General features: G+C 44.0%; 3 protein-coding genes across 7 annotated transcripts in view; all 3 read left to right on the top strand.

Moving 5' to 3' along the window:
- LOC114202503 (uncharacterized) overlaps positions 1-15,094 on the top strand; it is a 16,245-nt gene extending 1,151 nt beyond the window's left edge. For 2 of the 4 annotated variants that reach the window (XM_028095749.2, XM_088026968.1), the window contains exons 2-4: positions 765-891; positions 8,052-8,147; positions 12,027-15,094. In XM_028095749.2, coding sequence (XP_027951550.2) covers positions 765-891; positions 8,052-8,147; positions 12,027-13,654 — 1,851 coding nt within the window. In that variant the 3' untranslated portion in view covers positions 13,655-15,094. Of the gene's footprint in view, positions 423-764; positions 892-1,334; positions 7,590-8,051; positions 8,148-12,026 lie in introns of those variants that run through there. The other 2 variants (XM_088026967.1, XM_088026969.1) reach the window with 2 other exon arrangements.
- Positions 15,095-25,881: 10,787 nt separating this feature from the next.
- Positions 25,882-30,766, top strand: AURKC (aurora kinase C). The gene is made up of 8 exons (XM_028097089.2): positions 25,882-25,894; positions 26,684-26,874; positions 27,359-27,606; positions 27,834-28,025; positions 28,359-28,497; positions 29,443-29,591; positions 30,161-30,335; positions 30,512-30,766. Exons 1-8 carry the CDS (start codon positions 25,882-25,884, stop codon positions 30,680-30,682), a joined length of 1,278 nt encoding a protein of 425 aa, XP_027952890.2. The 3' UTR covers positions 30,683-30,766.
- A 3,118-nt stretch (positions 30,767-33,884) lies between these two features.
- Positions 33,885-47,437, top strand: LOC114203630 (uncharacterized). Of its 2 annotated transcripts, XM_088026966.1 has the most exons (4): positions 33,885-34,156; positions 35,643-35,769; positions 39,796-39,891; positions 45,111-47,437. In XM_088026966.1, the coding sequence occupies exons 1-4, from the start codon at positions 34,124-34,126 to the stop codon at positions 46,721-46,723; spliced, it is 1,869 nt and encodes a 622-aa protein (XP_087883092.1). In that variant the 5' UTR covers positions 33,885-34,123; the 3' UTR covers positions 46,724-47,437. The 2 variants fall into 2 exon arrangements, with proteins under 2 accessions (XP_087883092.1, XP_087883091.1); XM_088026965.1 differs by lacking the exon at positions 33,885-34,156 and having other exon boundaries at positions 35,371-35,769.
- Positions 47,438-71,095: the final 23,658 nt, after the last annotated feature.

The raw sequence follows: 71,095 nt of genomic DNA on the forward strand, positions 1-71,095 counted from the left end.
TTCAACACTGTGTTAGAGTAATCTGTCTTAAAAATCTCGCTTCTGGTTTGTAAAATGCAAGACTTTGCATCAATTGGTGGAGCTCCCTTAGCCTTTCCCTGTGCCATGAAGGTGATGAGATGTCATGGGCTGTGGGAGAAACAATGAAAATCCCAAAGCACACTGAGCAGTGAGTAATTTCTGTTTAAATCGCACAACTGTTATTGGTGAAGTGGGCACTATTATTGTATTGATCCAGAAACCGAGGCTCAGAGAAATGAAGTGATGTCTTCAAGGTAACACAGCTGGCAAGTGTCGGGTTTCAAGAGTTTGGATGCAAGCCACAGGAGACTGACTTAAGAACTGGGGACTTATAGTCCCTTTAACCAGGATGTGAAGCCCTCAGCATGGGGCAGGCAGCTAGCAGGACCAGTGAGGCTCAGGTACTGCTGTTGTTACTGATAACTGTTATTATCATATTCACTCATTCCTCTGACGTCCTAGAGCCCTTGCTGTCTGCATCTCCCAGTCCTCGCGTCATCTCCATTGTCTTGTGTGACCTTCCAGTGGCTCCCACGGAGAAAGCTTCTCCCTTAGACTCTACCGTAGTACATCCAAAGCATTGCCCACCTGCCCCTTGAGCCCAGCGCAGAGCTTAGCCCTCAGGAGGTACTTGGTGGTTTGAACCTTGATCACTCTGCGTCTTTACCAGGGATGTAGGGATGAGCTCTGATCACATCCAACAGCCCCAAGGCCAACGCTACTACCTCTGTTTGACTTTCCAGATATCTGTGACCTTCGATGATGTGGCCGTGACTTTTACCCAGGAGGAGTGGGGGCAGCTGGACCCGGCCCAGAGGACCCTGTACCAGGAGGTGATGCTGGAAAACTGTGGCCTTCTGGTGTCTCTGGGTGAGTCCTCCCCACTCCACCATGGGGGGACCTGCCACCTTCTTGTCAGAGCACCCTGTGGCTCCAGGCCTGGCTGGTCAAGAAGGCCTCTGGGTCCCCACCCCCACCCACCCGCAGCTTCAGTCATTTTCTAGACTCATCTCTTTGGGCCTGCTCTCCTGTGTCTGTCTGGGCAAGAAACAGTTCCTCTTTGGCTCCTAGAAAGTAATGGAAGGAAAGGGGGGTGTTGTGCAGACCCAGAGGGAGGGTTTCCAGCTGGATCCTGTGAGGGACTGACAGAGGAACAGGGAACCACCACGATTATACCCTGGCTTCTGGTCTCTTGTCCTGGCTTCTCTCTCTGGCTCTCTCTGCTCATGTCACTGTATGCAGAAAGGTTTTTCCTCTGCCTCATCAGGTTGCGACAGGACTGGCTGCCACCTGGTCCCTGCTCTTTCTGGCCCCCAGATTCCTGGTCTCCGCGTCTTTTTTCGTGTTTATGTTGTTCCTCTTTCTGTGTCTGCTGCTGGGCTGTGTGCGGTGTCCTTGGGGCAGGAATGGCCACCCGAGCCAGTGCTTCTCTGGACCTCTCACCCAGTGCCCAGCACAGACCGGCCTCCATCCGAGGTTCTGATTTCACATTCCAGAGAGGGAGCTGACTGCGTGAGCCTGATTGGCTCAAGTGTCCTTAGCAGGGCTGTGAGCGATGGGATGTTCTCCAAGAAGAGAGTGAGTCAGGCAGGGCCCCGGGAGGCCTTGGCCTTCAGTGCCAACAGGTGTTGTCCCAAACAACATGATCCCGGTTGTGGGGCTCCTTTGTGTCTGTGTGCCTTCGCGATTATCGCTTGTTTCGAGGGCCAACATCCTCTGCCAGTCCGAGAGAGAGGTTAGAGTAATACTTCTCAGCAGTTGGGATTTGTGCCCCCAGGAGACATTTGGCGATGTTTGCAGCCACTTTGGGTTGTCTGGCCTTGAGTGTAGGTGGTACTGGCGTCTAGTGGTTAGAGTCCAGAGATGCCGTAAACGTCCTTCGATGGACAAACCGCCCTCCTCAATGAAGGATTATCCCGCCTGCAGCATCCAGAGTGCCATGGTTGAGAAACACCAGCTTAGATGTTTCTCTGCTTGAGGAGAATGACCACAGCCCCATTCAACTTGAGGGAAAGGGCTATAAATCGAGAGCTTAGGATGAGACATGCCTGTTCTTAGAGGACTGGAATTATGTCTGTCAGAAGAGAAAAAGCAAAATTAGAAAAGTTGGCTAGATTAAATATTTCATAACAAAATGTTTCAAAATAAAAAGTCTGCTCTCTTTTCCTGCTGACCTCATCCGCCACCGTCAGTGCTTTCCCTGAGCTCACTGTGCTCTGGCTGTGCTGGGCATCTAGAGATTTCCCCACGCCCGGCCTTGCCTCAGGCCTCTGCTTGCTGTTGTGTCCGCCTGGGGAGTGTCCGTGGGCATTTCAGCCTCTCTCGCGGTCACCCCTTCTGTGCAGAATCCCTGTCTCGCCAGCTGTGTCCTGCCCAGCGGAGCTCATGGCGGCCCCTCCCCCACCCCTCACTTGGTCTCGTCATCCTGGTGACCACTCTCTGTGCCAGTGGTTCTCATCCGGGGACGGTGTCGCCCCCCGCAGACGCTGGCCAGTGTCTGGAGATATTTTTGGTTGTCACAGGTGGGATGGAGGTGGGACCGGCACCTAGTGGGGGGAGACCTGGAATGCTGCCAGCACGTCCTTACGACGCGCAGGACCGTTTCCTCCCTGTCTTCCCAACAAAGAATTACCTTGACCTAAATAGTCACGCCCATGAGCCCAAGTAATTATGCGAGATTGGGAAACCTTGTTTCAGAGAGTGCAGGAATACTTCGTCAGCTGGCTTTGAGAGACAACCTGGCATAATCGTTTCCTGCCTTCTGATTGTTTTTGTTTTTTTTTTTTTAAAGATTTTATTTATTTATTTGACAGAGACACAGCGAGAGAGGGAACACAAGCAGGGGGAGTGGGAGAGGGAGAAGCAGGCTTCCCGCTGAGCAGGGAGCCCGATGCGGGGCTCGATCCCAGGACCCCGGGATCACGACCTGAGCCGAAGGCAGCTGTTTAACCAACTGAGCCACCCAGGTGCCCCGCTTCTGATTGTTTTTGATGGCAAGTCTGGATTTAGTGCTGAATCTTAATACACTTTCTTCATTCCCCCCACCCTCCTGATTGTTGGTACTTTTCCCTTTAAAACGGAGTAGCCTTGAGTTTATAGCCCTGAGTAGGGAGCATGAGGTCACTGGGACTTAACATCATTTTGATTTCATTGTTGAGTTTTCGTGGTGACCTGCCACCAAATGAAGTGACTCTAGGTTTCCCATTTACCAGAGTGATGCAAGATTCTTTCTTTGACGAAAATAAGAAAAATTAGACATGAGTCATGTTAAAAAAGAAGTTCATAGTCATCAGCACAGATGCCCTGAGCACTGACCAAGCAGGACTCTTCGGGCCTATTCATGCTCTACTCATTTAAATTCCCACAGCATTCCCCCTCTATTAATTTATACTTGAAAGATTTTAATTTACAGAGGTGACTTAGTGACAGACGACACAGGGAGGTAATGCTATTGTATATTTTACGTATCTATGTGTGTTTTGTGTATATATACACGTGCACACACCTGTACACATGTGCCTGTGTGTGTTGTAGTTGTGTGTAAAAGAAAAACTTTTTCCTCTACTCAGCAACTTCTGATACCAAATTTTGTTTTCACACCATGCAGTTCTGACACTGACTACGTGGAGTTAGCACAGATCCCACAGGTTAAGGGCTCAGTCTCCTGGGCAGCCTCTCGCCCTCCCACCCATCCACTTCAGACGCCAGTCCCAAGTCCAAGTTGTCACCTGTGCTGATCAGCTGGTTGTAAATCAGAGATAGGACCCCTTCCTCAGAGTTGACCATTTGCTAGGGTGGCTCACAGAACTTAGGGAAGCACCTTACTTAATATTAACTGTTTTGAATTCAGAAACCACTAAATGGGAGAGATGCAAACAAGGTTCATAGGACAGGGCACTGAGCTTCCGTGCCCTCTGGGCTTGCACCCTTCTAGCACCTCGTTGGGTTAACCAACCTGGAAACTCACTGAATGACTTTAGTTAGGGTTTTTTGTGAAAGCTTCATTACCTAGGCATAATTGATGAAACCACTGGCCGTTGGTGATTGAACTCAATCTCCAGCCCTTTTTGCCTCCACAGAGGTGAAGGGATGGAACAGAATGTTCCAGTGTTATAATCAAATGATTCGTTATCCTTACCCTTCCTCCTTAGAAGTTTTTTAAAAAAGTCACCTCAGGAACATAATAGAATTCTTAATAGAAAGCAAAAAAGGTCCTGTGTCTAATTTCTGTCTTAAGAGAGGTAGTCTGTGGACATTTGCTGGGGTGAAGGTTTTAGCATCAGGGGGTGGAGTCGTCTTCATCGTTGAGGGGTCTGGGACGATGTTGTCTGGGTGTGTGACTGGGGTGTCCTTTGCAAGTGAGTGCCCACTCACGTCGATGGGGTTTTTGCCATGTTTGGTTGAAACAGTGGTGTTAGTGTGCGGTGTAAGTAGACCAAGAGGCCTTTTATTAAGGCAAGATAGAGACCCATTTAGGGGTTTATGTGTCACACTGGAATTTAAAAGGAGTTGTTTCAAGTGACCATTTATGTCTTTTACTTAAACCAGTTCTTTGGGGCATGTTTGGGCCATGAAAGCTCTGTTGAATGTCTCTTCCCAGAGCGTAGCATTGTGTAATTTGAGAAGTGAAATGTGTGTCTATTACCAGTATTGTCTGCAATTCTGAAGGGAATAAGGAATGTCCTGGCAGTGCCTTGTGTTGTGGCTGTATGTGCAGAGATGTATGATTTTGACTTCTATTTGGAGTGTCTGTGAGACAAGAGATTCTTAGGAGTTCTTTACCCCAAAGCAGACCATTTTTAGGCAATGGCCCTGCACTTTATAATGAATGTGGAGATGGGGCCATTTGTTGATCAGGGCATTTGGCACTAAGATACCCCCCCCGCGAAGTTTGGTCAAGTAATATTTTTTAGGTCTCATTTTTTATTTAGAACATTCTGGCTAAGGGATAGAAAGCAGCAACATTCCACTGAACTCCATCACGTATGATGGATAGCAGTGTCTTTCTAATAGTCCACAAACTCCTGTAACTGTTCACTCTGTTAATCTCAAGGGACTTTCCAGGTGGCCAGAGGGTCTGGGGGAGGGCTGACCTCCTCCAGCATTGTAGCGTCTGGCAAGGGACTGAGGACAGGAGAAGCTAGCACCTCCTACAGGTGGAGCTGTGCCAGAGGGCCCAGATGGGGTTCCATTCTGTCTTACAGAGTCCTGAGGGGCTGTGCTGGGCTTGTGCTGTTAACGGTATTTTGAATAGATCTTAGAGTCTTTGTTGGAGGAAATCCTTTGGGATTGGTAATTGGGGTAATTGGTAATCAGTTGGGCTGATTGGTAACTAACAGCAGTAGTGAGATTAAATAAAATTTATAAATGAGGAATGTAGTCACCAGCCCCCAAATAATACTAAGTAGTAGTATTAGCTGAAACTGTCCCCACAGTGGGACGAAAAGACACTGGATTGATGTATCCATATGAATGTGTCGAGTGAATTTCCTTGGACGAGGCTGTCATCAGTGTACCGTCACACCTGTGCTACTAGAGAAAGGTGGGTGCACTTAAGCTCTTGTGTGCAGAGATTGCAGCGGCAGAGCTGTGGAGCCAGCCTCACAGGCAGCCTGGGAAAGAAAAGTTTACCTTCAGAGTAAAGGCAGGCTGGCAGAGAAGCCGTTGAAACAGGCCCTGAACAGAACACGGTCAGCCAGATCTGTAAGCCCAAGGTCGTCGCCAGGTTGTTGATTGGATAACGTTATTAATTTATTTATGTTGGGTATTGGGTGTGTGGATCGTGTGGATCAGCTCTGCCTGCCAGACTGTGTGGCTTAAACAGTAGCTCTATTTTCATGGCATTCTGGAGGCTGGAAGTCCCAGACCTGAGGTGCCAGCAGACGGGTTTCTGATGATGAGCTCTTCCTGGCTGCTGCCTTTGTGCTGTGTCCTCACGTGGCCCTGCCTCTGGCTTGGAAAGGCCCCTTTCTCCTCCTCTTTGAGGACACCAGTCCTCCCAGATTGGGGCCACATCCCCGCGACCTCATTTAACCTTAATTACCTCCTTACAGGCCCTATCTTCAGATGTGATCACATTGGGAATTTGGGCTAAGTAATGACATTTAGAGGCAGACACACTCGGTCCTTAGCAGGAACCCTAATGGATGGACCACCACATTAAGATTGTAGTAACCCACCAGGAGGAGCCCTTTATTTTTCCCAGGGTTAAGAACAGACACAACTGGGCTGTCAAATGGAGAAGCAATAGGACAGTCATTCCTTTATTGATTAGCTGTTACGTGAAGTTTTACTCCCTGGAGGCCCTTTTCCAGCTTCCACTGGGCCATATTCACTATCTCAACTGGTGTTTGTGGGTCCCATTTTACCAAGTCAATTTGTGAGCATCCATGCCCAAAATGGGATATTTTAGGACAATGGATACTATGAGTAGGGGAAATATGGGCAAGTCTACAGTTAAAGTGAGACATACGTATTTTTCCTCTGTATTTCGCTACTTTTTAAGTTTGGGCAGAGTAATATTTAAATTTAGTGGGATCTCCAGGTATCACTATGATTTGAGCCCTAGTATTAATTAAATGTATGAAGTTTTGTCATTTGGTACATTTTAGCAAATTCTAAAGTTAACTCAGAACCTATATTGTAGAGTCAGAAAAACCGATCAGTGCCGTGTTATGTTTTGGTGATAAATTTTTTTTGGAGTATAAATTTTGTTATGCTGTACATAATTATTATATATAACATATAAGTTTTTAGTATATAAATTTTGCATTTCCAATTGGGTCAAATTATTATGTGTTGGAAATTGTATGGAAAGTGTATGGAAATTGCATTTCCAATTGGGTCAAATTATATGTTATCACATTATAATGTGATTTAGTTATATACTTTGTCTTATTTAGTTATCTTTTATTTTCTCCCTCTGTATCTAGGGGTTGTTACTATTTTAAATCAATAAATAGTTTAGAATGAGTTATGTTTTCTAGACCTGGTATTTGCTTGGTACATAAGTTTTAAAGCGCACCCCCCTCCTTTTTCTCTTGGGCTTTCAGCTTCCTAAAGCCCCATATAGCTGAAGGGAGTCTTCCTCCCCTTTCCACTGCCCCATTACTGGGCCCTGTGCTGAGCGTGTAGCAGATATGAGCGATTTGCTTAGTGACAACTGATAATCTTGGGGTGTTGTTCAGGATCTGCCAGAGCAGCCTTCTGTGGGTCCTGGTGCCTTTGCCTTTGATTTCTCTATAGAGTCCTGTGTCTTTTTACCCTGCATCTGTGTTTGGCTACATATGACAGAGCAGCTCAGTCTTCACCCTGAAGGAAATTTATTATCTCACGTAATAAGAGGCTCAGAGGTGGGACTGGCTCCCAGGTGGGTGGGTGATAACCCAGCTGTGTGTTTCTTTACTTCCTCTCTATGGTGTAGGTCTTTTAGGCAGGTTCCCTCACAAAAGTCCCGGGACGCCGCCAGACAACAGGAGCAGCAGATCCCCTCATTCAGCCATCCTGGAATAGAGCTTTCTAAAGTTGCGTACCTCTAACTATTGGTGATTGAGGAATGCCACTTGCAGGTTGGTAGAGACTGGTTTTTCAACCTTCCTTTGATGCCGGAATCATCTGGGGAGGTTTTAAAATCTACCGATATCCAGGCCTCACCTGCAGAGATTTCCTTTCCATTGGATGTGAACCCAACATGCCAGGAGGGGTTGATGCACGCATGGTTGAGACTCACTTACTTGGATTGATTAGGAAACACTTTCTGGAAGGAGGGGGTCATATTCCCTGGGATTCTGTGTGCTGGAAGCCAAAGAGAATAGGTGCTGTCTACACAGCCAGCACTACTGTCTAAAGTCTTTGGATCCCAGCAGTGGTGTTTGTGCCTATTTCCAGGTGACAGGTTGGTATTTTGTTAGTGTGGATGGGAGCAACTTCGTTCCGAGGTCATTTCCGCATCCTGAAGTCCCAGACTAGATTGAGACGTTTTCTTTCTTTTCACAGAAACCCTAGTGTCTTCTTTCCTTCTCTGTGAACAGGGTGTCCTGTTCCTAGACCTGAGCTGATCTACCAGCTGGAGCACGGGCAGGAGCTGTGGACGTGGGAGAGACACCTGTCTCAAAGCGCCTATCCAGGTAGGAGCCAAGATGTGGGCAGGTGGGAGACCCTGCAGGCTCGAGACCAGGAGGAGACCACTGGCCCTGGTTCCCTGGGGAAGCTTCTTGTTCTGGCCTCTCTGGGGGTTTGGAAGGCACGGAGCCCTTTGACCCGAAGTCAGCATGCCTGGCAAGGTACCCAGAATGTTGCTCACTCCTTCCACCTCCCAAGTTTCAGTGAATGGTCCTGCCACCCAAGCAGGTTAGAGACTGGGTACGGCCTCAGAGAATTCCTCACACCGCCACCTCCCTCAGCCCCCACATCCGGCCATGCCCCAGTCCTGTGCGTTTCACATCTCGTACATCTCCTGAATCCCAGCACTTGCACCACCTTCCTCAGACCCGTCCCCAAGCTCAGTGCACGCTCCCATCCTCTTTTCTCTGGGGGATGCTACTAGTCTCACCGGCCTCTGTATCTGCTGGTGCCTCTAGTCAGCTCTGTGTCCTGCATGAGCTACTCCAGGAGCTCAGACTTTGTTCCAGGTGGTTACCACTTCCCCAGCCGTGGATGTCTCAGCATATGACCCCTGAGGTGTCAGCGGGTCTTTGCGTTGAAAGTAAAGTCCGCCTCCTCCATTGCTTGATCCTCGACCCTACCGCACTTGCTCAGGCTCCGGTGTCTGCAGCTTCCCCTTCCATCTTGAGGGAGAGGTCTTGCCTCTGGCCTTGGCCAGTTCCTGAACCAGAGTCTAGAGCACACCTTTTCAGGAAGATGTTTTCTTCATTCATATTGTTTGTTTTGTAATGTAATGTCATCCTTTCTCTACTCAACATAAAAATAGACTCAAATTCCTTTAGCTGAAGAAAATCAATAAATTCCTGTCTCACATCATAATCATCTACTCTGTGTACATTCAGTTATTCACATGTTTTGACTCTCATACGTGGTGCTGCCAGGAGCAGTCCTGTATCAGTCATCTTGCACATGATTACGGTGTCTTTGGTGTTTCTTGGAGTGAAATTATTGGTTTATAGGCTATGCAAGCTTCCAAGTTTACTGGATAATTGCCATTGTGTTAAAGGACATGTACCAATTTACACTTTCCCCAGGAAAGCGTGGAGGTTCCTTCAACCTATACTTTGCCCAATACTTGATACTCTAAGGCTTCTCAATCGTTGACAATCAAATGAACACAAAACTGTATCTTATGTGGTCTTTATTTGCTTTTCCTTCATTGCTGAGGAGCTTTAGCACCTGATCATACGATTATTGGTCAGTCTGTATTTTCTCTTTTGAAATGTCTTTTCATGATAAATACCTATTTTTCTATTAATTTGTTTGCTTTTGATTTGTAGGGATTCTTTGTACATTCCCTACACTTACCTTTCATCGATTATAGGTGCTGCAGATACAATTTTCTACTTTTCAGTATCGTTTTTCACTTATTTAAAGTATATTTTATTGAGTAGAGGTTCTTATTTTAATGTAATTTTCTTATATAATTAATGATTTTGTCTTGTATAAAAATCTTTATCCCCAACATCAAAAAGATATTTTTGTTTATTTTATCCTAAAAATGTATAAACTTGGTATTTGACATTTAACTCTCCTTGATCTGAGGTAGGATTTGAAGATAGTGTGAGATAGGAATACAGTTTCTTTGTTTGTGTGTGTGTGTTTTTGTCTTTAAATTTTTTATTGTTAGGTTAATCACCATACATTACATTAGTTTTTCATGCGGTGTTCCATGATTCATTGTTTGTGCATAACACCCAGTGCTCCACGCAGAACGTGCCCTCTTTAATACCCATCACCAGGCTAACCCATCCCCCCACCCCCCTCCCCTCTAGAACCCTCAGTTGGTTTTTCAGAGTCCATCGTCTCTCATGGTTCGTCTCCCTATTCGATTTTCCCCCCTTCAAGGAATAGTTTTTACATTCCCGGGGTGACACCAATTTTCTAGCTCCATGTACTGTTTTCTCTCCTTTCACCACTGAGCTCTTCTGCCTCCTCTGCCAGCCACCAGAGCTCCATGTGTTTGTGGGTGTGTGTTTCCTGAGCTCTCTGTCCTTTTTCTCTTGCCCGTTTGTCTTCTCTCTATGCCAGTACCAGTGTCTGAGAGTCTGTAATTCCATCACAGTACTGTTATCTGAGACGGTAGGTTATCTTCCTTATTCTTGCCTGTTTGGTCTTCCCTACAAGTCCTACCATCAGACTATGAAGTTCCTTGATGACCCAGTTGCCATTTTATAGGGAATTGTACTGAATTTTTTTTTATTCACTTGGGTAGAATTGTCAGTTTTATATTATTAAGTCCCCCCTCCCCCGGGTTTTGTTGAGTAATGATGGACATACAGGCTTCCCCACTATGCAAAATTAGAGCGTTCCTGGGAAACTTTTCATTAGCCAAAATGGCATAAAGTGTAGAAGAAATTACTACTGATTTATATGGAAAATTTTTTGACCATTAATGTCTTCAAGTACAGTATTAACCATTTTCTCATCTAGATCATGTGTACCTTGCGAGTCTTTTTACCAGACTGCTCCTCGGGCAAACCAGACTCAGTATGTCCAGCCCAGTCCTGCTCACCTCCTGCCTTATGAGCCTTGTCCTGGGAGGCCTCCCTGTCACCCCTGTCAGAACCTTGGGAATCCTGTTTCCTTCTCCTACCTTTCCCTGGATCCTCATCAGTACCATCGTCATGCTCTTGGTCCCTTTGTACATTCTGTCTCCTAAGGCTACTGTGCCCTTTGTACTTTATCTGTGGTAATTCCTGTGATGCCAGTAGGACTCATATCATGGGCACCTCTTACTAGAAAACTCCGTTGGATCTCTTTCTGCACACAGTTAGCCATGCAAACTCAAGGCTAAGAACACAGAACTCCTAAGACTGCCAAGCCTGCCCAAGTCATCTGAAACTACTGGAAGTTCAGAGATTTCCCAGAACTACCTTCAGGTTCAATGAGTTGATAGAAGGACTCAAAAGCTTCCTAAAAGCTATTATACTGTACTTTCAATCATGTTTGTTCAAAGGCGCAACTTAGAAGAGGGGCCAGAGGTGTTCCAAATACAAAATTCCCGTGTCTTCAGTGACTTGTTACCTCCTGGCATCCTGTGTGACAATAGGTGCATGGATATTGCCAACCCAGGAAATTGGCCAGAGCCTCAGTATTTTTATTGAGCCTTCATTACATAAGCATGATTGATTTGAGTCATTACCAGTGGGACTCAGTCTCTAGCCCTTTTTTCCTTTCCAGAGGTCCAGCTGATACCTCGTGGCTCAAAGCCTCAGCTTCCTAATTATATGGTTGGTTTTTCTGATATGGCCAGATCTTACCCTGAGTCATCTCTTCAGTATAAACTAGGGGCCCACGATGAGTTATGTGTTGTCATAAAGTATCAGGTGCATTCCTAGGCACCCACTATGAATGACAAAGACAGGTCTGTTGCTCTGGAACTAAACAGCATTGAGAGGTTACTTCCTTGGAGCTGGGACAAAGACCAAACTTCTTTTAGGGGAAAGTTAATTTTGCATTACACGCTTTCTGTCTTCTGTCAGTAGGGCTCCATTAGGTGCCCTTTCCTAGTGTTGTTACAGCAATGTCCTCACTTAGTGGAAACCAAACATACAGCATTCTTACTAGTCTGTCTGGCCGCATCCAGTATGGATTTGTAGTGGTGTCTCCATTCCAGACCTCTGTCCCCTCACCTAGCTTCTCCTGGGTCTCCCTTTCAAGGTGTCAACAGTCCAAGGCCCAGGGAAAAAAAAGAAATTGCAGTCCTGAGATTCAGAGGTAGTAAAACATCACAGACACAGACTCTGTTTTCGTCTTCATTTTTTTCACTGAAATGCTGATTTTGTTTTTTCTGTGTTGTCATTACTAACAGGTCTTTTTGTGTATTGGGTTTCTTTCAGGTGACAAGGGAAAACCCAAGACTACAGAACTTTCCCCTTGTGCACCAGCCCTGTCTGAGGGGGCCTTGTTCCAGGAACTAAGACAGGGAGACCCAGGGAATTTCCAGCTGGGCCAAACCAAGGATCAGAGTGGGCCATTAGAAATGCAGGAAGGACACTTGAGATCAGGGTTGGAACCCCAGAGGGAGAAGCTCCCTGAGAAAACAAGCCCTGAACCTGATGGTTTAGGGACAGCTGATGGTGTATGTTCGCAAATTGCAAAGGAGCTGATCCACTCAGGAGGTGCTGTCCGTGACCATGACTCGTGTGGATCAGGTAAAGATCCCATGATTCAGGAGGAGGAAAATACCTTTAAGTGCAACGAATGCGGGAAAACTTTTAACAAGAAGCACCTTCTTGCTGGACATGAAAAGATTCACTCTGGAGTGAAGCCCTATGAATGCACTGAGTGTGGGAAAACCTTTATTAAGAGCACACACCTCCTCCAGCACCACATGATCCACACGGGGGAGAGGCCCTACGAGTGCATGGAGTGTGGGAAGGCCTTCAACCGCAAGTCATACCTTACACAGCACCAGCGGATTCACAGTGGAGAGAAGCCTTATAAGTGCAACGAATGTGGGAAGGCCTTCACCCACCGCTCCAATTTCGTCTTGCATAAGAGGAGGCACACTGGAGAGAAATCCTTTGTGTGCAAAGAATGTGGGCAAGTCTTTCGACATAGGCCAGGATTCCTTCGACATCACATCATCCACAGTGGTGAGAATCCTTATGAATGCTTCGAGTGTGGCAAGGTCTTCAAACACAAGTCATACCTGGTGTGGCACCAGCAGACTCACACTGGGGAGAAGCCCTATGAGTGCAGTGAGTGTGGGAAAGCCTTCTGTGAGAGTGCAGCCCTCATTCACCACTACGTCATCCACACTGGGGAGAAGCCCTTTGAGTGCCTAGAGTGTGGGAAGGCCTTCAACCACAGGTCATACCTCAAGAGGCATCAGAGGATTCACACTGGGGAGAAGCCTTTTGTGTGCACTGAATGTGGAAGGGCCTTCACCCACTGCTCTACTTTCATCTTGCATAAAAGGGCCCACACTGGAGAAAAACCTTTTGAGTGCAAAGAATGTGGGAAAGCCTTTAGCACTAGGAAAGACCTCATTCGACACTTCAGCATCCACACTGGAGAGAAGCCCTTCGAGTGCTCAGAGTGTGGGAAGGCCTTCAACCGCCGGTCTGGGCTCACGAGGCACCAGCGGATTCACAGTGGAGAGAAGCCCTATGAATGCATGGAGTGTGGGAAATCCTTTTGCTGGAGCACAAACCTCATTCGACATGCTATTATCCACACTGGAGAGAAGCCCTATAAGTGTAGTGAGTGTGGAAAAGCCTTCAGTCGCAGCTCATCCCTCACTCAGCATCAGAGGATTCATAATGGGAGAAACCCTGTCAGTGTAACAGAAGTGGGAAGACCCTTCACGAGTGGGCAGTCCTCAGTCACCCTCCGAGAACTCCTTTTGGGGAAAGACTTCTTGAATGTAACCACTGAGGAAAACCTTTTGCCAGATAAAACATCTACCATGGCATCTGATCGGACACACCAAAGAGAAACCCCCCAAGTATCTACACTGTGAGAAAATCTTCCATCCCAGACCATCAGTAATCACGTAGAGACGCATTTTAGAGATTGACTGAGCCCAGAGCCTTATTCTGCATCTGAGAATTCATCCGTGAGGGAGAGAGCAGTGTTTATTGTGCATGAAGTAAAACCTTCACCTACATGTTTCTCCTTAGTTTACACTGCAGTGTTATCTCAGGAATTTTTATAAAAAGAAGATGGAGATGTAGAAGAGCAAATGAAATGAAAAACTTTTGAGACTTCTCTGTCCAGCTTAACAGCACTTTGTCATGGATTCCTTAGTTTACTTGGGGCCAGGGAGATGTTTCAGAGGCAGTGGACCTTGACCCTGTATGTGTCATGTATATACATTCATTGCTGTCCAATGTCAGGAGGGTTAGACAGTTGAGGACAAGTTATTAAAGTGATAAATATACACATAAGAACACATTTTATTGTACCAGTTAAGACTCTAAAGCTTACATTTTTAGAAAACTGTTATTTGGTGTTAAACACCAAACAGACTTTTTCAGCCTTGTTCTTGATCCAGTATATTTACTTAATTTCTGTAGCTATATGGTAAACCTCAAAATTGGGTAAAGTGATTCCTCTTTATTCTTACTTAAATTGATTTAGTTTTGCTAATTCCTTTGACATTTCATATGAATCTTAGGATGCAAAGAAATCTTGCATTTTTATAGGAATTGATTGAAATCTGTAGATATGTTTGTTGAAAAGCAACATCATGAACACCGTACATGGTATGCTAAGTAATTCTTGATATTTCACTACTGTTTTATAATTTTCAACTTAACAGGTTCTGTACATTTTTGTTAAGAGTTGTTTCTAGGGTTTTGTTTTTTTTTTTTTTGAATGATCATAAATGGCATTGATATCTACAGTTTCATTTTTCCATATGATCTTTAGTAGTATGCAGAAAGATAATTGTTTTTGGAGTGATAACTTTGGTGTCCTGCAACCATGGTGACATTTGTAGACATTTCTTTGGGTAGAATCCTCAGGCTTTTCTGTAAAGACATGTCTGCTGCATAGAGTCTTTTTCCTCCTTCCCATCTGTATATCTGTTACTTTACCTCACTGCACTAGTTGGACTTCCAACGTGATGTTGAATAGTAAGAAAGGATGCCCTTGACTGATTCCTCATATTAAGAGGAAAATGTTCAGGTTTTCATCAAGTGTGATGTTAGTTGAAGGTTTTTTGTTTTGTTTTTTAAGTTTTCTTATCAAGTTTAGAAAATTTCCATCTAAATTTGCTGAGTTTTTTTTGTTATGAATGAGTGTTAGAGTTTTTCAAATGCTTTGCCTCCATCAGTTGATGTGATCATCTGATTTTTCTTCTATAGCCTGTTGATATAATGTATTACATTGACTAGTTTTGAATATTGAACCAGCCTTGCATCCTTGGAATAAATCCCACTTGGTTGCAGAGTATAAATTTTTTTTATATATATATAATATATATTAAAACATTCCATTTGACTGTATTTTGTTGAGGTTTTCCTCTAATTTCTTTTTTTTTTTTTTTTTACCATTTTAACCATTTTAATTGTACAATTCAGTGGCGATTTCCTCTAATTTCTTGAATTCAGAATAATTTTGATGTTGGAGATATTGGATAGTTTGAAGTTTGTCCTTTTCAAGGAATTGTTCCATTTCATCTAAATTTTCTAATTAGTTTATAGACTTATTTCCTTATTACTCTTTTAATGGGAGCAGGATCTATACTTCTATCCCATTTGATTCCTGATTTTGGAAATATGTCCACTCTCTTCCTATCTTTGTCCATCTTCTTAGGCATTTATCAATTCTGATCATATTGGAGAATCAGCACTTTATTTCATTGATTTTTCTCTTGCTATTCATAATTTCACTAATTTCCGTTCTCATCTTTATATCTTCTACTTTGGTTGTATTTTGCTCTTTCTTTTTTCTAATGTAAGCATTTAGTACTATAAAGTTTTCTCACAGCATTGTGACAGCTTCATCCCATAAGTTTTCATTACAGTTTCTTCAGCTCTAATGTTTCTCAATTTCTTTATAGAGACTTTAATGGGTTCATGGATTATTATTTAGGTTTCTAGTGTTTGGAGTATTTTTGCTATCTTTTGTTACTGATTTCTAGTTTGGTCTGTTTAAATTTATTGAAGTGTTTATGACCCAAGATACAGTCTATTTTATTGAATGTTCTAAAAGGCCTCCTGAAAAGAATGTTGTTCTGCTGTCATTGGGTGGAGTTTCTATAAATGTCCGCACAATCCTCTTGGTTGGTAGTAGTATTCAAATTTTCTATATCCTTACTGACTTTCTGTTTAGTATTTCTGTCAATTCCAGAGAGAGAGATGATGAAGTCCTGATGTAGAACTGTCCTGAAGTATGACTGTCTGTTCATCTGTTAAATTCTGTCGTTTTTCTGGGGTGCCTTGGTGGCTCAGTTGTTTAAGCATCTGCCTTCAGCTCAGGTCGTGATCCCAGGGTCATGGAATGGAGCCCCACATCGGGCCCCCTGCTCAACAGGGAGCCTGCTTGTCCCTCTCCCTCTTCCCTGTGCCTGCCACTCTCTTTGTGTGCTCTCTTGCTCTCTCAAATAAATAAATAAAATCTTAAAAAAAAATTAGTCTATCATTTTCTGCTTCAGGTATTTTATTTTTTTTTTTTAAAGATTTTATTTATTAGAGAGAGAATGAGAGAGAGAGAGAGCACGAGGCGGAAGAGGGTCAGAGGGAGAAGCAGACTCCCTGCTCAGCAGGGAGTCTGATGCGGGACTCGATCCTGGGACTCCAGGATCATGACCTGAGCCGAAAGCAGTCGCTTAACCAACTGAGCCACCCAGGCGCCCCTGCTTCAGGTATTTTAAAGCTCTGTTGTTTGGTGCATTCCCATTTAGTATTGGTATATTATCTTGGTGTGTGGACCCTTTCATTATGTGATGTCCCTTTTTGTCCCTGTTCATTTTCTCGCCTTTGAAGCATACTTTGAGTGATATTAACATAGTCCCTACTGCATTTTTTTTTTTTAAAGATTTTATTTATTTATTTGAGAGAGAACACAAGCTGGGTAAAGGACAGAGGGAGAAGCAGACTCCCTGCTGAACAGGGAGCCTGACGTGGGACTCGATCTTGGACTCTGGGATCATGACCTGAGCTGAAGGCAGACGCTTAATAACCGACTGAGCCACCCAGGCGCCCCCCCCCCACTGCATGTTTTGATTAATGTTTGCATGGTTTATATTTTTCCATAATTTTATTTTCAACTTTATCTGTATCATTACATTTGAAGCAAGTTTCTTGAAACAGCATATAGTTGGGTCTTAACTTTTTTATCCATTCTTCTACTTTTTATGTTTTAATTGGTAGATTTATATCACTTAGATTGAAAATAATGATTGGTATGTTAGGGCTTAACTGTACTGTTTTTTAATTTGTTTTTTGTGTTCCCTTTATAGCATTCATCTTGTTTTCTGGTTTTTGTTATGTTGCTTTTCTGTTTTGTGTTTTTTGTTTGTTTGTTTGTTTTTCCCTCCTGTGGGTTACTTCAGCATTTTTTAGAATTCCTAGTATATCTATAACATTTTTGAGTGTTGTCTTAATTTCTGTGTCTAGGTATTATACATACATAAGTTATCACAGTCTAGTATTATCAGCATTTTAGCACTTTGATGTATAGAAACCTTAATTCCATGAGGTTCCTTTACATTTTCTGGGTTAAATATAATTCTAAGTATTTTCTCTTTATACACTGAGCACCAATTCGGATGTTAAAATTTGTGCCTGGGCTGTGAAAACATTTTTTACAAAACTCACGAAAAGTATGCTGTTTACCTGTTACCCATTGCATTGTTCTTTCTCCCTGCTCCTTCCTCCCTTCTTTCTCCCCTCTTGAAGTCCTAGGCCTTCTGTTAACATTTCCCTTCAGTTTGGCAAATTTACTGTAGCCTTTTTTCTGGGGTGGGTCTGCTGTTGACAAAGGACTTTGTTTTCCTTCATCTAAAAGATTTTCTATGTCCCTTTCATTCCTGACAGATGTTTTTGTGGGAGAGAAGACTTTGGGTTTACAGTTCTTTTAGTACAAGAAGAACATGTTACTTCCCTGTGTTCTCCGTGGTTTCAGATGAAAAACTTACTGTGCTGCATCCTGTCAAGTGCTTTTAAAGTGTTTTTGTCTATAGAATTCATCAGTTTGATTACGATGTGTCCTGGCATTGAATTTTTGGTTTTCCTGTTTAAATTTGTTTACCTTTTTAAATCTGAAGATACAGGTCCTTTGCCAAATTTGGGGGATTTTCAACAATTATGTCTTCAAATAGCTTTTCAGCCCTACTCTTTGCTTTCTCTCAGGGACTCGAATTAAATGAGTTCTCAGATTTTTTGTTTATCCAGTCTGTTTTCTCTCTTTTACTCAGATTGATCAATTTCCATTGATTTTTTTTTTTAAGATTTTATTTATTTATTAGCACAAGCAGGGGGAGCAGGAGAGGGAGAAGCAGGCTCCCCATTGAGCAGGGAGCCCAAAGTGGGCCTTGATCCCAGAACCCCAGAATCATGACCTGGGCCACCCAGGCACCCCTCCCTTGATCTTTCTTTGAGCTCACTGATTCTCTTTTCTCTCATTTCCTCTCCTGCTGAGCTTATTCACCGAGTTTTCATTTTGGCTGCTGCTTTTTTTTTGTTTTTTGTTTAATTTCTCATTTGTTTTTTTACATTTTCTATTTCCTTGCCTAGGTTATAACACCAAAGAAGGACTCTTAGAAAACAGGCAAAACTATGTAGTCCAAAGTCAGGATTCTCTGGTGGTTTATCTTGATGCTGGAATAGAAATCCTAAAGTATCTGGAGAAATGGAAGTTCTTTTGTCCACAGATATTTCTAAAAATGGGTCTTAAAACTGAAGGTGATCTGCAGGTTACTCAGGGTTCTAGTCTTCAGGGGAGATTTGTGTGTAAAATTCCCCAGCTCTCTAAGCCTTGTTAGAGCCCCAGAGGAGGAGGGGTCACTTCAGGGATCACTCTTCTGTGGCTGGACACATACCCAACCCCCAGTTTGTCTAGGACCTCTTTCCTGTATACCCTCCCTGCTTGGTCTTTAACTTCTCCCTCTTAATCCCCTTCTGTCCTCTTAATCTATACCGTGTTCAAGTCTCTAGGCTTGCCCCCAGGCGCTTTCTGCCCCACATGCCCAGTGAGCTGTGCCCTTCTCTTTTCTCTCTCAGACACACCCTGTGTCACTGTCCACTGTCTGTCCCCACCCCCTCATGACCCTTCACCCCACTGACAACTAAACAGTGGTCTCCACCGCTGTCACCCGACTTAGGCAAGTCTCACAAAGTCCCCTCTTGTCCTCCCAGCTTCTGCACTGCCCCTTCTCGACACACACAGTCTGTTATGGGACCTATTTCCTGCTGCCCACCTCTGACTTGAAGGTCCTTTCCCGGTTTCTGTGAGTTCCTGCCCTACTCCTTCAGAGGATCTGTGTCTTCCATCTGTCAAACAGTGGTGCTTCTCAGAATCTGTCACCCTTGCTTTCTCACTTGAGAGGTGTTCCATGAGTGAGTTAATTCCCCCTCAAGGTATTTTACGCTCAGTGATCTGTAGAGTTCCCCAAATTCTTGTCTCCAGGTTGAATGTTTCTTTCTGGTCATCCTTCCACACCTTGTCAGTATTCATACATACTGAGCCTGTCTGCATGTGTCATGTGGTCATGGCCATCACCATGAGGATGCACCCACAGTAGTAATGAGAGCAAGCAGACATGGTATGTTACCATGTTTCAGTCATTGTTTTGAATGTTTTATTTATTTTTTAAAGATTTTATTTATTTATTTGACAGAGACAGACACAGCGAGAGAGGGAACACAAGCAGGGGGAGTGAGAGAGGGAGAAGCAGGCTTCCTGCCGAGCAGGGAGCCCAATGTGGGGCTCGATCCCAGGACCCTGGGATCATGACCTGAGCCGAAGGCAGATGCTCAACGACCAAGCCACCCAGGCGCCCGTTTTGAATGTTTTACACACATCAACTCTTTTCATCTTTTTGATAACTCTGTGTGGTAGGTAATGTTATCCCTGTTTTACAGATTAGAAAAATAAGGCACAAAGCATCTGTCCAAGGTTTCATAATTGATTAGGAAGTATGGGATTTGGGATTGGAGGTCAGGTAGTCAGGCTGCAGAATCCACGCCCTTACCACTTTACTGCCTTGCGTAAGGCAGGTCTGTGCACCCCTTCAGAATAGAACAAATCACCATCATTTGTCTGCAAGTTACTTTTCTCATTTGACAGTGCATCTTGACCATCCCTTCAGGTTGGGATAAACCAAGCTCACTCTAACGGCTGCATAATCTGTTGCAACTGCAGAAAGTACAGACAAGGGGTGAGGTGGCTGGGAGGTAGAGAAGGGCTAAGGCATGCATTTGGTTTCTGGCATTGGGTTTGAGGTGCCAAAATCTCAGCGAATGTCACTGTCTTTTGCGTTGTTGCCCAAGTCAGACACTTTGCAGCCATTTTCATCATCCCCACTTCCAGCCATTGTCCCATTATGTTCATTTTAACTTTTTCTCCCCTTACAGACTCAGTATATGTGTGTCTTAGTGAATGGCCACTCACAGCAGGGTGTTTTTTATTGTAATGTTTGGGTCCCTCACAGAGTGTTCACACAAAGCTGTTTATGTAGTTGGCACAGTATATGACATGTTGACCTTGAAGAGAATCCACACAGGCTTGTATGGCCAGATCGGTAAAACTTTAGAAGTCACAATGATTGTGTCAGGAATCATCAAGATCATCCCCAGTTTCAGTGATGTGCTAGGAAGACTCACAAGACTCCACGTTTTGTCATACTCACTGGCTATGATTTATTATTAGCAAAAGGATAGAAAGCGAACTCAGCCAAGGGAAGAGGTACAAGGACCGAAGAAGGCCAGAGGACATCAGAGACAAGCTTGAAGAGTCCCGTGTCAGGGAAGTCAAGCAGGACATGCTTAATTTGAGCTCCATCAAGGAGTTACGACAATGATTTGAAAAGTCTACTAGAGAAGCTCCCTAGAAACTCTCGGTACCCAGGGTTTTTTGGAGGGGGTGGGGCTCTCCTAGCACGCACCAAGTTCTAGGTTTCCAGAAGGATAGTAGGCCTTAAATCTAAGCCCCATTGTTTATACCAGAAACTTGGGCACACTGAGACACATGTCCAGGTGTGGTGCAAAACCTGCTGACATCTAAGGTCTCAAACCCCAGGCAAGGGCAAACCTTGCAAGTTCAAAAGATAGGAGTTCTCCAGCCTGCTGTGTTATTTCCTTATACAGACTGAAATGGTACTAAAAGGCTGATTAAATTTCTGTAACATAAAGCAAATACAGTTCCTACAGCAACAATTAAGAGTCATAACTTTGGAGGCTTCTGTGAGCATAAGCACTGTAACCAAAAAACCCCTAAGCCACAGTAGAACTTAGAAACTAGCCAGGATTTAATTTAGTAATGACAAGGTACAGGGAAATCTGGTGAGAAAGGACTTCTTCCAAATACTGATTTGTGTGTGTGTGTGTGTGTACATGTTACTTAGGACTCTGTATATACACACATATGTATATATACACCGGATAGATGTATGTGTATTACACGTGTGTGTGTGTATGTGGCTTCAAGTGGTCTGACTTGCAAATATCCCTGTTAATACCTTTGTCTGTAAAGCGTAAAGGCCAGATTGAGGTGGTGTTTTCTACACTACATGTCAGCAATCTCTCATCTCTTTGTTCCTGCTGTTCATACTCTTAGCCTCTGGCTTTAACAAACAGAAAACCAAATATGTGCATCATTCAGGGCACCTAACTTGGGATTAGTGTGTTGTAGGCTTCGTCAGCTTGAGGGATCTGTCGGAGTGACTGGGAGTGGGAGCATTGGGCTCCAGCTGGGAGGGCTCTATACAGAGACCTATACAGGCCTCTATACAGGCCTGTGGGAATCTGGCCTCTGGGAATATGCGCAGCTCCCTCTCTTCTCACACTTGGCCCACAGATGGCCTTTCCTGTCTCAGTTGTGCAATGCGCGGAGGCCTCTGAAATGCTCAGTGATGTCATCCTTGAGTTTGGAGGGTTAACAACCTGTCATCTGCTTGCTCACAGATAGGTTACGTGTCTCACAAGTGAATGGTCTGAGCTAAATTGTAAATGGGCAACTGGGTTTTGCCTTCCTTAGAGCAGTGGAGTGTCAAGAGCATGGGCCTTCTAGTCAGACTGCCCGGTTATGCTTCTTTGCTTCCTGGACTTGTTCTTAGTTGTGGGATGACTTTTTTTTTTTTTAAGATTTTATTTATTTGACAGAGAGAGACACAGTGAGAGGGAACACAAGCAGGGGGAGTGGGAGAGGGAGAAGCAGGCCTCCCGCGGAGCAGGGAGCCCGATGTGGGGCTCGATCCCAGGACCTGGGATCATGACCTGAGCCAAAGGCAGACGCTTAACAACTGAGCCACCCAGGTGCCCCATGACTTTTTTTTTTTAAGTTCCTGTTTATTCTTCTATTTCTGTGTCAAGCAGATGTTGTCATTGTGAAGTTTTCCCATATGGGACCTTGCTGCTGTGCAATCCACTGCCCCCTCCCTGGTCCATCCAAACATCATCTGACACCTCAGCTTCTGCTTTACCTTCCGCTTTTATCCTCCAGTCGATTCTCCACACTGAAGCCAGAGATGCGGCTCCGATTTGGTCATGGAGGGCTCACCCCTGCCCCCTTTCCCCGAAATGTTTCATGACTTCCCTTCACTCTTGGGATAAAAACCAAATCCTTAACATGGCCCATCCATGGGGCCTTACCTGGTGTGGGATGTGCCTAATTTACTTCCTTTTCTTTTGCACAACTCTGGTCTCTTTTTTTCGCTTCCTGTTCCCCTTTCCTTCACTTTCCCACCTGCTATGGCGTCTTCCCTCCCCACACTGCCCAGTTAGTGCATGCTTAGCCCTCCCATCTCATCTCAAATGGCACGTCCTCAGGGAACCTTTACCAGCACACCATCTAGATCATAACCGTGTATACATATGGTTCTTTGCTCCCCAAAACCACCTTCCTGCTTGATGGGTTGCTGGGAGGATTCGCTCGACTCAGAAAACTGCTCTTATGCTCACTGTCTGTGACAGCACAAGAACACAGGTCAAGGTCACCAAAGGGAAAAGGCACACAGGGTAAAAAGTCTAGGGGAAACTCGGCCCAAGCTTCCAGGTGTTCCCTCCCAATGCAGTCACACAGGGCCTCACTTAACTCTTTTGGCAAAGATGTGGGACAATATGTTCAAGTATCGCCAATGAGGGAACGTCACCCAAGCTTCGGTGTCCAGGGTTTCTTCCTGAGGCATGCAGTACCTTCGTGACTGACCATGGCCACTCGGTGGGATCGCAGAAGGCAAACATACGGTGTGGCTCAGAGCCTCAGGCATACAAAACCCACCATTCCCTGTGAGTTACGCTGTTAGCATAAATTACCTGGTCAGACTGATGCAGCGGGGCCTGCAGATACAGGCCTTAAGTCACTCTTACCAGGCCAGATGTTCAAGGACTCAGGTTGTCTTCTTGGAGCTGGTCAGAGGCCAGAGCTCTGGGACGCGTAGCAGTTGAGCAGCCAAAGCCTATTCAATGAACACTTTCCTGCACAGTCCACCGTGCTGGCCCTTGGCTTAGGCTCTGTGACAGCAGAACAGTGAAATCTGCCTGAGCATCTCTATGTAGTAAAGCATTTCTGTGAAGGTGCACTTCAGTATCATCAGAAATCTGCTTACCATATGAAGGAGGCAGTGTGGGGTATGGGTAGGTTAAAATAACAACAATCCATACTGTGAAACCATTACATTCATATCCATATTTCTCTACTAATTTGATAACTTACTAATTTGATAACTGTAACTTGATCGTTACAGTAAATTTATCAAATTTACAAAATTCCCTTCTGGTCAACTGTTTGTACTTTGTGATAAACCACCTCCCCTGTCACTACCTTAATTTAAGTCAGCGTCCTCACCCATCTGGAAAATAGCCTAACAGATCTTACCTTTTCTTGCCCCTCCTATAGTTTAATTTCCACACAATACCCAGACTGATCTTTTAATTCACGAATCAGATTACATTACCATTCAGCTCAAAACCCCTCGGATGGTTGTCTATTTCACAGTGTAGTAACTATATATTTTTAGTTTTCTGTGGTTGGCATCTAGGGCCTTGCTGACTGGGGAGACACTGCCCCTCCCTGGACCAGGTAACAACTCTTTCAGGACCTCACTTTTCATATGCAAACTAACCGCCTCTCTCTGGCTCCTAAACTCCAGGAGGCAGCATTCCTCTACCCTAAAACTCCAGGGCCAGGTACCAGACAGGGAGTGATCCGTTTGCTCCAAAGTCCCTACATTGTATTCAAACAAGTCAGTCCTAAACTGTTTACATGTCTTGCCTCATCTTTCCTGCAAAATACACACTAAATGTGCTGGGCCATGCTTTCTCCATCACAGCTGCTGCCTCCCCATACTGCCTTGTATGGTATGCCTGATAGAATAGGACAGACATGAGGTGGAGATAAGGGTGGTGATAAGTAGGTTACACATTAGAAGCCTGGGGTCACACGTACTGACTGGCTTCCAACACCCCAGGGCTGACAGACCAAGAGCCACAGGTGCTGAACCTGTGCTCTCCTCTTCCACCTCTGCACCGGGGTGACCCGTAGATCGTTCCAGTAAATTTTCATTGCAGTTTTGTCCCCTGCCCCATGGGGGGAAGGTTGCCAAGAGGGTTCTGGTACAAACCTTGTAAGGTCAAAAACCCCTCCCAACCAGTGGGAGGAGTCCCCCAAATGACTGGAAGTAGCCTCCACTAGAGACCACCCCCTCCGTGGATCTCTGCAACCTCAGGGCAGTTGCCACCTCTGCGCCTGCCTGCTCTCCCACCTTGACAGTGTACTGCCCTTAATAAACTGCTTTGTGCGTGCTACCTTCCTTCTGGCTGGCTGAGAGTGGGTCCCCATGTAAATCTTTCATGGGGAAGCCAAGAACCAAGATTTCCATTCATACAATGCAGAATCTCCCATCGGTAGCATTCCCTGACTCTTCTTTGTGGGGATCTGTGAGCATAAACTTTCTTCATGACAATCACTTCCAGGTCTGCTGCCTTATGATACCTGATTAAACAAACAGCCGGTACATTTTAGAACACGTTCTGGAGCATGTTACAACCTCCTTACAAAGGCTGACGAGGTTCTACACAATTTGTCTCCATTTATCTAACTCCTCTCGTCCCACTTGAACCCCTGAAGTTGCAGCTCTAGACACACTAGCCTTCTTGCTTTTCCTCAGGCACCCCCTGCTCTCCCACCCCAGGAATGTCTTTCTCAAAAGACCTAGGAGCTATCTCTTTGAAATGCACACATCAAGGGAGATAGCATCCCTATCTCCCAATTTCTGTGGGAAAGTAGAGGCCTAATTTTGGGGCACCTTGCTCCAAGTTGCAAAACTGAAAATTAAGGGAAACCTCATTTAAAACAGAGCTGGATGGGGCGCCTGGGTGGCTCAGTCGTTAAGCATCTGCCTTCGGCTCAGGTCATGATCCCAGGGTCCCGGGATCGAGCCCCGCATCGGGCTCCCTGCTCGGCGGGAAGCCCGCTTCTCCCTCTCCCACTCCCCCTGCTGGTGTTCCCTCTCTCGCTGTGTCTCTCTCTGTCACATAAATAAAGTCTTTAAAAATTAAACAAATAAAACTAAAACAGCTGGGAGGCCAGAAGGGCGACCTCTCACACAGCACCACTCCGTCAATCTCAGGAAGAATTGTCAATTATAGGCCCCATCAGGGAAAGACGGACACCGCATTTCCCACCAGATCAACCATCCCTGCAACTCTGCCACTGAGACTCTCATGACCTTGAACTGTTGCTCTTCCCTAAAGGATTTTGTTCAAAGCAACCGTCCCAACTTACTCCTCCTCCACAAAATAACTTTCCTCTTTGTTGGATTTGCCTATGGTTTTACCATAGCCTGCATGTCTCTAATTGCAATTCTATCCTATTTCCAAATAAACCCATTTTTGCTGGGAAAATAACTTTTATGTTTAAGGTTAACACTACCTTCTACCCTCAGGTAATGAGAAGTTTGCTTTCCCGTACAGAAAGCCAATGTAGCAGCAGGTAGGCAGCCCAATTACTAGGTAAATTTAGGATGAATTGCATAACAAGTGGTGCCGTCATGGTTTCTTACTTGAGGGCTAATTATCGTCCATGTTGAAAATACGTAATGGGAGACACTGAGAAAGCCAGTATCTGCTTGGCTAATATGAAAGGGTATCTTTCTGACTTTGCCATCTCTCAGCGATTATCTGTGATATGGCATCAAATTCTGGTTTAAGCCTTATTTGGTAATAAACTTTTTTCTCTACTATCTTTGTGGAGAGGTTTTCTGGGTTGGGAGAAGATTTTTTCTTTTTAAATTCTATTTCTCCAACAATTTATATTGTTACCTGTCTAAAAGAATTCCATTTAAAACTTTTTGAAACATCTGTGTTTGCCAAATAGACATGTGGATTGATTTTACTATTTGAGACCCCAAATGCAAACTGATTACAGGGTCTGTGAAAATAAAAGGGAATTTCACTAAAATGGAGTCAGGAGGCCGGCGGGGGGGCGGGGGGCGGGGCTCTCACATGCCGCCTAGGGATGTCAATCACAGACCTCAACAGAAGAATCCTCAACAGGAAAGAACCATCAATTATAGGCCCCAAGGAGAAAAGATGTACAAGCAATAGACTACCCCTGAAACTCAACCAATGGGAAACTGTCTTTTACTAATCTGTTGCTTTTCTCCAATGGCCTTGGCTTCACAACTGCTCCCAAATTTCCTTCTCCATAAAATAGTGTTCCTCTCCTATGTTTAAGGGACTAGCCTATGGTTTTTGCTGTAGCTTCCCTGTCCCTCACTGTAAGTCTCTGTTATGTCCAAATAAACCCATTTTTTTGCTGGTCCAACACATACACGGAGGCAAGGGGTGACTAGGCTGTGCCATCGCGCCGGATGCGCCTGCAGTCCTAGGCTGGGCGAGGCTCCGGGGCTGGGGGCTGCAGAGCGGAGTGCAAGAGCTGCGGGACGTCCGGCGCGGAGGCCGAACTCCCGGGGGGAGCGGAGAGGGGCCCAAACCGCACGTGACCTTCAAGCGGGGCGGCGCGCACGCGGTTTCCGACTTCACGGGGGCACCCCGGCAGCTTCCTGCGATTGGTGTCTGTTCACTCCCACGTGCACCACGTCAGCTCATTAACGGATTCGCGCACTCACGGGTTTCTGTAGGTATTCATTCTCGGAGACCCGTTCGCACCGTCCCCTCTGGGCGGCCCTCCGTTCGTCCCCCCCTTCCCGAGGCCCCAGCTCCTGGTGTCCGCCCCGCCCCGCCCCAGCGACCCGCAGGTCCCCGCGCCCTGCAATCTCATTGGCTAAGCGTGTGCGGAAGCTCCCATTTCTGTCTCTTCTATTGGGCACGCTGCCTGCTCGCTCAGAAGTTTCAACCAATGGGAGCCAATCAGGAAGTGCTGGCTCAGCCAATGAGGGGGGCGATAGGATAAAGGCCACGGCCCCGGCTCGCCGGGCTTGCCTTGGTCTCCGCGCGTCCGAGGCGGCGAGCAGCGGGGGAACCTCCTGGCGGCGTCGGGGCCGGTCGGCACCCGAGGGGCGTCAGCCTGAATATCACCTACCTTCACGCCTTTTCAGGACATTTCCAAAGGGCTCAGGGAGGCTGTCCCGTCGCCGTCGTCTCTTGCCGGGAGCCCCCCGCACGCTGTGATGACGTCGGGCGGTGTCGGGCCCGCAGGTGAAGGGGCGAGGACCCAGGGCCAGAGAAAAGGTTGCGAAGGGCTGGTGCCCGTGGTTGGGGCGGGAGGGTGCGCAGGAGGAAGCGCTGACCTCCGTCTGTCTCAAGCAGCTGCAGCAGGCCGCGTGGAGCTCAGCATCCCGCCCGTGTGAGTGTCTCGGCGCTGTCTCTGGAACGGGGCAGGGGGCGGGGAGAGAAAGGAAGAGCGAGCGGCACGTGTTCCGTGTTGGCTCGCGGACCAGACAGCCTGGCTGTGCCCGAGAAGGGCGAGGGGCAGAGGTGGGGTGAAGTGGAAGAGGAAGGTGAGCATTCACAGCCCCTGATGGCCCTCCACCTACCTCCCAACCTGAGGCTCTTTCCTTCCTTTGCTCTCAGGCGGCGACTCACAATTGATGACTTTGAAATCGGGCGTCCTCTGGGCAAGGGAAAATTTGGGAATGTGTACCTGGCTCGGCTCAAGGAAAGCCATTTTATCGTGGCCCTGAAAGTCCTCTTCAAGTCCCAGATAGAAAAGGAAGGACTGGAGCACCAACTGCGCAGGGAAATTGAAATCCAGGCGCATCTACAGTAAGGACAGCCTGTAGGCGAATCCGGCACTGGCTTCTTGCTCTTCTGCTTTCTCTTCCATCTCCGGCATCTGAGCCCAGCATTTCCCCCAAACTACCCTCAAACAGGCCACCTTGAAGATTTTTTTCTGCAGTTCACTCCACTTACACCATGTAATCGTCCCTGTTTCAGACACCAAAACCCTGATGCCTGCTCCTGTTCTCTCACACATTCCAGTATCAGGCTGCTGTTATTCTGGTCCCAGCACAGTTTGCCCTTTGTGTGACCAGTCACTTGTGATAGCATCAGGAGTTGGGTCTTAGGAGTCTGACCCTTCCTCTGTCTCTTCTCCAGACACCCCAATATCCTACGTCTGTACAACTATTTCCATGACGCACGCCGTGTGTACCTGATTCTGGAATATGCTCCAAGGGGTGAGCTCTACAAGGAGCTGCAAAAGAGCCACACGTTAGATGAACAGCACACAGCCACGGTGAGGCAGGGGCCTGGGGGCTCTGAGGTCGGAGTTTATTGTGGACTGGTTGGCGGGGGGATGGGGGGGTGTCACTGCTTGTGGCTGTCATTATTGTCCAGGTTCTTTTTGTTTGTTTCTGAATTCTATACCTTTTTTTTTTAAGATTTTTTATTTATTTATTCGAGAGAGAGAATGAGAGATAGAGAGCACGAGAGGGAAGAGGGTCAGAGGGAGAAGCAGACTCCCTGCCGAGCAGGGAGCCCGATGCGGGACTCGATCCCAGGACTCCGGGATCATGACCTGAGCCGAAGGCAGTCGCTTAACCAACCGAGCCACCCAGGCGCCCACGAATTCTATACCTTTTATATAATGACACATACAGCCCATAACTTCACAGTTTGATACCCTAATTACCCCAGAATATTAATAATTAGTGTAAGCAAGACCATCTAACTCCACTACCTTATGCAGAAAAGCATGTTGAAGGCCTATGAAGGAGTTCACTGAATAAGTGAGTGGAATTGGCTTATAGGAAGCAAGAGATTTCTAGAGGGCTCCAGATGGGGAATCAGAGCAACAATTATCCCAGCAGAAGGGTTGGGTCAGCTTGCTGTCAGAATGAGTGATCTTGCAATTTTCCTCCTGCTTTTGTATCATTTCTTCAGGTGTCAAATCCTGTGGGAGATCATCTGTTATAGCTCAGCGTAGGTCCTGTGTCCAGCTACTCGCTGTTCTAAGGCAAAATGGAGGTTCTGGCCACTTTATCATCCATCCTATAAGACCACATAAAATGGGGAGAGGAATCCCTCCCCCACCAAAAACTGTGGTGCCATTAAGGAAGCAACAGGGTCGGTAAACAGGAAATAAAAGATTCCACTACAACTATAAAATGCATGAATATTTTATCTCATATGAAATTGTGGTGGGCTTCATTTCCTGATGGCTTTTTCTTTGCTCACTCAGATAATGGAGGAATTGGCAGATGCTCTGACCTACTGCCACGAGAAAAAGGTGATTCACAGGGATATTAAACCAGAGAACCTACTGCTGGGGTTCAGGGGTGAGGTGAAGATTGCAGACTTTGGCTGGTCAGTGCACACCCCATCTCTGAGGTAGGTAAGGTGGTGCTGGCGGCATGGGCCCTGGGTGCCACTTAGGAATGAGCCAATTTCATGCATTCCGTGTGTAAGACCCAGATACAAATTTGGTTTTGTATTTGAGTACTGCCTTTTTCATATGCATATATTTAATGTGCATTTGTAGACTGAAAGAATGTGGCTCAACCTTATCTTTTATCTTTTGATCTCTGTTAACATGTAACTTTCTCAGTAAGTTTCCATGTAAGTAAGAATCATTGCTCCATAACTCCAGGAATTTTACTTGGTCCCTCTTGATGCACCATCAGTTTGTTCAAAATCTCTACTGATGCCCAAAATATTCTGAAAACATCCTCGATCGGGAGCCACATAACTTTATGAATAATTCCAAAATATGGAATTGGTGGGTTCCAGTATTTGCCTTCCCTAAGGATCCTTATTAGAACTTAGTGTTTCCAAACTCCCATGCTCAGGAGGGGACTGCTCGGACTTTCTAGGGTCTCCCATCTCACTGGAATATAGAAAAGGAGGGTTACCCTTGTTCTTGGCTTCTACACAGTGCTCTCTTCCCTGCTGTCCTCTAGAAGAAAGACAATGTGTGGGACTCTGGACTACTTGCCCCCAGAAATGATTGAAAGGAGAACATACAATGAGAAGGTTGATCTGTGGTGCATTGGAGTGCTGTGCTATGAGCTGCTAGTGGGAAATCCACCCTTTGAGAGCCCTTCCCATAATGAGACCTACAGACGCATCCTCAAGGTACGATGGCTACAGCCTGGGCACTCACTAGGGAGCCAGGCCTGCAGAGCCTGGGATGCACACAAAGGTTGTCCAAAAAGATCCAGAACAGTGCTTTGAAGGGTCTTAAGGAATGGAGAAAGCATGCGGCACAGAAATTAACCACGTTCTCTTTTTTTCTTCTGTGGCCTCATCAGGTAGATGTAAGGTTTCCCCCATCATTACCTTTGGGGGCCCAGGACTTGATCTCCAAGCTTCTCAGATACCAGCCTTCGGAGCGGCTGCCCTTGGCCCAGATCCTGGAGCACCCCTGGGTCCGGGCCCACTCTCAGAGGGTGTTGCCTCCGTGTGTTCAGATGGCTTCTTGAGCCCTGTCTGCACCTGTTTTATTGTCTTTGTCCAGGGAGCTCTCCTGGCTCCACTATCTTACCTGTCCTTTGTTTCTTCTAAGATGCAAGATGCTAATTAATAAAAGCTGAATCATTTTGTACCGGTTCTTTAGAGTTATTTGACTATGCAGTTATGTGACTGGGTAGAATCTATTTCTTGTAGAAACTCTTTCCCATGAGAGCGTCCCAAGATGATGTCCCTCCTGGTCCCCAAGGATGGTGACTCTACTCACCTTGAAAACTTAGTTACTGCTTTGTGCAGACAACCACCCTGGTGGTGTACAACCTACCACCTATCACATTTCTTCTAGACTCAGTTTACTATTCCCCGTGTTTTCAGGAGTATGCCATTTGTAAACCAGGACTCTGATCAACCCGGAGGTCCACCCTCTTTGTACTGACATCCAGCATGTCTCTGAGACAAAATGTTTCACTGCACATCGATGCCACTCAATCCTCAAATGAATTCACTAGCACCTCCGTGGTGTGTCATATTCTGATTGCATCAAATAAGTCATCCCTAATAATAAATGTAACACCACATCTTCTGAAATCACATCCTCCACTTTCAGCAATTTAGGGAACTCTCTTCTGACTTTTCCCTGTATCCTGTTATAGCTGCATGTGTCAGCTACTCCATCCATGATAAGCTGACAGCACCAGAATAAACATCTAGACACAGTTGGGAGCTTAAATATGTTTTCTGCTCATCGCAGGCATTGCCTTCACCACTATTTCCGAACTCCATATTTTATATGGAGTTAATGTTACTCCACCATATTCTACATGGCTTCCACAATGTGAAATTTCCAGCACATGCAAGACCACATCTCTGCATGTGACCAGACCCACTAATTAAGTAACTCAGCTACTCCACTCTCTGATGGACAGCCCCATTATTGCAGATTTGTCATTTAAATGCTCCAGGACATTGGCTCATGGTTTTTCATCTGCACCTCCAGGACCCATATTTCTGTGCTTTTTAGCTTTGTCCTATCAGTGCTCTCGAATCAGTATTTCAATTTTTTTTTTTTTGACAGAGCGCACAAGCAGAGGAAGCAGCAGGCAGAGGCAGAGGGAGAAGCAGGCTCCCCGCTGAGCAGGGAGCCCGATGTGGGGCTCGATCCCAGGACCCTGGGATCATGACCTGAGCCGAAGGCAGACGCTTAACCGTCTGAGCCACCCAGGCGCCCCTTGAATCAGTATTTCAATTAAACACCTGGAAATTCCTAATAAACTAACTGGTTTGTACATAGGAACCCTGCAATATTACTCAGTTTGGGTGCTGGATAAACTGACATCACCCGGCACATTTTTGGGGAGGTAGATAAGCAGACAAAGGACAACTAGGGCTTCCACATTGACTACTAGATGATATATGTCTAAATTACGAAAACTCTCAGATACGCTTTACAGTAAAGTAGGGATTTCAAAGTCTCCAATAGCTACGCAGTTTTCCTCACCACTGATTCCGGACATTGTGCCGCCCATGACACAGAATATAAAAATCTTAACTTTGATATCTGACATACATCCTACCTTCAAACCATTTAATTTAACCGTGTCAACCCCATGTGAAAAGAAGAATGTCTTTTCCAATTTGGTCAAATTACTATGCTCAGTGGTGGATCACACTGTTCCGTGTGCTAATTAAGCCACACTTCTCCACAACCTCCTTTTATAAACAGCATCTTCTTCTAGGAAATTAACTGCATCTTAATCCTTGATTCAATCACTATGCTTTTCTCCACTTTTTAAAATTTTTTTTTTAGTTTTTATTCAAATTTCAGCTAACATACAGTGTAATATTAGTTTCAGGCATACAATATAGCGATTCAACACTTGCATACATAACCCAATGCTCATCAAAAGTGCACTCCTTAATCCCCATCACCTACTGAACCCATGCCCCCATCCACCTCTCCTCTGGCAACCATCAGTTTGTTCTCTATAGTGAATAGTGTTTCTTAGTTTTCCTCTTTATCCCCCCATGATCGTTTGTTTTGGTTCTTAAATTCCACATCTGAGTGAAATCATATGGTATTTGTCTTTCTCTGACTTACTTTGCTTAGGATAATACACTCCAGCTCCATCCATGTCGTTACAAATGGCAAAATTTCATTCTTTCTCGTGGCTGAGTAATATTCCACAAAATAAATCTCTTGGCATTTTCTGCATACTGTTTCCATTTTCATAACCGTATGGATTCTCAATTCATTAGAAGTGAGATTTTATTCTCTCACTTTCATAGTCATGAGAAGAAAACTAAGTAAGTCACTGATGGTGACTTTTAAGATTTTGCCTAATATAAATCTGAAAGGAATGTTAGCATTCCTAACATTATTTTGTTGGTTTCTTGTCTGCAGCTACTTAATGCCGGCTTGGTTCAGGGTTCGCCCCTGTCCATGCCTTTCTCCATCTAGTCTCACTCTCGTGTTGCCTTGAGATGGCAGCATCTGCTAACAATGCCCGAAATTTCCGTATCCACGCACGACCCCTCTGCCGGCGCTCAGACACAGCTGGAAGTGCCCATGCTCCAGACTGGAGTCCCGACCTGCCCCCAGCCTCGCTCAGGTGCGGCCTCCCCAGCTCAGAGGCTCGCACAGCGCTCCTCGGGCTCCCGGGGCCGCCTCCACGCGTCAAGGCCCCGCAGCACGTGGCGCTGGACCAGAGGCGGCCCAAGAGGGGCCGTGCGGTGCGCGTGCGCCGCGTCGCAGCGGGCTTCCTGCGTCCCGGTCTCGGCGGTTACGTCACCGCTCGAGCGTCCGTCTTCGCTCCAGGACGATCGCCAGGAGGAGAGGCGCACGGGGGAGCTCGCCAGCCGAGCCGAGAAGCCGGTTACGGGACCTGGCACGTGCCCTGACCCCGGTCGGAGGCCCCCGCTCCCTGAGCCTCGACTTACCCGGGCATGAGAGGGACGGCCTCGCCCTTTCTCCTCGGTCCACCCCGCGTTGTGTTCGCTGTGAAGAGGCGGGTCTGACAGCGAGCTCTGGGCCTGATAAGTCTTTTAGGACGAGGAAGACCGGTTCCGGAACACGTTCTTCTGCGGCTCGCTTGTAAAGCAAAAACTACATTGCCCAGAAGGCTGTGCACCGGGCGTCCGCTCGGGTGGGGGCGGGGCTTCCGGTCTCCTGGTGGGGGACGTCATTCGTGTGCGACGGTTCCGTCCACGCCAGCTGTGGGGAGGGGATCGCTGTTCTGTGACCCGCCTCCAGGGAAGCTCTGGGGAAAAAGAGCTGAAAGAAGGCTACCACTTGCCTCCGCGCCTTTGAAGGAGCCGTGAGCTACCCGGTGACCGGGGAGTGCGAAAGTCAGCCGAGGTCACCCCTCCCGGAGTAGGGGAGGGGTGGCGGTTGGCCGAGCCCGCGGGACTCGCCTGTGTCGCTGCCTCTCCGCGCCCCGCTCTGTGCACGGGGTCCCATGATGGCGGCGGCGTGGACGGACCCTGCGCAGGTGAGTGGACGATGTTTTGGGTATTGCTGCCTCTCTGCTGCGGAGGGGGCTCCTGGGCGGGCTGGAAGTCCAGAGAGGTGCTCGATTTCTCTTTGAGTTGTGTTTGTGTAAGACGAGCGGAGAAGGCTTGTCACTTTCTTGATCGCCAGCCTTAGAACAGAATATACAGAGAGAGCCTGAATATACACGTGATCTGACAATTGGCAGACCGTATTTAAAAGTAGAGCTCTGACCCAAAACTTGGAGCTGCCGGCCCAGGAAACTAATCCCTTATCTACCGTTAGCGACCCGGGAAACCAGTCCGCTCTGTCCTATTTGGCCGGAAGCCAGATTACGAGCTCTAGTGACAGTCCAGGAAGCTAAACAGTGACTTCTCTAAGAGTCGGCCCCAAATAGCCACGATTTCATTAATAACTGATCCTCCCTAGTTTTCCCCCTATTTTCAACATAAGACCGATCAGAAAAAAACCTGTATCTGCACCCCTAACCAATCATATACGATGCTAGGGGAGTGCATGTCAGAGAGTTTTCATAATTTGGACATATATCACCTAGTAGCCAATGTGGAGGCCCCAGTTGACTTTTCTGTGTTTATCTATCTGTCCAAAATGTGCCCAGTGATGTGAGTTTATCTAGCACCAGAACTGAGTAATATTGCAGAGTTCCTATGTATGAACCAGTTAGTTTATTAGGAATTTCCAGCTGTTTAATTTAAATATTAACTTGAGAGCCCTGATAGAGGGGACAAAGCTAGAAAGCACAGAGATGTGGGCACTGCAGGTGCACATGAAAAACCGTGAGCCAGTGACTTGGAGCATTTAAATGACAGCTCTGCAGTAGTGGGGCTGTGTCCATCAGAGAGTGGAGTGGAGTAGCTGAGTTACTTATATTTAATTAGTGGGTTTGGTCACATGCAGGGATGTGGTCCTGCATGTGTTGGACATTTCACATTGCGGAAACTGTAGAATATGGTGAAGGGAAACATTAACAAGGCAAACTCCATAATGAAGTGTTTTTTTTAAGTCAAAAGACAACATTAGTGGAAACTTAAGATGACTTAAGAACTGGGGACTTATAATCCCTTTAACCAGGATGTGAAGCCCTCAGCATGGGGCAGGCAGCTAGCAGGACCAGTGAGGCTCAGGTACTGCTGTTGTTACTGATAACTGTTATTATCATATTCACTCATTCCTCTGACGTCCTAGAGCCCTTGCTGTCTGCATCTCCCAGTCCTCGCGTCATCTCCATTGTCTTGTGTGACCTTCCAGTGGCTCCCACGGAGAAAGCTTCTCCCTTAGACTCTACCGTAGTACATCCAAAGCATTGCCCACCTGCCCCTTGAGCCCAGCGCAGAGCTTAGCCCTCAGGAGGTACTTGGTGGTTTGAACCTTGATCACTCTGCGTCTTTACCAGGGATGTAGGGATGAGCTCTGATCACATCCAACAGCCCCAAGGCCAACGCTACTACCTCTGTTTGACTTTCCAGATATCTGTGACCTTCGATGATGTGGCCGTGACTTTTACCCAGGAGGAGTGGGGGCAGCTGGACCCGGCCCAGAGGACCCTGTACCAGGAGGTGATGCTGGAAAACTGTGGCCTTCTGGTGTCTCTGGGTGAGTCCTCCCCACTCCACCATGGGGGGACCTGCCACCTTCTTGTCAGAGCACCCTGTGGCTCCAGGCCTGGCTGGTCAAGAAGGCCTCTGGGTCCCCACCCCCACCCACCCGCAGCTTCAGTCATTTTCTAGACTCATCTCTTTGGGCCTGCTCTCCTGTGTCTGTCTGGGCAAGAAACAGTTCCTCTTTGGCTCCTAGAAAGTAATGGAAGGAAAGGGGGGTGTTGTGCAGACCCAGAGGGAGGGTTTCCAGCTGGATCCTGTGAGGGACTGACAGAGGAACAGGGAACCACCACGATTATACCCTGGCTTCTGGTCTCTTGTCCTGGCTTCTCTCTCTGGCTCTCTCTGCTCATGTCACTGTATGCAGAAAGGTTTTTCCTCTGCCTCATCAGGTTGCGACAGGACTGGCCACCTGGTCCCTGCTCTTTCTGGCCCCCAGATTCCTGGTCTCCGCGTCTTTTTTCGTGTTTATGTTGTTCCTCTTTCTGTGTCTGCTGCTGGGCTGTGTGCGGTGTCCTTGGGGCAGGAATGGCCACCCGAGCCAGTGCTTCTCTGGACCTCTCACCCAGTGCCCAGCACAGACCGGCCTCCATCCGAGGTTCTGATTTCACATTCCAGAGAGGGAGCTGACTGCGTGAGCCTGATTGGCTCAAGTGTCCTTAGCAGGGCTGTGAGTGATGGGATGTTCTCCAAGAAGAGAGTGAGTCAGGCAGGGCCCCGGGAGGCCTTGGCCTTCAGTGCCAACAGGTGTTGTCCCAAACAACATGATCCCGGTTGTGGGGCTCCTTTGTGTCTGTGTGCCTTCGCGATTATCGCTTGTTTCGAGGGCCAACATCCTCTGCCAGTCCGAGAGAGAGGTTAGAGTAATACTTCTCAGCAGTTGGGATTTGTGCCCCCAGGAGACATTTGGCGATGTTTGCAGCCACTTTGGGTTGTCTGGCCTTGAGTGTAGGTGGTACTGGCGTCTAGTGGTTAGAGTCCAGAGATGCCGTAAACGTCCTTCGATGGACAAACCGCCCTCCTCAATGAAAGATTATCCCGCCTGCAGCATCCAGAGTGCCATGGTTGAGAAACACCAGCTTAGATGTTTCTCTGCTTGAGGAGAATGACCACAGCCCCATTCAACTTGAGGGAAAGGGCTATAAATCGAGAGCTTAGGATGAGACATGCCTGTTCTTAGAGGACTGGAATTATGTCTGTCAGTGAGAAGAGAAAAAGCAAAATTAGAAAAGTTGGCTAGATTAAATATTTCATAACAAAATGTTTCAAAATAAAAAGTCTGCTCTCTTTTCCTGCTGACCTCATCCGCCACCGTCAGTGCTTTCCCTGAGCTCACTGTGCTCTGGCTGTGCTGGGCATCTAGAGATTTCCCCACGCCCGGCCTTGCCTCAGGCCTCTGCTTGCTGTTGTGTCCGCCTGGGGAGTGTCCGTGGGCATTTCAGCCTCTCTCGCGGTCACCCCTTCTGTGCAGAATCCCTGTCTCGCCAGCTGTGTCCTGCCCAGCGGAGCTCATGGCGGCCCCTCCCCCACCCCTCACTTGGTCTCGTCATCCTGGTGACCACTCTCTGTGCCAGTGGTTCTCATCCGGGGACGGTGTCGCCCCCCGCAGACGCTGGCCAGTGTCTGGAGATATTTTTGGTTGTCACAGGTGGGGTGGAGGTGGGACCGGCACCTAGTGGGGGGAGACCTGGAATGCTGCCAGCACGTCCTTACGACGCGCAGGACCGTTTCCTCCCTGTCTTCCCAACAAAGAATTACCTTGACCTAGGGGCGCCTGGGTGGCTCAGTCGTTAAGCGTCTGCCTTCGGCTCAGGTCATGATCCCTGGGTCCTGGGATCGAGCCCCGCGTCGGGCTCCCTGCTCCACGGGAAGCCCGCTTCTCCCTCTCTCACTGCCCCTGCTTGTGTTCCCTCTCTCGCTGTGTCTCTCTCTGTCAAATAAATAAACAAAATCTTAAAAAATATGTATATATTAAAAAGAATTATCTTGACCTAAATGTCAGTTGTATGGCGGTTGAGAAACCCTGTTTCAGAGGGCGCGTGGACACTTCATCAGCTGGCATGGAGGGACACCTGACATCATCACGGCATTATTTCTGCTCGCTCTTGTCTCCTGATTGTTGCTGCGGAAAAATCTGGGTTTAATGCTGAATCTTAACATCTCACCCCCTAATTGTTGCTAATTTCCCTTTTCAACAGAGTGAGCATGCAGCCCTGAGTAGGCAGCAGGAGCTCACTGAGAATTAAGATCGTTCTGATTTCATTGCTGTGTCTTCAGGGTGACCTGCCATCAAGGCCAGTGATTCCGGTTTCCACTTACTAGAGTGATAATAGATTCCCTTGTTGAAGGAATCTAGGAAAAATAAAAGTGGGTCACTTTTAGGAAAAGTGATTAATAATAGTCACAGCCTGCTCAGGTCCTTGGAGCACTGTCGCAAGCACTCTTCCTGCTCCGCCCATATAATCTCATGGCCTCCCAGTGCTCAGGAAATCAGGAAGTCTCGGCCACTGTAGTGAGTCCCCCATACAGCTTAATTTACTCAGTATGGAACATACTTCATTTTTTTTAAGATTTTACTTATTTATTTGACAGAGCAAGAGAGGGAACACAAGCAGGGGGAGAGGGAGAGGGAGAAGCAGGCTTCTCGCTGAGCAGGGAGCCCGACGTAGGGCTCGATCCCAGGACCCTGGGATCATGACCTGAGCCGAAGGCAGCTGCTTAACGACTGAGCCACCCAGGTGCCCCAGAACATACTTCATTTTATGAAGCTGTTCTCTGGTTTTTTTTTTCCCTTGTAGTAAAAATCCTTTTTATGTTTAATGTTGTTGACAGTGTACAGTATTTGATGTTTCTGTAAATGTCTGTCTGGGACCATATCACTATGTAGGATTCTCAGTTATTTCTTAGTAGTTATGAAATGCTGAAGTCTGGAATCCCTAAGTCTGTCCCTCCCCAGGCCCCTGTTCTCTGAGGATGAATCTTCATGCTCATGTCCCTACCTCACCACCACGCTCCGCTTGGTCTGAGGCTGCTGGCCACATACAAGGGTGTTTGCTGTTTCCTCCTTAGTGTCGTGTTTAGGAGACAAAGGTCCAGAGCCAGATCCTTGATGTTCAGTCCTAGCTCTGCTCCTTAAAAACTGTGGCTACAGGCAAGTTACTGAACCTGTCTGCCTGGGTGTGCTCACTGGTAAATTGCGTTAATATATACTTTAGTATATACTTCCTGGGACTGTAGCAAGGATAAATGGGTAACTTAAGAACAGGATTCAGAACAATGCGTGGTGTGACCAGCTTGTGTGTAGGCTAGCAGTTGAGAATTTCGCTGCCACCACTGTGTTTCTCTCATCATGATCTTCATCATCCTTAGGGATGGTGGACTCAGCACCTCTGGAACAATGAAGTGTAGCTTTGTGGTAAAACAGCATAGAGAGCTAGACCTGGGTTTCCATTTTGGCTCAGCAATTCACCAGTTCTTTGCTCTTTGGCAGATCACATTATCTGCCCGAGCCTTGGTTTTTTCATCTACAAAGTGGTGCTGATTACAGTATGTACTTGCTGAAGGTGCTGTGAGGAAATCCTAAGATAGAATCCTCATTTTGTCTATGGCCTATAAGAACGATACAAAATTGTGCTTAGGATCTAGAAAAAGAGCTAGATCAATGAAGGCAAATACCTTGTTTTGAATGAATAAGTATTTTAAATGTGTAAGTTGTAATTTATTTCAATTTTGAAATGATATGCATTTAAGTTGCTTGACACAGTACCTTATGATTATGGTTATTTATGATTACAGTTTGTATTTATATTATGATATTTATGACTGTATATATTGTTTTTTTACTTATTGTGAGGAAAATAACTCCCTGGCAGTATGGCATGCCTTTCGTTTCTGGGTTTGCATGTTAGCATTTTGTGTGGATGGGAGAAGTTTTATTCCAAGATCTTGTTTACAGACTAGATTGAAGGATTTTATTTTTTTCACAAAAATCCTAGCGTCTTCTTTCTTTTTCTGTGAACAGGATGTCCTGTTCCTAGACCTGAGCTGATCTACCAGCTGCAGCACGGGCAGGAGCTGTGGACGGTGAAGAGAGACCTGTCTCAAAGCGCCTATCCAGGTAGGAGCCAAGATGTGGGCAGGTGGGAGACCCTGCAGGCTCGAGACCAGGAGGAGACCACTGGCCCTGGTTCCCTGGGGAAGCTTCTTGTTCTGGCCTCTCTGGGGGTTTGGAAGGCACGGAGCCCTTTGACCCGAAGTCAGCATGCCTGGCAAGGTACCCAGAATGTTGCTCACTCCTTCCACCTCCCAAGTTTCAGTGAACGGTCCTGCCACCCAAGCAGGTTAGAGACTGGGTACGGCCTCAGAGAATTCCTCACACCGCCACCTCCCTCAGCCCCCACATCCGGCCATGCCCCAGTCCTGTGCGTTTCACATCTCGTACATCTCCTGAATCCCAGCACTTGCACCACCTTCCTCAGACCCGTCCCCAAGCTCAGTGCACGCTCCCATCCTCTTTTCTCTGGGGGATGCTACTAGTCTCACCGGCCTCTGTATCTGCTGGTGCCTCTAGTCAGCTCTGTGTCCTGCATGAGCTACTCCAGGAGCTCAGACTTTGTTCCAGGTGGTTACCACTTCCCCAGCCGTGGATGTCTCAGCATATGACCCCTGAGGTGTCAGCGGGTCTTTGCGTTGAAAGTAAAGTCCGCCTCCTCCATTGCTTGATCCTCGACCCTACCGCACTTGCTCAGGCTCCGGTGTCTGCAGCTTCCCCTTCCATCTTGAGGGAGAGGTCTTGCCTCTGGCCTTGGCCAGTTCCTGAACCAGAGTCTAGAGCACACCTTTTCAGGAAGATGTTTTCTTCATTCATATTGTTTGTTTTGTAATGTAATATCATCCTTTCTCTACTCAACATAAAAATAGACTCAAATTCCTTTAGCTGAAGAAAATCAATAAATTCCTGTCTCACATCATATTCATCTACTCTGTGTACATTCAGTTATTCACATGTTTTGACTCTCATACGTGGTGCTGCCAGGAGCAGTCCTGTATCAGTCATCCCCTTGCACGTGATTACGGTGTCTTTGGTGTTTCTTGGAGTGAAATTATTGGTTTATAGGCTATGCAAGCTTCCAAGTTTACTGGATAATTGCCATTGTGTTAAAGGACATGTACCAATTTACACTTTCCCCAGGAAAGCGTGGAGGTTCCTTCAACCTATACTTTGCCCAATACTTGATACTCTAAGGCTCCTCAATCGTTGACAAAACTCTGTCCAATATTTGGTACTCTCAAGTATTAAGCTGACAAAACTGTATCTTATGGTCTTGGTTTGCTTTTCCTTCATTGCTGAAGAGCTTTAGCACCTGATCATATAATTATTGGTCAGCCTATATTTTCTCCTTTGAAATGTCATTTCATGATAATTACCTATTTTTCTCTTAACTGGTTTGCATTTTCTTTTTGATTTGTAGGGATTCTTTGTATATTCCTTCTGTTATTTTTTGTGTGTCTTAAAATATTCATAGCATAAAACAACATTTTATTCATTTTTAAGTGTACAGTTGAGTGATATTAAATACATTCGTAATACCGTGCAATTATCACCACCATCCATCTCCAAAGCTCTTCATTGTGTAAGATTGAAACTCTACCCATTACACAGTAACCCCCCCATCTCTCTGCCCCAGGCCCTGGCAACCACAATTTTACTTTCTGTGTCTATGATTTTGACTAAGTACTTCATATTAGTGGAATGATGCAGTATTTGGGTGTGTGTCTTTATGACTGGCTTGTTTCACTTAGCATAATGTCCTCAAGGTTTATCCATGTGGTAGCATGTGTCAAAATTTCCTTCCTTTTTAAGGCTCGACAATATTCCACATATCACACTTTGCTATCCATTCATCCCTCAGTGGACACTTGGGTTGCTTCCATGTTTTACCTATTGTGAATAATATTGCTGTGAACATGGGTGTACAAACATCTTTGAGAACCTGATTTCAATTCTTTTGGGAATATAACAAGAAATGAATGAAATTACTCGATCATCTCTTAATTCCATTTTTAATTTTTTGAGGAGCTGCCATACTGTCTCAGCAGAGACTATATCATTTTGCAATCCCACCAACGGTGCACAAGAGTTCCCGCTGTTCTGTATCCTCCAGTATTTGTTATTTTCTGATCTGATAGCCATCCTAATGGATGTGAGAGGATACCTCATTGTAGTTTTGATTTGCATTTCGCTAATGGTTAGTGATGTCGAACACCTTGTGCTTATTGACGGTTTGTATGTCATCTTTGGTGAAATGTCTATTCAAGTCTTTTGCCCATTTCTGTATTGTGATTTTTTGTTGTTGAGTTTTAGTTCTCTATATATTCTGGATATTAATCCCTTACCAGATATATGATTTGCAAATATGTTCTCCCATTCTTGGGGTTATTGCCTTGCTCTGTTGATAGTATCTTGATGCACAGTTTTTTAATTTTTATGACTCCAATTTGTTTATTTTTTCTTTTGTTGCTGATGGCTTTGGTGTCATATCTAAGAAGTCATTGCCAAATCCAGTGCCATAGAGGTTTTGCTCCGTGTTTTCTAAGAATCTTGTATTTTAGGTCTTACATTTGGGTCTTTGATCCTATTTGAGTTCATTTTTGCATATGATGTTAGATAGATAAGGGTTCAATTTTATTCTTTGTCATGTAAATACCTAGTTTTCCCAGCACCATTTGTTGTAAACACTGTCTTTTTGTCTGTTGAATGGTCTTGGCAACCCTTGTCAAAAATGATTTGATGATAGGGCGCTTGGGTGGCTCAGATGGTTAAGCATCTGCCTTCAGCTCAGGTCATGATCCCAGGGTCCTGGGATCGAGTGCCGCATCGGGCTCCCTGCTCATTGGGAGCCTGCTTCTCCCTCTGCCTCTCTCTCTCTCTGTCTCTCATGAATAAATAAATAAAATCTTTTAAAAAAATGATTTGATGATATATGTTAGAGGTCATTGCTGGGTTGTCAATTATATTACCTTGGTCTGTATGTCTTATCTTTATGCCAGTGCCACACTATTTTGATTTCTGTAGTTTTGTTTTGTTTTTTGATTACTGTAGTTTTGTAGTAAGTAAGAGTTTTGGTTATTCAGGGTCCATTCTGATACCATATGGATGTTACCATGGTTTTTAATATTTCTACAAAAAATGTCTTTGGGATTTTGATAGGGAGTGCACTGAATCTGTAGAACACTTTAGGGAGTAGCAATATCTTAACAATATTAAGAGTTCTAATCCATGACCATGGTATGTGTTTCCATTTATTTACATCTTTAATTTCTTCTAGCAACGTTTTATAGTTTTCATTGTCTTCATCTTTTACCTTGTTGTTTAGGTCTAACTCCTAAGTACTTCATTCTTTTTGATGCTGTTATGAGTGTACCTATTTTTGTAATTTCATTTTCAGATTGTTTATAATTAGTGTATAAAAATTCAACTGATTTTTCTGTGTTGACTTTGTATCCTGCTATTTTTTTTTTAAGATTTTTTATTTTTTTATTTGACAGAGAGAGAGAGACAGCAAGAGAGGAAACACAAGTAGGGGAGTGGGAGAGGGAGAAATAGGCTCCCTGCTCATGCAGGGCTCGATCCCAGCATCCTGGGATCATGACCTGAGCCAAAGGCAGTTGCTTAACCAACTGAGCCACCCAGGCGCCCAAAACTAATGACTCTTTTAAATGCATTAGTCTTTCGAATTATGTAGAAACTACATGTGGAGTTATAACCTGAAGTTACAGTAACATTAGCTTTTAGATTATAGTTTTTTTTTAATTAGTCCCCTAAATCATGTAAAAACTTTTGTAAAAAAACAAAAAGTAGAGTTATAAGCCATTGTTAAAATAATACCTTTATAATTGTTCATATATTTACTTTTATTGAGATTTTTTATTTTTTTATATGGCTTTGAATTACTGTCTAGTGTCGTTTCATTTCACCCTGCAAGATTTCCTTGAGAATTTCTTGCAAGGCAGGTCTAGTGGTAACAGACTTCCTCGGGTTTTACATATGGAACTGTCTTAATTTATTCCTCTTAAAGGACACTTTTGCCTCTTGGTTGACAGTTTTTTTTCTTTTACCCTCGAATATATTGACCCACTGTTTTCTGGCCTCCCAAGTTTCTGATGAGAACTCTGCTTGTAATCTTATTGAGAATTTCTTTTTGTGACAAGTTGCCTCAAGCTTGCTATCAAGATACTCTGTTTATCTTTGGGTTTCAAAGGTTTGATTTTAAGTTTTATTGGTGTGAATCTATTTTAGTTCATCTTTCTTGGAGTACACTGATCTTTTTGGATATTTATTATTGATGTCTCCATCAAATTTGGGATATTTTCAGCCACTTGTTAAAATATTTTCTTTTACCCTTTCTCTTTCTGATAAATCCCACAATGAGTATATTGGTTCTCTTACTGGTGTATCACAGGTCCATTGGGGTATGTTCACTTTTCTTAAATCTCCCCCCTCCCCTGTGGACATAATTTTCATTTTCTGTATTTAAGTATGCTGAGTCTTTCTTCATCCTACTGAAATCTTCCTTTGAATCCTTGCAGTGAATTTTTCATTTCAGTTATTATACTTTTCTTTTTGGTTTCTTTTTAGGTTTCTAGCTCTTTGTTGATATTTCCATTTTGTTTATACATAGTTTTCTTTTTTTTTTTAAATATACATAGTTTTCTTGACTTTCTCCATATCTTACTTTAGCTCCTTGAGCTTCTTCAACGTGGTGTTGTAAAGTCATGTCCAATATGTCTGCATCAGGTGTTTTTTGGAACAGTTTTTGGAGGGGTTCCTTACGTGCCAATACAAAGTATTGGCAACCTAGGAATTTCACCTAGCTTGAGGGTCCAGAGTTTTATTTACTGTCATTACATAAGCACAGTTGATTGAGTCATTTCCTACATGACTGTGTCCAGAGGCCTAGTTGCTACCTTATAGCTCGAAGCACCAACCCTCTAATTACATGTCATGCATTGCCCTCAGTCATCTTTTAAGCATGAACTCTCAGGGTCCCAAATGAGTTACCTATTTGCATAAATATCCAGTCTGGAATTGACTGTGTCTCCTCTCCTGCACTTCATCTTCTAACCCAACCACTCCCCCAGGTCTCCCTTTCATGGTGTCAGTAGTCCTAGGACTCTTGGGAAAAAAAAAGACATTGTTATCCTGGGATTCAGAGGTAGCAAGACACAGAGACACTATTTTCATCTTCATTTTTTTCTCTTCATTTCACTGAAATGCTCATTTTTTTCTATGTTGGCATTACCAACAGACCTTTTTGTGTATTGGATTTCTTTCAGGTGACAAAGGAAAACCCAAGACCACAGAATCTACTGCTAGTGAGCCAGCCCTGTCTGAGGGAGTCTCCTTCCAGGAACAACTAACACAAGGAGTTCCAGGGATCACCCAGGTGGGCCGAACTAAGGATCAGGATGGGTCATTGGAAATGCAAGAGGGACACTTGATACCAGAGATAGACCCCCAGAAGGAGAAACTCCCTGGGAAATCAAGCTCTGAACATGGCAACATAGGGACAGCTGATAATGTGTGTTCAGGGATTGTAAAGGAGCCAGTCCCTTTGGGAAGTGCTGTCCATGACCATGACTCATGTGGGTCAGGTAAAGATTCTGTGATTCAGGAAGAAGAAAATATCTTTAAATGCAATGAATGTGGGAAAGTTTTTAACAAGAAACGCCTCCTTGCTCGACATGAGAGGATTCACTCTGGAGTGAAGCCCTATGAATGTACCGAGTGTGGGAAAACTTTTAGTAAAAGCACTTATCTCCTTCAACACCACATGGTCCACACAGGGGAGAAGCCCTATAAGTGTATGGAGTGTGGGAAAGCCTTCAACCGTAAGTCACACCTTACACAGCACCAGAGGATTCATAGTGGCGAGAAGCCTTATAAGTGCAATGAATGTGGAAAGGCCTTTACCCATCGCTCCACTTTTGTCTTGCATAACAGGAGCCACACTGGAGAAAAACCCTTTGTATGCAAAGAATGTGGAAAAGCCTTCCGAGATAGGCCAGGTTTCATTCGTCACTACATCATCCACAGTGGCGAGAATCCCTATGAATGCTTTGAGTGTGGCAAGGTATTTAAACACAGGTCATACCTCATGTGGCACCAGCAGACTCACACTGGGGAGAAGCCCTATGAGTGCAGTGAGTGTGGGAAAGCCTTCTGTGAGAGTGCAGCCCTCATTCACCACTACGTCATCCACACTGGGGAGAAGCCCTTTGAGTGCCTAGAGTGTGGGAAGGCCTTCAACCACAGGTCATACCTCAAGAGGCACCAGAGGATTCACACTGGGGAGAAACCCTATGTGTGCAGCGAGTGTGGAAAGGCCTTCACCCACTGCTCTACTTTCATCTTGCATAAAAGGGCCCACACTGGAGAAAAACCTTTTGAGTGCAAAGAATGTGGGAAAGCCTTTAGCAATCGTGCAGACCTCATTCGACACTTCAGCATCCACACTGGAGAGAAGCCCTATGAGTGCATGGAGTGTGGGAAGGCCTTCAACCGCCGTTCAGGGCTCACAAGGCACCAGCGGATTCACAGTGGAGAGAAGCCCTATGAATGCGTCGAGTGTGGGAAAACCTTCTGTTGGAGCACAAACCTCATTCGACACTCTATCATCCACACTGGAGAGAAGCCTTATGAGTGCAGTGAGTGTGGAAAAGCCTTCAGTCGCAGCTCATCCCTCACTCAGCATCAGAGGATTCATACTGGGAGAAACTCTGTCAGTGTAACAGAAGTGGGAAGACCCTTCACAAGTGGGCAGTCCTCAGTCAACCTCCAAGAGCTCCTACTGGGGAAGGACTTCTTGAATGTAACCACTGAGGAAACATCTTACTCAGAATCTGATCATTCATACCAAAGAGAAACCCCTCAGTTTCCTTCCCTATGAGAAACCCTTTTGTTGCAGGATATCATTTGTCATCTAAGGAGTCAGACTGGAAATTTACCCAGTCTAGAGCCTTATTCTACATCTGAGAATTCATCCAGGGGAGACCCAGTGGTTATATGCACATAGGAAAATCTCCAGCTACATCTCTTTCCTTAATTTACACTGCAGTATTACCTCAGGAATTTTTTTTTTTTTTTTTTTTTTTTAAAGAAAGGAGAGACTTAGAAGAGAAAATGAACTGCAAACACAAACACATTTTCTTTCAGGCTTCCTTGCCAAGCCTTTGGCACTTTGTGTTGAATTCCCTAGTTTACTTGGCAGGAGAAGGGTTTTGTTTTAGAGGTGAAGGACCTAGACTTTTATGTGTCTTGTATATATATTCATTGCTGTCCAGTATCAAGAGAGTTAATTGAGGGCAGGTTTGGAAACTTCATGAACATCTTCTTTGTTCTAAAACATTGTCTCTGTTCTTAAGGAGCTTAATTTTTGTGAGAAATATAAAGGCTGGAGCCATCAAACACCTTTATGTTTGAGGAGATAAGAATACACATATGAATTGGTACATTTTATTGCACCAGTTAAAACTGTTTAAGGCTTTGATTTTTTTGAAAAAAATGAACCTTCATGTGGTTTTAAGGAGCTGATACTTAGACTTTTTCTTGGTCCTGTACTATTGGTTTACTTGATTGCTGTAATTAGATGGTAAATCTTCTAGTTGTGTAAAATAATTTCTCTCTCTTTATTCTTTTTATTTAAAACTGATTTAGCACTCATTACTTTGAATTTCCACATAAAGTTTTGGAGAAGCTTGTCTATTTTAATGAAAAACTCTTGAATTTCAGTAGAAATTGAGTTAAATTGTCAGATCAATTTGAGAATTGGGATCTTTACTGTGTTGAGTCTTCAGTTTATGAACACAGTATGTCTCTATGTTTATTTAAGTATTGCTTGATTTACTTCATCACTGTTTTGTAAATTTCAATAATAGGTCTTGCATGATTTTTATAAGGTTTATATCTAGGTGTTTTTTTTTTCTTTTATTATAAATGGCATTGATTTTAAACTTCAATTTCCACACAAGTTTTGGTAGTGTGCAGAAATGTAATTAAAATTTGGATGTCATTTTTGTATCCTACAACTTTGCTGAACTCTAGGTATTTATTTGTTTGATTGAATGCTTGGGGTTAGAAAACAGAAATATCATCTACAGAAGAGACAGTTTTATTTCTTCTTTACCATCTGTATACCTAGTATTTTCTTGTCTGCTGTACTAGCTAGGATTTCCAATATGATGTTGAACAGTATTAGTAACTACTTGTCTGGTTTCTGATATTATGGGGAAAACATTCAGTTTTTCATCAAGTATGATGTTAGTATGAGGTTTTCTTTGTAGAAGTTTCTTATCAAGTTTAGAAAGTTTCCCATATTCCTGGTTTGCTGTGGGGTTTTTTGGTTGTTGTTATTATGAATGGGTGTTGAATTTTATCACATACTTTTTCTCTACCAATTGATATAATCTTGTTTTTTTTCTTAGCTTGTTGATATGATGTATTACATTGATTTGAGTTTTGAATGTGGAATCATCTTTGTGTTCTTGAAATAAGCCCTACTTGGTTTAGAGTATAATTATTTTTATATATTAAATTACAGTATTCAATATGCTAGTATGTTGTTGAGGAAGTTTTCCTCTAATTGGTAATGATACATAGTTTTCTTTCTTTCATTTGTTTTTGTTTGTTTTTTGTCTTTTGTTTGTTTCATACTGTCATTGGTTTTGGTGTCTAGGTGATAGTGGCCTCCCAATATATATTGGGAATATGCTTTTATTATGTGGAAAATAGTATATAGAATTGGTTTTATTTTTAATGTTTGGTAGCCAGTGAACCATTTATGCCTGGAGTTTTTTCTCCAGATGCTTTTTAATTATGTATTTATTTTATTTAATATGTATAAAACTGTTCAGAATATCTATTTCATATTGGATGAATTTTCATGGTTGTCCTTTTTAAGGAATTGTTCCATTTCATCTAAAGTTTCTTACTTGTTTCAAGTATTCCTTTATTATATTGTTTATGATGGAAGAATCTGTACTTATATCTCCTCTTAGATTCCTGATATTGGAAATGTGTCAATTCTCTTTTTATCTTTGTTAATCTTCTTAGATATTGATCATTTTTTTGTATCTTTTTAAAGAAGCAGCACTTTATGCCACTGTTTTTTCTCTGTTACCTTTTTGTTCCTAATTTCACTGATATCTGTATTGACCTGTTCTTCCATCTGCTTTGGTGGTATTTTCCTCTGTAATTTCTTACGATGGATGCTTAGATTACTGATTTGAGATCTTTTGCTTTTCTAATGTAAGCATTACATTCTATAAATTTTCCTCACAGCACTTTCCTCACAAGTTGTAATACATTTTAATTACATTTCATTTGGTTCTAAAAATTTCTTTATTCAAGACTTCCTCTCTAATCCATAAATTATTTAGAAGTATATTGTTTAATTTCCTAGTGTTGAGAGTATTTCATGCTTTTTGTTAATGACTTCTAACTTGTTTTATGTTTGATCTGGTTGTTTAAATTTGTTGAGGTTTGCTTTATGACCCAAAATATGGTCTATCTTGATGAATGTTGATAAGGTTGCTTGAAAAGAATGTATATTCTACTGTCATTGGATGGAGTTTGTATAAATGTCCCCATGATCATGTTGGTAGATGATGTTATTCAGATTTTCTTTATCCTTGCTGATTTTCTGTTTAGTATCGCTCTCAATAGCTGAGAGAGGGATTTTGAAGTCCTGCAGTATAATTTGGAATTGTCTGTTTCTCCTTTTAAGTTCTATCAGTTTTTGTTTTGAGTATTTTAAAGCTCTGTTGTAGGTTCATACATACTTAGGATTGCTCTATCACCTTGGTGTGTTGACTTTTCTTATCATTATGAAATGTCCCTTTTTGCCCCTGTAAATTTTCTTTGGGGTATACTTTAACTGATATTAATATAGTCACTATTGTATTTTGGGGGTAATATTTTGCAGTTTTTGGTTTATATTGTTCCATAATTTTATTTTCAACCTTAGGTATATCATTACATTTGAAAGGAGTCCCCAGGAATAGCACATATTCAGGTCATGCTTTGTTTTTATCCATTTTGCTGATTTCTTTTTTAAATTGCTATTTTTAGACCATTTAAGTTTAAAATAATTACTGATACATTAGGGTTTAAGTTTGCCAGTTTATGATTTGGTTTTTCTTTGTTTCCTGTTTTATTTTTCCTCTGTTGTTTTGGGGTTTTATTTTTATTTTGTGTTTTGCCTTCCTGTGGGTTAATTTTTAGAATTCCATTTGATCTATAATGTTTTTTAGTTTATCTCTTTGTATTTTAGTAGTTATTTTAGGTATTGTTTTATACACATATAATTTATCACGACCTATGGTATCAACACGTTAGCACTTTGATATGTAGAAATCTTACTTTCATTGGGTTCTTTTACATTCCCCACTCTTTAATATAATTGTGTTAGGTATTTCCTCTTTATACACTGAGCATCATATTGGATGATGGTTTTTGCTTCAACTATCAATTTTTACAAAACCCATGAGAAGTGTAGTCTGTTTACTTCTACTTTTATCCATTCCATTGTTCTTTCTTCTTGAAATCTCAAGATCTTTTTCTGTTAACATTTCCTTTCTTTTTTGCAAACTCCTATACAGATCTTCCTTCACTTATGATGGAGTTACATGTCGATAAATCCATTGAAAGTTGAAAATACCGTAGTCAGAAATGCATTTAGTACGCCTAACCTACTGACCATAGTTTAACCTAGCCTATGTCAAACATACTCAGAACACTTACATTAGTTTACCGTTGGGCAGATCATCTTGACACAAAACCTATTTTATCCTAAAGTGTTGAATAGCTTATGTAATTTATTGAATATTATACTGAAAGTGAAAAACTATGATTGTATGGTTACTTATCGTTAACATACACAGCTGGGCCTAAAGAATGTTTGAGGTGGTGAACTAAAATTAATTACTGGGTAATGGGGATGCTACAGTCACAGGGTCATCAATTTCCGGGTAATGGGGATGCTACAGTCACAGGGTCATCAATTTCTCTTTCTTATGATGAGACTGAAGAATAGCTGGTAGAAGGCACCAGGGCAGCAACACTTGTTGATGGTTTAGGCAGTATAGTGTTCTTTAGGAAGATACCAAGTTTTGACTGTGCAGTTTGTTTCTTTTCATTACATATTTTTCTGTAGCAAGCAAGAGCATCCTGTATCTTCCCATCAGCTCTTGTGAATGTCTTGTGACTGACATCATTTCTTCTAACATCCAAATGCCATTAGATAGGAGCAGAGTCTGTCTGTTTCCTGTGACCTTTCTTGGTGCTTCATGTGTTACTTCTTCTGCGTCAACTTCTTTATTTCTTTGTCCTTCCAGTTTGATTAGCACCTCAATAGAAAGCTTTTCATCCTCAATGCCAACAAGCTCAGGAACATCCTCATCATTAATGTCTAATTCTGGCTGTTTCCCAAGCACTAATATCTTTCTCATTACTTAACATTCATCAACAGCAGAATCTTTGTTAAAGCTTCTGAATGTGTTCACATATATCTTCCATCATGCATTGCTACATGACTTCTCATTGTGTAGTGACATTCTGAAGAGCATTTAGAATGTGAAAATCTTTCTAAAACGTCGAGCATTTGGCTAGATTCAGTCACTTCAACAGCCTACACAAATGGCATAAATAATATGCTTTGAACATTGCTGTTGCACCTTCGTCCATTGATTGAATGAGTGTAGTTGTGTTTGCTGGCAAATGTACAACCTTTACATCAGGATGCATGTCCCTGAGATGCTGCGGATGCCCTGAAGCTTTATCTCAGATAAGAAGAATTTTTTTAAGATTTTATTTATTTATTTGACACAAGCAGGGGTAGTGGCAGGCAGAGGGAGAAGCAGTCTCCCTGCCAAGCAGGGAGTCTGACGTGGGGCTCGATCCCAGGACCCTGGGATCATGACCTGAGCCAAAGGCAGACGCTTAACTGACTGAGCCACCCAGGTGCTCCAAGAAGAATCTTGAATAGAACATTTTCTTGCCTACAGTAGTCTCTTGCCTGTGGAATAAAACAGTTTGAAAACCAGTCTTTAAACAGTGCTAATGTCATCCAGGTTTTCTTGTTATGGTGATAATAAATGGGAAGCATATACTTGCTCACATTCTTGAATACTCTAGGGTTCTCTGAATGGTAGAGTAGAAAAGGCTCTCATTTGAACTCTGCAACATTTCCACCCCAAAGCAACATTAGATGTCTTTCAGTGCCTTGACTCCTGGCACTGTCTTGGACTCGACAAATGTATGAATGCACCAGCATACACTTCCAGAACAAGCTTCTTTTATTGTCATTAAATATTTGTTCTGGCAAATGTTTCTCATCCACAATTATCCTATGCAGCTCTTCCTTAAAAGCTTCAGCACCTTCGGTATTGGCACTTTCTGCCTCACTGGTAACCTTCATATTTTATGGAAATTATGGTGCCTTATGAAGCACTGGAATCACTTATGACTTCTATAAACATTTGTGTATGTGTAGGATCATCAGCATGCTCTTTTAGTATATTGAAAAGACTTCTTGCCTTAGCCTGGACCGTCAGTGGGCTAAGCAGTATGTGCTTCTGTATTTGGTCTTCTATCTATGTGACAAGTAATTTCTCCGTGTCATCAATTGGCCCATCTCTTTTCTTAATGATGACAGTGGATTTAACCAATACTGACAATTAATATGGCTGATTGTTGATTAAGGACGTCCTAACTCACATGTGATGGCCATTACTAGCTTGCCACCTTCATGCTAGGTAATTATCTTGAGTTTCTTCTCAAGAGTAATTGCCTTTCTCTTTTTCACCAGAAGCAGGAGACACAGATGGGTGTTTTGTAGACATGATGGGATGGGAAAACACAAGACACAATATCCAAAAATTGCTGGCAACATAGTACACTGTAGAGTATCAGTAGCTTACCCTTGTGATTGCAGGGCTGACTGGGAGATGTGCGGCCTCTAGCGTCACAAGGGAGTACCACACTCCATATTGCTAGTCTGAGGGAAAAAAATCAAAAATCAGATTTTGAAGTATGGTTTCTTCTGAATGTATATCACTTTCACAGTATCATAAGATCAAAAAAATCCTAAAACCATTCTAAATCAGGGATCATCTGTAGTCTTTCTTATGGGGAAGGTCTTCTAGTAACAAATGTTTTTGTTTTCCTGTATCTAAAAATGTAAGTCTCCTTCATTCTAGTAGGATATTTTTGTGGGATATATTATTTGGGGTCAGCAGTTCTTTCCTTTAGTACTAGGAAAGCATGTCATTTCCTTCTATTCTCTTTGGTTTCAGATGAGGAGTCTGCCATTTGATCCATTTTTTTCCTGTCTGTAATTCATCTTTCTGTCAGGCTGTCTTCAGTGTGGTTTTCTTACTGTATATAGAGTTCAAAAGTTTGATTATGATATAACCTGGCATGAAATTTTGGGGGTTTATCCTGTTTGATGTTTGCTTAGCTTTTTGAATCTGTTGGTGTATGCCCTTTGCCAATTTGGAAGATTTTTATATATTCTTCGATTATTTTTTCAGCCCCATGGTTTCTCCTCTCTTTCGGAACTCCACTAACGTGAGTGGTAGATCTTCTGGTCTGGTCCCAGAGGGTCCTTGGACTCCCACTCCCGCCCAGTACCCCAATCTGTTTTCTCTTTGTTGCTTAGAGTGATGTTTCCATTGATCTCTCTTTGAGCTCACTGAATCTTTTCTCTCTTGTATCTAATCTATTGAACTCACCCAGTGAGTTTTCATTTTGGTTTTTGAATTTTTCAGTTGTTTAATTTCTATTTGTTTCCTTTATACATCTTTTTTTTTAAGATTTTATTTATTTATTTGACAGAGACAGAGATAGGGCAGGAACACAAGCAGCGGGAGAGGGAGAAGCAGGCTTCCTGCCGAGCAGGGAGCCCGAGTGGGACTCGATCCCAGGACCCTGGGATCATGACCTGAGCTGAAGGCAGACGCTTAACGACTGAGCCACCCAGGTGCCCGCCTTTATACATCTTCTATTTCTCTGCCTGCTTTGTAGTGCCAAAGAAGGACTCTAAGAAAACAGGCAATACTGTGTAGTCCAAAATCATATATTCTGGTGGTTTATCTTGATGTTGGAATAGAAATCCTGGATTATATGAAGGAATGGAAAGCCTGCAGTCTTCTGTGTTGGTATCCTGTATATTTCTAAGAACAGACATTAGAACTGAGTGTGATCTGCAGGATGTCCAGAGTTTTGTTCTCCAGGGAAGGTTTCTGTGTAAAATACCCCAGCTCTCTACAACCACCCCCCCACCCTTGCTATTAGAAAGTAGAGCATTTCTGTGAAACCTTCTCTAAGCTGAAATGGCATAAAGCAAAGAAGCAATTACCATTCATTTATATGAAAAAAATTTTTTTAGCATTCCCAGACTCAAAAAATAACCTCTCTTAAGCTTTTCTGATACTTTAGGACATCTTAGTAACAGATGCACAAAATAAATCAAGATAAAGCCCAGATGCTCACAGACACAGTTCAAAGCTATGGTGGCTCGATGCTGAGATTCTGAGTAGTTCCTGAGGAAGGAGCTTGGTGGTTCCAGTCTTGCTGTTTGGGGTGTTGATTGCCTCTGTAACAGCTTGCTACGAAACAAATGCTGGTGCATTTTGGTACAAGTGAAAATCCTCAGATTTCTTTCGGTTACTGAAAACAAGTACTAATGTAGGTCTTTTATAGAAGCAAAGTCGTGTAAGCAAACTTTTGAAAAACAGTAAATACCTATGTAGTCTCAAAGGAGAAAGAGGTCCCTCCTCTTGAAGGATCACTCTTACTCTTTGTGGCTGGACACATACCCAACCCCCAGTTTGTCTAGGACCTCTTTCCTGTATACCCTCCCTGCTTGGTCTTTAACTTCTCCCTCTTAATCCCCTTCTGTCCTCTTAATCTATACCGTGTTCAAGTCTCTAGGCTTGCCCCCAGGCGCTTTCTGCCCCACATGCCCAGTGAGCTGTGCCCTTCTCTTTTCTCTCTCAGACACACCCTGTGTCACTGTCCACTGTCTGTCCCCACCCCCTCATGACCCTTCACCCCACTGACAACTAAACAGTGGTCTCCACCGCTGTCACCCGACTTAGGCAAGTCTCACAAAGTCTCCTCTTGTCCTCCCAGCTTCTGCACTGCCCCTTCTCAACACACACAGTCTGTTATGGGACCTATTTCCTGCTGCCCACCTCTGACTTGAAGGTCCTTTCCCGGTTTCTGTGAGTTCCTGCCCTACTCCTTCAGAGGATCTGTGTCTTCTTCCATCTGTCAAACAGCTTCTCAGAATCTGTCACCCTTGCTTTCTCACTTGAGAGGTGTTCCATGAGTGAGTTAATTCCCCCCTCAAGGTATTTTACGCTCAGTGATCTACAGAGTTCCCCAAATTCTTGTCTCCAGGTTGAATGTTTCTGGTCATCCTTCCACACCTTGTCAGTATTCATACATACTGAGCCTGTCTGCATGTGTCATGTGGTCATGGCCATCACCATGAGGATGCACCCACAATAATCATGAGAGCAAGCAGACATGATATATTACAGTCATTGTTTTGCATTTTTTGCACACATCAACTCTTAACCTTTGCAACATGACTGTGGTAGGTGATGTTATCTCTGTTTTACAGATCAGATCAGAAAACTGAGGAACTTAGTTTAACGACTGTTTGCCACCTTCATGCTAGGTAATTATCTTGAGTTTCTTCTCAAGAGTAATTGCCTTTCTCTTTTTCACCAGAAGCAGGAGACACAGATGGGTGTTTTGTAGACATGATGGGATGGGAAAACACAAGCCTTCCAGAAAGGCTAAGGGATTTACTAAGAGTTGTACATTTAACCAAGAAATATGAGATTAGGGTTTGAGGCCAGTTAGGGTAGCTGTAGGATTCATGTCTGTGGCCTTTCCTATATTCCTTCTCATAGGATGTCTGTTTTCCTGGTCATCATCATTTTTATTAAAATGGATCAAATTATGCTCATTTAGCTATAATCCCCTTTTCTCATTTGAGTGAGATAAACCAAACTTAACTTTTTAACAGCTGCATAATCTGTTACAGTGTTATAGGAATTTATAGAAAAATTTCTGGGTTTCAGATGGTAGGGAGGTAGAAGAGGACTACAGGAAGCATTTGGTTTTACACATCACGTTTGAGGTGCCTGAGAAACATCTCAGTGAATCCCACTGTGTTCTGTCTTGTTACCCGAGCTGGATACCTTGCAGCCATTTTTCTTTCATTATCCCTGCATCCAGTGTATCCTTCTGTTGTCTTTAGCTTTTTATTTTCCTTAGTAGACACTTAATGTGTGTGTCTTAGTAAATGGCCACACACAGCACATTTTATTATAATGTTTGGGTCCCTCACAGAGTGGTTACACAAAGCTGTGTATATAGTTGGCACAGTATATAGCATATGTTGACTTCGGAGAGAAACCACACCAGCTTTTATGACCAGATCTCTAAGACTTAAGAAGTCATAATGAATGGTGGTGGAGGTGTGGGGGTAACTCAGTGGTAGAACATTGGACTGCATAATGAATGGTGGTATTGAAAGTCCTCAAGACTACCCCAGATTTAATGATTTACTAGGAAGACTCTAAGGACTCAGCATTTACTCAACAGCTGTGGTTTATTTATTATAGCAAAAGGATACAAAGCAAACTCAGCCAAGGGAGAAGGCAGAAATACTAAAGTTCTTCAAGAGTTCTGCGTGCATAAGTTCCATCGATGAGTTATGACAGCATCTGTGAAATGTCTACTAGGGAAGCACATTAGAAACTCCATGCCGTGGGGCGCCTGGGTTGCTCAGTCAGTTAAGCATCTGCTTTCAGTTTAGGTCATAATCCTGGAGTCCCGGGTTCAAGCCCCACATTGGGCTCCCTACTCAGTGGAGAGTCTGCTTCTCCCTCTCTCTCTGCCTCTCGCCCGCTCGAGTCTGCTTCTCCCTCTGCTCTTTACCCAGTTTCTGCTCTCTCTAAAATAAAGAAAATCTTTAAAAAAAGAGAGAGAGAAAGAAAGAAACTCCATGCACAAGGTTATTATTGGGCACGGTTTCTCTAAAATATAATCAAAATTCTAGACCTCCAGAAGAATAGCAGATCACCAGCATAAGCCACATTGTTGACACAAACAATAGGCACCCGGAGCCATTTGTCTTTTCTGAGAATTATGGGAAATCTGAAATATAAGGTCCCAAACTCCAGCCAAGGGCAAACTTTGAATCTCAAAGGATAACAGTCTCAGGCCTGCAATGTCAGCTCTTTCTTCACAGTGACTTGAATGGTACTAAAAGAGTAAATTCAAATATCTTTTACAAGCATTAAACAAATACAGTTTGCTATAGTGAAAAAGTCCTAGCTTTGAGGTCACGGCTTATATACATGTAAACCATTGTAACTAAAACAATTAAGTCACAGTACCTATTCTTACAAAGTAGGGTTTAATTTAATGGTGACAAAGTACAGAGACTGGTGAGACAGGCTCTTGCCTCTATATACATAAAGCTTCAGGTGATTTGATTTGCAAATATTCCCTCTTTTGCCTTTATTTCTACAAAGATAAAATGGCCAGGTCAATGCTGTTATTTACATTGCACATATGTCAGTGATTTCTCATTTACTCTTTGTTCCCGCTGTTAAAACTTGTAGCCTTTGGCTCCAGAAAGAGAAAATTAAATATGTTGTCATAATTTATGCATCATTATATGTGCATAACTTGGGATTAGTGTGTTGCAGGCCTCATCAGGTTGACGGATCTGTCAGAGGGAGTGACTGGGAGGAAGTGGGAGCATTGGGCTCCAGATGGGAGGGCTCTATACAGAGACCTGATGCTGGAGGCCTGTGGGAATCTGGCCTCAGAGTATGCGCAGCTCCCTCTGTTCTCACACTTGGCCCACAGACGGCCTTTCCTGTCTCAGTTGTGCGATGCAGGGATGCCTCTGGAATGCTCAATGATGTCATCCTTGAGTTTTGAGGGTTAATGACCTGTAATCTGCTTGCTCACAGATAGGTTACACGTCTCACAAGTGAATGGTCTAAATTGAGCTAAATTGTAAATGGGCAACTGCGTTTTGCCTTCCTTGGAGCAGTGGAGTGTTGAGCATGGGCCCTCTAGGAGGAAGAGCAAGATGGAGGAGTAGGAGACCTAAATTTCGTCTGGTCCCAGGAATTCAGCTGGATAGGGATCAAACCATTCTGAACACCTATGAACTCAATAGGAGATCGAAGAGAAGAATACCAGCAACTCTGAACAGAAAAGCGACCACGTTCTGGAAGCAGGGACCCAGCAAGTAGCAGATCTGGGGATCTGCCCAGATCCCCCGGGAGGACCGGTGCAGGAGCGCACTGCAGGGATCTGCTGGGTTTAGAGACTCCAAACGGGGTCGGGTGCCAGAGGTAGAAACGCTCGGTCACAGGCTGGGTGAGCACGGAGTATGGCCAGAGACTGGAGAAATAGGAGTGATTGACTGCTTTTCTCCGGAGGCTCACTGAGGAGTGGGGCCCGAGTTCTCAGCTCCTCCGGGGTGGAGATTGGGAGGCCGCCATTTTCTTTCTCCTCCTCCAAAGCTGTACGGAAAACTTACAGGGAACAAAAGATACTAAGAGCAAAACCGAACTGATTACCTAGCCCAGCCCCTAGCAAGGGCTGGGCAATGACGCCTTGGGCAAAGGCTTTTTTTTTTTTTTTTTTTAAGATTTTATTTATTTGTTTGGCAGAGAGATACAGAGAGAGAACAAGTAGGCAGAGGCAGGCAGAGGGAGAGGGAGAAGCAGGCTCCCCACCGAGCAGGGAGCCCAATGCGGGGCTTGATCCCAGAACCCTGGGATCATGACCCCAGCCGAAGGCAGCTGCCCAACCGACTGAGCCACCCAGGCGCCCCAAAGACATTTGAGAATCACTGCAACAGTCCCCTTCCAGCCAAGACCAAGAGACCAAGTTGCTGATCAGTGAGAATGGCAGAACTCCAACACTAGGGGAATACAGCACATAGAATTCATGGCTTTTTTTCCCATGATTGTTTAGTCTTTCAAAGTTAATTTTTTAAATTTTCTTTTTTTTTCTTTTCCTATTTTATTTTTTTCCCTTTTTCAACCAATGTCTTATCAATCCCTTTTTTAAAAACCTTTTTTATTTTTCATTTTTAGAGTCATACTCTATCCCTTCATTGTAGTTAACCGTATTTTTGCATATATATAAGTTGTTCTCTCTTTAAAATTTTGAGATACAGTTTCTTCTAACAGACCGAAATATACCCTAAATTTCTAGTGTATGCCTTTGTTCTAGTCTCCTGCCTGATCACATTCTCTCCTCCCCTCCGCTTTTTTTAAATTTCTCTTCTTTTTCAACCAACTTCTTATCAATTCCTTTTATCAAATCTTTTATAATTTTCATCTTTACAATCATATTCCATCCCTTCATCATATTTACCCTTATTTTTATACATATATGTTTTCCTTTTTTAAAAATTTTGGGAGGCAGTTTCTTCTAACAGACCAAAATATACCCAAAATCTAGTGTGTGGCAATGATCTATTCACCAGCCTGATCATATTTGATCATATTCTTTTTTTCTTTCCCTTTATTTCCCCCCGGTTTCAGGTCTCTTCTGATTTGTTTAGTGTATATTTTTCTGGGGTCGTTTTACCCTGTTAGCATTTTGTTCTCTCATTCATCTATTCTCCTCTGGACAAAATGACAATATGGAAAAACTCACCTCAAAAAAAGGAACAAGAGGCAGTACCGACTGCCAGGGACCTAATCAATACGGACATTAGTAAGATGTCGGAACTAGAGTTCAGAATGATGATTATTTATAAAGATACTAGCTGGGCTTGAAGAAAGCATGGAAGATACTAGAGAAACCCTTTCTGGAGAAATGAAAACTAAAATCTAACCAAGTCGAAATAAAAAAGGCTATTAATGAAGTGCAATAAAAAAAATGGAGGCTCTAGGGTGCCTGGGTGGCTCAGTCGATAAGTGTCTGCCTTTGGCTCAGGTCATGAACCCAGGGTCCTGGGGTCGAGCCCCGCATCAGGCTCCCTGCTCCGAGGGAAGCCTGCTTCTCCCTCTCCCACTCCCCCTGCTGTGTTTCCTCTTTTGCTGTGTCTCTCTGGCAAATAAATAAATAAATCTTTAGAAGAAAAAACAAAAAATGGAGGCTCTAACTGCTAGGATAAATGAGGCAGAAGAGACAAGCAGTGAGATAGAAGACCAAATGATGGAGAATAAAGAAGCTGAGAAAAAGATAACTACTGGGTCACGGGCAGAATTTGAGAGATAAGTGATACCATAAGATGAAACAATATTAGAATAATTGGGATCCCAGAAGAAGGGGGGGGCAGAAGGTATATTGGAGCAAATTATAGCAGAGAACTTCCCTAATTTGGGGAAGGAAACGCATCAAAATCCAGGAGGCACAGAGAACCCTGCTCAAAATCAATAAAAATAGGTCAACACCCCGACATCTAATACTAAAACTTTTAAGTCTCGGACACAAAGAGGAAATCCAGAAGGCAGCTTGGGAAAAGAGGTCTATAACCTACAATGTTTGAAACATTAAATTGGAGCAGACGCATCCACAGAAACCTGGCAGGTCAGGAAGAACTGGCATGATATATTCAGATCACTAAACGAGAAAAATATGCAGCCAAGAATACTATATCCAGCTAGTCAGTCATTAAAAATAGAAGGAGAGATAAAAAGCTTCCAGGACAAACAAAAACTAAAATAATTTGCAAACACCAAACCAGTCCTACAAGAAATATTGAAAGGGGTCCTCTAGGCAAAGAGAGAGCCTAAATGTAACATAGACCAGAAAGGAATTGAAACAATATACAGTAACAGTCACTTTACAGGCAATACAATGACACTAAATTCATATCTTTCAATAGTTATCCTGAATGTAAATGGGCTAAATGCCCCAATCAAAAGACACAGGGTATCGGATTGGATAAAAAAAACAAGACCCATCAATATGCTGCCTGCAATATACTCATTTTAGACCCAAAGACACTTCCAGGTTGAAAGTGAAGGGGTGGAAAACAATTTAGCATGCTAATGTACATCAAAAACAGCTGGGGTGGCAATCCTTATATCAGACAAATTAGATTTTAAACCAAAGGCTGTAATAAGAGATGGGGAATGACACTATATCATATTTAAAGGTCTATCCAACAAGATCTCTTAACAGTTAGATCTCTAACAGTTGTAAATATCTATGCCCCTAACATGGGAGCAGCCAGTTGTATAAGCCAATTAATAACAAAATCAAAGAAACACATCGACAACAATACAATAATAGGGGATTTTAACACCCCCCTGACTGAAATGGACAGATCATCTAAGCAAAAGACCAACAAGGAAATAAAGGCTTTAAATGACACACTGGACCAAATGGACTTCACAGATAAATTCAGAACATCTCATCCCAACGGAACAGAATACACATTCTTCTCTGGTGCACATGGAACATTCTCCAGAATAGATCACATCCTGGGTTACAAATCAGGCCTTAACCGGTACCAAAAGATTGGGATGATTCCCTGCATATTTCTGGACCACAATGCTTTGAAACTAGAACTCAATCACAAGAGGAAAGTCAGAAAGAATTCAAATACATGGAGGCTAAAGAGCATCCTACTAAAGAATGAATGGGTCAACCAGGAAATTAAAGAAGAATTTAAAAAATTCATGGAAACAAATGAAAATGAAAACAACTGTTCAAAATCTTTGGGATGGGGGCGCCTGGGTGGCTCAGTTGGTTAAGCGACTGCCTTCGGCTCAGGTCATGATCCCAGCGTCCTGGGATTGAGCCCCGCATCGGGCTCCCTGCTCAGCGGGAAGCCTGCTTCTCCCTCTCCCACTCCCCCTCCTTATGTTCCCTCTCTCACTGTGTCTCTCTCTGTCAAATAAATAAATAAAATCTTAAAAAAAAAATCTTTGGGATGCAGCAAAGGTGGTCTTAAGAGGAAAGTATATGACAATACCAGCCTTTCTCAAAAAACAGGAAAGGTCTCAAATACACAACCTAACCCTACACCTAAAGAAGATGGAGAAAGAACAGCAAATAAAGCCTAAACCCAGCAGGAGAAGAGAAATAATAAAGACCAGAGCAGAAATCAATAAAATAGAAACCAAAAGAACAGTAGAACACATCAACGAAACTAGGAGCTGGTACTTTGAAAGAATTAATAAGACTGATAAACCCCTGGCCAGACTGATCCAAAAGAAAAGAGAAAGGACCCAAATAAATAAAATCATGAATGAAAGAGGAGAGATCACAACCAACACCAAAGAAATACAAATATAAGAACATATGAGCAACTATATGCCAGCAAATCAGATAATCTGGAAGAAATAGATGCATTCCTAAAGATGTATAAACTTCCAAAATTGAACCAGGAAGAAATAGAAAGCCTGAACAGACCTATAACCACGAAGGAAATTGAAGCAATCATCAAAAATCTCCCAAAAACAAGAGCCCAGGGCCAGATGGCTTCCCAGGGGAATTCTACCAAACATTTAAAGAATAACTAATACCTATTCTCTGAAATGGTTCCAAAAAATAGAAATGGAAGGAAAACTTCCAAAATCATTTTATGAGGCCAGCATTACCTTGATCCCAAAACCAGACAAAGACCCCATCAAAAAGGAGAATTATAGGCCAATATTTACCTGATGAACATGGATGCAAAAATTCTCACCAAAATACTAGCCAGTAGGATCCAACAGTACATTAAAAGGATTATTCATCACAACCAAGTGGGATTTATTCCTGGGCTGCAAGGTTGGTTCAACATCCACAAATCAATCAATGTGGTACAATACGTTAATAAAAGAACAAGAACCATATGATCCTCTCAATAGATGCAGAAAAAGGATTTGACAAAGTACAGCATTCTTTCTTGATTAAAACTCTTCACAGTGTAGGGTTAGATATCATAAAAGCCATCTATGAAAAACCCACAGTAAATATCATTCTCAATAGGGAAAAACTAAGAGCTTTTCCCCTAAGGTCAGGAACACGGCAGGGATGTCCACTATCACCACTGCTATTTAACATAGTACTAGAAGTCCTAGCCACAGCAATCAGACAACAAAAAGAAATAAAAGGCATCTGAATCGACAAAGAAGAAGTCAAACTCTTACTCTTTGCAGATGATACGATACTTTATGTGGAAAACCCAAAAGACTCCACCCCAAAACTGCTAGAACTCATACAGGAATTCAGTAAAGTGGCAGGATATAAAATCAATGCACAGAAACCAGTTGCATTTCTGTACACCAACAACAAGACAGAAGAAAGAAATTAAGGACTTGATCCCATTTAAAATTGCACCAAAAACCACAAGATACCTAGGAATAAATCTAACAAAAGAGGCAAAGAATCTGCACTCAGGAAACTATAGAATACTCATGAAAGAAATTGAAGAAGTCACAAAGAAATGGGAAAACGTTCCATGCTCATGGATTAGAAGAACAAATATTGTGAAAATGTCTATCCTACCTGGAGCAATCTACACATTTAATGCAATCCCTATCAAAATACCATCAACTTTGGGTGTCTGGGTGGCTCAGTTGGTGAAGTGACTGCCTTCGGCTCAGGTCATGAACCTGGAGTCCTGGGGTCGAGTCCCGTGTCAGGCTCCCTGCTCAGCGGGGTGTCTGCTTCTCCCTCTGACCCTCTTCCCTCTCATGTGCTCTCAGCAGCAGCGGGTCAGAGGGAGAAGCAGACTCCTCGCTGAAGAGAGAGAGAGCACATGAGAGGGAAGAGGGTCAGAGGGAGAAGCAGACTCCCCGCTGAGCAGGGAGCCGGATGTAGGACTCAATCCGGGGACTCCAGGATCATGACCTGAGCCGAAGGCAGTCGCTTCACCAACTGAGCCACCCAGGCGCCCCTAAATAAATAAAATCTTTAAAAAAAATACCATCAATTTTTTCCAAAGAAATGGAACAAATAATCCTAAAATCTGTATGGAACCAGAAAAGACCCCAAATAGCCAGAGGAATATTGAAAAAGAAAAGCAAAGCTGGTGGCATCACAATTCTGGACTTCAAGCTCTATTACAGGGCTGCCATCATCAAGACAGTATGGTACTGGCACAAAAACAGACACATAGATCAATGGAACAGAATAGAGAACCCAGAAATGGACCCTCAACTCTACGGTCAACTAATCTTTAACAAAGCAGGAAAGCATATCTAATGGAAAAAAGACAGTCTCTTCAACAAATGATGTTGGGAAAATTGGACAGCCACATGCAGAATGAAACTGGACCATTTCCTTATACCACACACAAAAATAGACTCAAAGTGGATGAAAGGCCTAATTGTGAGACAGGAATCCATCAAAATCCTTGAGGAGAACACAGGCAGCAACCTCTTCCACCTCAGCCGCAGCAACTTCTTCCTAGAAACATTGCCAAAGGCAAGGGAAGCAAGGGCAAAAATGGACTATTGGGACTTCATCAAGATAGAAAGCGTTTGCACAGCAAAAGAAACAGTCAACAAAACCAAAAGACAACCGACAGAATGGGAGAAGATATTTACAAATGACATCAGATAAAGGGCTAGTATCCAAAAATCTATAAAGAACTTATCAAACTCAACACCCAAAGAACAAATAATCCAATCAAGAAATGGGCAGAAAACATGAACAGACATTTTTCCAAAGAAGACATCCAAATGGCCAACAGACATATGAGAAAGTGCTCAACATCACTCAGCATCAGGGAAATCCAAATCAAAACCTCAATGAGATACCACCTCACACCAGTCAGAATGGCTAAAATTAACAAGTCAGGAAACGACAGATGTTGGCGAGGTTGTGGAGAAAGGGGAACCTTCCTACACTGTTGGTGGGAATGCAAGCTGGTGCCACCACTCTGGAAAACAGCATGGCGGTTCCTCAAACAGTTGAAAATAGAGCTGCCCTATGACCCAGCAGTTGCACTACTGGGTATTTACCACAAAGATACAAATGTAGGGATCCGAAGGGGTATGTGCACCCCAATGTTTATAGCAGCAATGTCCACAATAGCCAAACTGTGGAAAGAGCCAAAATGTCTATTGACAGATGAATGGATGAAGAAGATGTGGTATATACGCACAATGGAATATTATGCAGCCATCAAAAGGAATGAGATCTTGCCATTTGCAACGACATGGATGGAACTGGAGGGTGTTATGCTGAGTGAAATAAGTCAATCAGAGAAAGACATGTATCATACGACCTCACGGATATGAGGAATTCTTAATCTCAGGAAACAAACTGAGGGTTGCTGGAGTGGTGGGTGGGGTGGGAGGGATGGGGTGGCTGGGTGATAGACATTGGGAAGGGTATGTGCTATGGTGAGTGCTGCGAATTGTGTAAGACTGTTGAATCACAGATCTGTACCTCTGAAACAAATAATGCAATATATGTTAAAAAAAAAAAAAAAAAAAGATAGTAGGAAGGGAAAAATGAAAGGGGGAAATCGGAGGGGGAGACGAACCAGGAGAGATTATGGACTCTAAGAAACAAACTGAGGGTTCTAGAGGAAAGAGCATGGGCCCTCTAGTCAGACTGCCTGGTTATACTTCCTGGACTTGTTCTTAGCTGCTGGGTGCCTTTTTTTTTTTTTTTTTTTAAGTCCCTGTTTATTCTGCTTCTATTTCTGTGTCAAGCAGATGTTGTCATTGTGAAGTTTTCCCATATGGGACCTTGCTGCTGTGCAATCCACTGCCCCCTCCCTGGTCCATCCAAACATCATCTGACACCTCAGCTTCTGCTTTACCTTCTGCTTTTATCCTCCAGTCGATTCTCCACACTGAAGCCAGAGATGTGGCTCCGATTTGGTCATGGAGGGCTCACCCCTGCCCCCTTTCCCTAAAATGTTTCATGACTTCCCTTCACTCTTGGGATAAAAACCAAATCCTTAACATGGCCCATCCATGGGGCCTTACCTGGTGTGGGATGTGCCTAATTTACTTCCTTTTCTTTTGCACAACTCTGGTCTCTTTTTTTCGCTTCCTGTTCCCCTTTCCTTCACTTTCCCACCTGCTATGGCGTCTTCCCTCCCCACACTGCCCAGTTAGTGCATGCTTAGCCCTCCCATCTCATCTCAAATGGCACGTCCTCAGGGAACCTTTACCAGCACACCATCTAGATCATAACCGTGTATACATATGGTTCTTTGCTCCCCAAAACCACCTTCCTGCTTGATGGGTTGCTGGGAGGATTCGCTCGACTCAGAAAACTGCTGTTATGCTCACTGTCTGTGACAGCACAAGAACACAGGTCAAGGTCACCAAAGGGAAAAGGCACACAGGGTAAAAAGTCTAGGGGAAACTCGGCCCAAGCTTCCAGGTGTTCCCTCCCAATGCAGTCACACAGGGCCTCACTTAACTCTTTTGGCAAAGATGTGGGACAATATGTTCAAGTATCGCCAATGAGGGAACGTCACCCAAGCTTCGGTGTCCAGGGTTTCTTCCTGAGGCATGCAGTACCTTCGTGACTGACCATGGCCACTCGGTGGGATCGCAGAAGGCAAACGTACGGTGTGGCTCAGAGCCTCAGGCATACAAAACCCACCATTCCCTGTGAGTTACGCTGTTAGCATAAATTACCTGGTCAGACTGATGCAGCGGGGCCTGCAGATACAGGCCTTAAGTCACTCTTACCAGGCCAGATGTTCAAGGACTCAGGTTGTCTTCTTGGAGCTGGTCAGAGGCCAGAGCTCTGGGACGCGTAGCAGTTGAGCAGCCAAAGCCTATTCAATGAACACTTTCCTGCACAGTCCACCGTGCTGGCCCTTGGCTTAGGCTCTGTGACAGCAGAACAGTGATATCTGCCTGAGCATCTCTATGTAGTAAAGCATTTCTGTGAAGGTGCACTTCAGTATCGTCAGAAATCTGCTTACCATATGAAGGAGGCAGTGTGGGGTATGGGTAGGTTAAAATAACAACAATCCATACTGTGAAACCATTACATTCATATCCATATTTCTCTACTAATTTGATAACTTGTCCCTTCTGGTCAACTGTTTGTACTTGGTGATAAACCACCTCCCTATCACTACTTTAAGTCAGCGTCCTCACCCATCTGGAATGCAGTCAGAACTTTCTAACAGACCTCCCCCTTTTCATGCCCCTTCCATAATCTAACTTCCATCTAGCACCCGGAGTAATCTTTTTGAGACATGAATCAAGTGGAATCACCCCTCTACTTAAAACCCTGCTGTAGGGGCGCCTGGGTGGCTCAGTCGGTTAAGCGGCTGCCTTCAGCTCAGGTCATCATCCCAGGGTCCTGGGATCGAGCCCCACATCGGGCTCCCTGCTCGGCGGGGAGCCTGCTTCTCCCTCTCCCTCTCTGCCTACTTGTCCTCTCTCTGTATCTCTCTGCCAAATAAATAAATAAAATCTTAAAAAAAAAAAAAAACCCTGCTGTAGCTACCCATATCACAGTGTATTAACTGTAATTTCTTAGCTGTATTCTTTTTTTCTTCAGATTTATTTATTTGTTTGTTTGTTTATTTATTTATTCATTTATTTATTTGACAGAGAAATAGCAAGAGCAGGAGCACAAGTAGAGGGAGTGGGGGAGGGAGAAGCAGGCTTCCCACTGAACAGGGAGCCGGATGCGGGGCTCGATCCCAGGACCCCGGGATCAGGCCGCAGGCTGAAGGCAGACGCTTAACGACTGAGCCTCCCAGGCGCCCCTCTTATCTGTATTCCTGATGCTCTGAACTTGGGACCTTGCTCACTGCAGGGAGGCTCTCAGTTCCTTGTCGGGAGCCATGAGCAACAAAGGGGTTAATCGGGTAGAGCAAAGGCTCCCTGATCCCTTTGAACCATGGCCACCTGACTGCCCCCATACAAGAACATGTGGTACTGGCTAGCCCGAGTTGTATTTAGGCTAAGAAAACCACAGTGTTATTGATAAGCCCTGAAAAATAGCGCACCGGGCCCTTTGAAGGCATGGGAAGAAACTATGCGCTTGAGGAACCTGGCCTTGAACCAAAAACTCGGGACGGAGCCAGGAGAGGGCAGGGAGAAAACTGTGGAACTTGTTTATGTCCTACTGTTATGTAACCTGAACCTATATAAAGTGTGTAAGTAAGAATAAAGTTGTTGCTCGCGGCATCCCCGTGGGCAACCCTCCTGTTCCCATACTTTTATGTTTCATTCTCTTACCCTCACCCCTGTTCGACCTTGCACGCGGGCCGTGGCAGTTCCTGGGATAACCAGTTCTCAGAGATAGGAAACTCCTGATAGAGGACTTGCCTTTCATATGCAAATTACACAATCCTGAAAACCCTAATGGGAACCACCCCCTTCTTCCGGGCTCTGCATCCTGAGTCTAGAGATCTGTAAGAATAAACTTTCTTCATGATAATCATTTCCCCTCCTCAAAATCTGTGCTCAGATAATGAGTCACCCGGTGACTATCTAAGGGAACAGTGTTTCACACAGAAAACACCTAGGAAAGGAAACAAGTGGGGGAGCACTGGGTGCCTGAAGAAGGGCAAGAAGGCTAGTGTGGCCAGAGCTGCATCTGTAGGCGTTCAAGTGGGACAAGATGAATCAGAGAGATAAGTAGAAACCTTGTGTAGTGCCTTGTAGGCCATCAACAGGAGGTTGGAATGTTTCCTGTATGCTCTAAAATGTACCCAGGGGGAAATAAATAAATAAAATGTGCCCAGGAATTGGTTGATCTGGTATGACTCATTGTCCCAGCCATGTTACTTAGTACTGCAAAACTGCTTTCATTCTACTCTCCCACTATTTCTCATCTGTTCTAATTTTTCCTATCTCCATAGCACTCCCTCCTTTCAACCTATATGGGTTTTTTTTATTTTTTTAAAGATTTTTATTTATTTATTCATGAGAGACACAGAGAGAGAGAGAGAGAGAGAGGCAGAGGGAGAAGCAGGCTCCCAAGGAGCAGGGAGCCCGATGCGGGACTCGATCCCAGGATTCTGGGATCATGACCTGAGCCGAAGGCAGACGGTTAACCATCTGAGCCACCCAGGCGCCCTCAACCTATATTGTTTAGGGTTTTCATTGTTCTTGTTTTTAAAGTATTGGTTGTTAGGATCAAAGATCCCCTAGAACAGGAATACATTCTTTTTTGGTATATATGTGTCCCCATTGTTTAATGCAGTGCCTGTCAAAAAAAACTGGCCTTCATTAAATATTGATCAAATAAATATCTATTTTTTTATTTTTTTTAAGATTTTATTTATTCATGACAGACAGAGACAGAGAGAGAGAGAGAGGCAGAGGGAGAAGCAGGCTCCCAAGGAGCAGGGAGCCCGATGCAGGACCCGATCCCAGGACCCCGGGATCATGACCTGAGCCGAAGGCAGACGCCCAACCATCTGAGCCACCCAGGCGCCCTAAATATCTATTTTTTTAAAACATTATGAGTGACAAAAGAGAAGTAGAAGAAGAGTGATATCGGGGTGGAGGACTACTTTAAAACTGAGAGATATGGAGAGACCTCTATGAGGAGGGAATGGTTGACATGAGGAGTCTCATCACCCTGGCCCACCTTGTCTACAATCTAGGTTTGAATGACTCAACACTATATCCTTCACAGAACTTTGCAAAGTGCCTTCCCTCAGCTGCTCCAGGAAATACTTGTAGAGTAAATGTTGAGTGGATTTTACCATAAGGCTACTAAATGCTCCCATTGTTAGGACTGTTGGTTGTTGATCTACTAGTTCCCTGTCTCTGCTCCCAAAAACTAGCATGTGACTCCATGGGGAACTACAGTCCCTGGATGACAGTCATTGTTTGGGATTAGGATATGTTTGCACTCCTGGTTCCATGAGGAACAAGAGAGATTCTACAAGGAATGGAAGGAAGAGCTGACTGGAGCTGACACCTGTTAGAGGGTGATACCCCCCCAATTGACATGAGCTGAACATGAAGCCGATTACAGAATTTCCAGGGTTGTGACCCATTTAACACATTCCTGGCCAGAGAGAATTTGGGAGTTGGTGAGTTTTTCCACCTACAGAGAACTAAAGAGACCATTCATGGGGTTTGAGGAGAGAGTTCCAGAATTATATTGCTTTCAACAAAGTTCTGAGGCAAATTGCTCCACTGCCTGAACCAAAAATATTCAAGCTTCTTGGGTTCCTATGGTGTTTGATATTTTTTCTGCCCCAGGCAAGGTACTCCCAAGTTTGTCTTCCCAGGTTCTCTGCTTCCCCCGAGCAAAATTACTGAGCCAGTGCTCTTGACCTGGGAGTGGGGACAATGGCCCACTTCTCTCAGACACCCCCATTTTGGGAGTTGAAGGATCAGTGGGGTGGGTGGAAAGAAGCTTCAAGTCTTTTCAGCTGCCCTCTCCTACTATGGAAATACTTCCTTTCAGCTGGGGTGAAAATGACAGCGTACCAGTATTCTCAGCAGCATGGTGCCCCAGGTGGAGCCTCCAACCCAGAAGTGGTGATTTGGTGGAAGAAGAAACCTCTGGGACCATACTGGCCAGGAATTTAACCTTAGCAACAAGTAGCTGGGAGCAGGATGAGAAATGCAGACCTTCAGCCCCTCCTGGGAAGGTAACTCTCCCACTGGGAGCTGGGAGTGAGGGATCCTTGTGCTCTCATCTGCATCACCGTATAGTGGATTTTCTATCTCACTAAATCGCGAATGTTGAAGGAGAATGAATGTCTCAGTTCAAATACCACAGACTCATTGTTTTTACAGAATTATAGATCATCTTGAATAAATATTCATTTGTTGTGTACCCTTAGGAACGTTTCCACAGACATTAAATCGTTTGTTTTTGCTTGCTTGTTTTATTTTTTTATTCTTTTTTAACGATTTTATTTATTTATTTGACAGAGAGAGACACGGTGAGAGAGGGAACACAAGCAGAGGGAGTGGGAGAGGGAGAAGCAGGCCTCCCGCTGAGCAGGGAGCCCGATGCGGGGCTCGATCCCAGGACCCTGGGATCATGACCCGAGCCGAAGGCAGACGCCTAACGACTGAGCCACCCAGGTGCCCTTGCTTACTTGTTTTAAAACTTTCTTCACCAGTTTCACTAGGGAATGAGTCCACATAACTACTCATCTTGTCAAGCTAGAAGTCCCTCCTTGTTCTTTTTAAATTTTTTTTATTTTTAAACAATTTTAGATTTAGTGTAAAGTGGCAGATATAGAGTTCCCATGTAACTTCCACCCAGTTTCACCTCATGTTAATATTTTACAGATATATGTTACATTTGTCAAAGCTAAGAAATTAACATTGGTATAATATTGTTTACCTTACAA

The sequence above is a fragment of the Eumetopias jubatus genome, unplaced genomic scaffold (genome assembly GCF_037043125.1).
Source record: "Eumetopias jubatus isolate StellerSeaLion01/CBP00866 unplaced genomic scaffold, mEumJub1_p1.0 scaffold_10, whole genome shotgun sequence".
Taxonomy (NCBI): domain Eukaryota; kingdom Metazoa; phylum Chordata; class Mammalia; order Carnivora; family Otariidae; genus Eumetopias; species Eumetopias jubatus.

Bases quoted from the DNA above. Each gene is read 5' to 3' on its own strand.
- AURKC (XM_028097089.2), top strand. The intron at 28,498-29,442 runs GTGAGGCAGGGG...TTGCTCACTCAG, and splicing joins ATGAACAGCACACAGCCACG to ATAATGGAGGAATTGGCAGA. The intron at 30,336-30,511 runs GTACGATGGCTA...TGGCCTCATCAG, and splicing joins CCTACAGACGCATCCTCAAG to GTAGATGTAAGGTTTCCCCC.
- LOC114203630 (XM_088026965.1), top strand. From the start codon at position 35,580: ATGAGCTCTGATCACATCCAACAGCCCCAAGGCCAACGCTACTACCTC. The intron at 35,770-39,795 runs GTGAGTCCTCCC...TTCTGTGAACAG, and splicing joins TGGCCTTCTGGTGTCTCTGG to GATGTCCTGTTCCTAGACCT. The intron at 39,892-45,110 runs GTAGGAGCCAAG...GATTTCTTTCAG, and splicing joins GTCTCAAAGCGCCTATCCAG to GTGACAAAGGAAAACCCAAG.